Source organism: Salvelinus fontinalis, unplaced genomic scaffold (genome assembly GCF_029448725.1).
Source record: "Salvelinus fontinalis isolate EN_2023a unplaced genomic scaffold, ASM2944872v1 scaffold_0036, whole genome shotgun sequence".
NCBI lineage: Eukaryota > Metazoa > Chordata > Actinopteri > Salmoniformes > Salmonidae > Salvelinus > Salvelinus fontinalis.
In genome coordinates this window covers 382,120-454,208 of record NW_026600245.1, presented here as the reverse complement: position 1 = coordinate 454,208, position 72,089 = coordinate 382,120, and the positions used below count along the sequence as shown (strand labels likewise).

The window sequence follows — 72,089 nt, the reverse complement described above, 5'->3', positions numbered from 1 at the left end:
ACGACCCAAATTCACTCCACTACCCTGATTTTCAAACAAAAATTGTACTTTTCAGATCCCTACACAGGTTCAGGAACCTGGGAGGGGGGAACGTCTTCATTCAGTACTCCCTGTAACATTTCGTCTGAAGTCCTGGAGATCCAGAAATCTATATGTCGCCTTCACAATGATGTCTAGCTTCTTAGATGTTTTATTAGTTTATTATTAACACAATTTATCACTGCTGCAGTGAGGAAAATGCAAACGTAATTTTGTTGTAGAAACTCCTCTAAGCTAATGCGGAAACTGCTAGTTTTGGACGAAGGTTACTAATAATTTATTAATGCAATTTATCACTTGCTCTATAAACACAACAAAGTCCACATTGTTCACTATTAGTTTGTTGGGATCCTTCTCCTGCATGGCTTCACTGCAGACTGTGGGACATGAACTACCTTCTCCTCTCTACTCCTTCAGCTATTTTCACTGCATCCACATAGGACACCTGCTGGATGCAGGAGTTGTCCACATAGGACACCTGCTGGATGCAGGCCTGATTGTCCTAGCTACTGTGACATCCTTCATCCGTACAGGGCACTCCGGGAACTTGGGAACGTGATTCCCATCACAATTACAACATGCTTCAGCTGACTACGACATATTTATTCCTTCGACAAACACTTGCCACATGTCCAAACTGCAGCGGCTTCTGTATATCTCACTTACCCAGGTTTTACATAAGATGGGAGAGGCACTAGCCAGCAGCATACCACCCTGCATACCACTGCTGGCTTGCTTCTGAAGCTAAGCAGGATTGGTCCTGGTCAGTCCCTGGATGGGAGACCAGATGCTGCTGGAAGTGGTGTTGGAGGGCCAGTAGGAGGCACTCTTTCCTCTGGTCTAAACAATATCCCAATGCCCCAGGGCAGTGATTGGGGACACTGTCCTGTATAGGGTGCCGTCTTTCGGATGGGACGTTAAACGGGTGTCCTGACTCTCTGAGGTCATTAAAGATCCCATGGCACTTATCGTAAGAGTAGGGGTGTTAACCCCGGTGTCCTGGCTAAATTCCAATCTGGCCCTCAAACCATCATGGTCACCTAATAATCCCCAGTTTACAATTGGCTCATTCATCCCCCTCCTCTCCCCTGTAACTATTCCCCAGGTCGTTGCTGCAAATGAGAACGTGTTCTCAGTCAACTTACCTGGTAAAATAACGGTAAAATAAAAATAAAAAATAAAATAAACTTCACCAAACCACAGTAAAACCTTCCGTCTATCATTCATTTTAATCAACGTGCGTCTACCTGAAATGTTTAACCTAAACCACACAAAGCTTTCTCCTTTTGCTCTGTTGACACACAATCAGTTTCATACCGCCCCTGGTCACTCGAACCGATTCCACTTTACCCAATTCATCCTTCACCGTCTTTGAGACCGTTAACAGGTCACCCACAAAAACATCCTTGCTGATGATTCCCACTCCGACCCTAAACTGCTGTTCATTACCAACTTTAGCCCTTTTCACTCCTGTTCTTCACCATCGTCCACTCAGTCTCAACAACTGTACAGAGTCACTGTTCTTCACCATTGTCCACTCAGTCTCAACAACTGTACAGAGTCACTGTTCTTCACCATTGTCCACTCAGTCTCACCAACTGTACTCACGCCAAGAGAATCCCACAATGCTTCCTCCATTGCTCCTCCAGTCATCCCCTGGACTCCCTCGCTCTGTGCTGTGAAAGATGTGAGAGTTTGTGTTCTCAAAGTAGCATCTTTATTGTTCTCATATTGTTCTCTTTATCTTGGCCAGGTCGCAGTTGCAAATGAGAACTTGTTCTCAACTAGCCTACCTGGTTAAATAAAGGTGAAAAAAAAAAAAATCCATCTATATTGTTCTCATTCCATCTATATTGTTCTCATTCCAGCACATCTGTTGCTTCACGAACTTGTTATCCCTTTCGTCTGCACTACTTGCTGTCATTTCCCTTCCTGATTTCCCTCTCTTGGATGTCTCCACCACGCTCCTACTCTGTCAGTAATTCCTCCCTGGTTTATTAATTGGTAGTCAAACAACGATATATTCAAGGTGCTGCACATTCTATTCCAAATCTAGAATTAGAATCGTCATTATGTTTCCATGATTTCAACAGTTCACCAGTTAACTAAGCCTATAATGTGGACACCAATGATGTGGATACCAAGGAACTTGAAGCTTTCAACTGCTCAACTACAGCCCCTTTGATGAGAATGGGGGCGTGCTCAGTGTTTAGTCCCAGGGTCCTTAGCTTAGTGATGAGCTTTGAGGGTACTATGGTGTTGAACGCTGAGCTGTAGTCGATGAATAGTATTTTCACATGGGTGTTCCTTTTGTCCAGGTGGGAAAGGGCAGTGTGCAGTGCAATAGAGATTGCATAATTTGTGGATCTGTTGGGGCAGTATGCAAATTAGAGTGGGTCTAGGGTTTCTGGGATAATGTGAGCCACGACCAGCCTTTCAAAGCACTTCATGGCTACAGATGTGAGTGCTACGGGTCGGTAGTCATTTAGGCAGATTACCTTAGTGTTCTTGGGCACAGGGACTATGGTGGTCTGCTTGAAACATGTTGGTATTACAGACTCAGGCAGGGGATGAAAATGTCAGTGAAGACCCTTGCCAGTTGGTCAGCGCATTGGAGTACACGTCCTGGTAATCCGTCTGGCCCTGTGGCCTTGTGAATGTTAACCTGTTTAAAGGTCTTACTCACATCGGCTGCGGAGAGCGTGATCACAAAGTCGCCCGGAACAGCTGATGCTCTCATACATGTTTCAGTGTTACTTTCCTCGAAGCGAGCATAGAATTAATTTAGCTCGTCTGGTAGGCTCGTGTCACTGGGCTGTGCTTCCCTTTGTAGTCTGTAATAGTTGGCAAGCACTGCCACATCCGGCGAGGTTAGCAGCCAGTGTTCAATTTTTATTTTATTTTTATTTAACCTTTATTTAACCAGGAAGGGCTCATTTGAGATTTAAAATCTCTTTTTCAAGAGCGTCCTGGCCAAGATAGGCAGCACCAAGTCATTACAAAAATTACAGACAGACAATATGAAAAACTACAAATAATCTAGTAAAAACCATTGAATTGACAAGAGTATAACAAAATCAAAAACAGCAAATTAAAAACATTGACAGGTCAGGGAATCAGCCTCAAAATCTTTCATCAGTGATTTAAAAACACCAATCGGGACAAGTTCTTCCAGTTTAAAAGTATTTTGTAAGGTGTTCCAAGACGATGGCGCAGAGTACATAAAAGCCTTTTTACGAAATTCAGTTTGGACATTTGAAACAGTTAGCAGGATAAAGTCCAGTGAACGAAGAGAGTACCCACCACATTTCTGAACAATAAAAATGCCCAAATAAAAAGGTAGTAAACCCAAAATGGCTTTGTAAATAAAAGTATGCCAGTGACTGAGCCTACGAGTGACTAGAGAAGGCCAGCCAACCCTGGTATGCAAAGTGCAGTGGTGCGTAAGGGTTTTGCAGTTTAAAATGAATCTCAAAGTGCCATGGTAAAGAGTGTCAGTTGATCTCAAACACTGAGCAGAAGCAGTCATATATAAAATTTCCCCAAAAAAGGGGTATATCAATCTCCCCAGGGTAGCAGTAATACGTTGAGAGATTTGTCCACAAAGGGTTACCCCTCCCATAGGTGGCTCAGTATTTGAAATCATTGCTAATTCCTACCTGTAGCTCACTATGAAGTGTCTAGTGATACAGGTAAAGGGCCCTGCTGGAGATTGGTGGTTGGTAGCGGAGTCGAGGGAACAAGCAGGGTTGGACATTGCCATGTTATTATCCCAAACACAGTCTCTGTGGTTCATATGAACCCCATTCCTGGGAATTAGATTTGATTACAAATTGCCCCTGTCTGTTACCACAAAAGTGTTCCGTCTGTCCCAGTCCCAGCTAGGTTACAGGGCTCTTTGTCACCAGTACCTATGACTGATTGATAGGGGAAACCTCCATGCGTATTATAGAATAAGTAATTAGGGGGAAATTATTTAGTAAACTGAAATGAAATAGCAAACCTGTTTGAAAAATGAAAACTATTCCAAAACTATCTTTGACTCACAAACTAAAATAGCGTAAAATAATAACCAGCATGAATTATGTTCAGTTTGAATCAAGTTTAAATCAAATCAAGTTTATTTTATATAGCCCTTCGTACATCAGCTAATATCTCGAAGTGCTGTACAGAAACCCAGCCTAACACCCCAAACAGCAAGCAATGCAGGTGTAGAAGCACGGTGGCTGGGAAAAACTCCCTAGAAAGGCCAAAGCCTAGGAAGAAATCTAGAGAGGAACCAGGCTATGAGGGGTGGCCAGTCCTCTTCTGGCTGTGCCGGGTGGAGATTATAACAGAACATGGCCAAGATGTTCAAAATGTTCATAAATGACCAGCATGGTCAAATAATAATCAGGAATAAATGTCAGTTGGCTTTTCATAGCCGATCATTAAGAGTTGAAAACAGCAGGTCTGGGACATGTAGCACGTCCGGTGGACAGCTCAGGGTTCCATAACCGCACGCAGAACAGTTGAAACTGGAACAGCAGCAAGGCCAGGTGGACTGGGGACAGCAAGGAGTCATCATGCCCGGTCGTCCTGACGCATGGTCCTAGGGCTCAGGTCCTCTGACAGAGAGAAAGAAAGAGAGAAGGAGAGAATTAGAGAGAGCATACTTAAATTCACACAGGACACTGGATAAGACAGGAGAAGTACTCCAGATATAACCAACTGACCCTAGCCCCCCGACACATAAACTACTGCAGCATAAATACTGGAGGCTGAGACAGGAGGGGTCAGGAGACACTGTGGCCCCATCCGATGATACCCCCGGACAGGGCCAAACAGGAAGGATAAAACCCCACCCACTTTGCCAAAGCACAGCCCCCGCACCACTAGAGGGGTATCTTCAACCACCAACTTACAATCCTGAGACAAGGCCGAGTATAGCCCACAAAGAGGCTATAATTTATATCTTAAAATTTATATCTTAATGATTTATATCTTAACTTTGGGCAAAAAATAGAATTGTGTTTTAAATATTTTTTATGTGGTTTTAAAGCTTCATAACGTGGTGGCTGGTAAATGCTGCCATGGGATGGCAATGTTTCAAATAGACCTAGCTTGTGTATTGCTATCACCAGAAATACTTTAAGAAATTAGGATATTGGAAACTCCTTTCGATTCGTATTAACAGCTTAAAACCTGTTTGGGATAGAGGGCGCTGTTTTTACTTTGGGAAAAAATCGTGCCCAATTTAAACGACCTCCTACTCTATTCTTGCTCGTACAATATTTATTATTGTACAATTATTATTACTATTGGATAGAAAACACTCTCAAGTTTCTAAAACCGTTTGAATTATATCTGTGAGTAAAACAGAACTCATTTTGCAGCAAACTTCCTGACAGGAAGTGGAAAATCTGAAATCGAGGCTCTGTTCCAGGGCCTCGCTATTCATTTGCTTGAAATCTATGGCTTTACATGCACTTCATACGCCTTCCACTAGATGTCAATAGGCAGTGAGAGGTGGAATGGGGTGTCTAGCTTTATCTGAGGTCAAAAGAGAGCTCTTGGAATGACATGACCCCAATTTCCTTTGTTCAGCAAGGCGCGGGAAGGAACTCTGGATTGCCTTCTGAAAAGCTTTCGTTATAGACGGCTAATATCTCTGGCTTTGATTTTATTTGATAAATGTGATAATATCATCGTAAAGTATGTTTTTTCAGATTATTGAAAGTTTATCGGGCGTGTTCCGTTCTCTGCGTTTGGTGACGATGGACAGCTTCGCACCACTTGGCTAGCTTTGGTTGCTAATTCGACAGACGAAGAGGACATTCTAAATCCAAACAACGATTATTCTGGACAAAGGACCCCTTGTACAAGATTCTGATGGAAGCTCAGCAAAAGTAGGACCCATTTATGATGTTATTTCGTATTTCTGTCAAATGTTTAGTATTATTTTCCGCTCAGATTTTGGGCGCTGTCTCGCTATAACGTAAGCTGTATGTCGTACTAAAGTTATTTTTAGAATTCTAACACGGTGATTGCATTAAGAACTAGTGTATCTATCATTTGCTGTACACCATGTATTTTTTAGTAAAGTTTATGATGAGTTATTTGGTCAGAATAGGTGAGTGTCAGAAATATATCCGGAGATTCTGGAAAAAAGTTGCTACGTTTTCACAATGTATAACCACGGATTTCAGCTCTAAATATGCACATTTTGGAACAAAACATAAGTGTATTGTATAACCTGATGTTATAGGACTGTCATCTGATGAAGCTTGTCAAGGTTAGTGAAAAATTATATATCTTTTGCTGTTTTTTTTGCGATCTCTAACTTTTGATGCTGATAAATGGGTTGTGTTTTTGGCTATTGTGGTAAGCTAATATAATGCTAATTGTGTTTTCGCTGTAAAACACTTAAAAAATCTGAAATATTGGCTGGATTCACAAGATGTTTGTCTTTCATTTGCTGTACACCATGTATTTTTCATAAATGTTTTATGATGAGTATTTAGGAATTTCACGTTGCTCTCTGTAATTATTCTGGCTGCTTCGGTGCTATTTGTGATGGTAGCTGCAATGTAAAACTATGATTTATACCTGAAATATGCACATTTTTCGAAAAAAACATAGATTTATTGTATAACATGTTATAAGACATCTGATGATCTGTCATCTGATGAAGTTGTTTCTTGGTTAGTTGGGTTGGTTCTTGGTTAGTTTGGTTGGTTTTGTGCAAGCTACCTGTGCTGTGAAAGAAATGTCTGTGCTTTTTTGTATTTGGTGGTGATCTAACATAAATATACGTGGTGTTTTCGCTGTAAAACATTTAAAAAATCGGACATGTTGGCTGGATTCACAAGATGGTTATCTTTCATTTGCTGTATTGGACTTGTTAATGTGTGAAAGTCAAATATTTCCCCAAATTTTTGGGGGAATTTCGCGCACTGCCTTTTCAGTGAAATGCTAGCGGAACCCCTGTCCTAGACAGGTTAAAAAAAATAACTTTGGCATGAATTACCCTCTGTGAACAAGAAGCACAACTTTACAAATATTTTCAGAGATGTGAGATAATTATCTTGTTGTCTGTAGTATCGTATAGCTTTGCAATCGTGACATTATGTACTTTCAAGGAAAATAGGCATGTTTCTCGACTCATACCCTGACTTTAAAAAGGGATTTAGTGAGAATTAGCTTAGGAACTGTGTGTCACAGCATGACAATGTGAACGCGATTGGTCGACCGTCTCTTGGACGGGCGTTATATACGCTTTGACATTTTCTGGAATAGTTTTAATTTGAAAACGTTTTTGTTTACTTGCCTGCCTATTGAATTTGGAATGCACTGTACTGTTCATTTCTGAAACTCACTGAGATAATTCCTTTTGATACAGCAGTAACAATACAGGGATATAACCTGCTGGAGCAGGTCTTTCTTCATGGATCTCTCTGCAATTTTCTCCATTAATATTTCCCTCGATCCTGTCTAGTCTCCCAGTCCCTGCTGCTGAAAAACATCCCCACAGCACGATGCTGCCACCACCATGCTTCACCTCAGGGATAGTGCCAGGTTTCCTCCAAACGTGACGCTTGGTATTCAGGCCAAATAGTTCAATCTTGGTTTCATCAAGCCAGATAATCTTGTTTCTCATGGTCTTAGAGTCTTTAGTTTACTTTTGTCAAACCCCAAGCAGGAGTCTTGGGGACCTTAATACACTGCTCAAAAAATAAAGGGAACACTTAAACAACACAATGTAACTCCAAGTCAATCACACTTCTATGAAATCAAACTGTACACTTAGGAAGCAACACTGATTGACAATAAATGTCACATGCTGTTGTGCAAATGGAATAGACAAAAGGTGGAAATTATAGGCAATTAGCAAGGCACCCCCAAAAACGGAGTGATTCTGCAGGTGGTGACCACAGATTTGTGGCCTGCTGGAGGTCATTTTGCAGGGCTCTGGCAGTGCACCTCCTTGCACAAAGGCGGAGGTAGCGGTCCTGCTGCTGGGTTGTTGCCCTCCTACGGCCTCCTCCACGTCTCCTGATGTACTGGTCTGTCTCCTGGTAGCGCCTCCATGCTCTGGACACTACGCTGACAGACACAGCAAACCTTTTTGCCACAGCTCGCATTGATGTGCCATCCTGGATGAACTGCACTACCTGAGCCACTTGTGTGGGTTGTAGACTCCGTCTCATGCTACCACCAGAGTTAGAGCACTGCCAGCATTCAAAGTGACCAAAACATCAGCCAGAAGGCATAGGAACTGAAGACACACACTGTCTGTGGTCACCACCTGCAGAATCACTCCTTTTTTGGGGCTGATATCACATCAGAGAACACACACAGGAGAGAAACGTGAGAAACCATATAGCTGTACTCAATGTGAGAAGAGTTTTGTTCTTTCTAGCTGTCTGAAGAGACACCAGAGAACACACACAGGAGAGAAACCTTTTAGCTGTTCTCAATGTGGAAAGAGCTTTACCCAGTCAAGAAACCTGATATCACATCAGAGAACACACACAGGAGAGAAATCTTATAGCTGTGTTCAATGTGGGAAGAGATTTACTACATCTAGCAATCTGATAATGCACCAGAGAACACACACAGGAGAGAAACCTTATAGCTGTGATCAGTGTGAAAAGAGATACTCTCATAAAAGATCTCTGATCAAATATCAGAAAATACATACATGAAGTAGTTGTTTCATGATATCAATCAAATGATGTAGAATGTTTAACATTGTAGAAGGAGTATTTTCATGATGTCACAATGTAGAACCCTAAACGTTTGCCCCCTGTTCTATTGATTTCAACATGCTATGGATATTAGCATCAGGGGAAAAATCCAGGCTCTGAATTGAAAGAGTACTATTTATGTGATTTAACAAAAAGTGACTAACACAAAAAGAGCTGTGTTACACTTACCACATTGGTGACCCTCTTGAATCAAAATGCAACACTTCAAAATGTAGCTAGCTGTTTACCACGTTGGTGACCCACTTGAATAAAAATGCAACACTTCAAAATGTAGCTAACTGTTTTCTACAAGTTGTCCTCTAAACAGTGATGTACACATTATTTGCAGATTCCGTGTGGTTTTTGAGCTGTTCGTTTTAGCGTTTTTGGTGCTTGTGCAGTTTATAAGGTGCTTGTTTAACTTCTTATGGCTGGATGATATGACAACAGCCAGTGAAAGTGCAGGGCGCTAATTTCAAACAACAGGAATCTCATAATTAAAATTCCTCAAACGTACTTGTATCTTATACCATTTTAAAGGTAATCTTGTTGTTAATCCCACCAAAGTGTCCGATTTCAAATAGGCTTTACAGCGACAGCACCACAAACGATTATGTTAGGACACCGCAAAATCCCAGAAAAACAGTCATTTTCCCAGCCAAAGACAGGATTCATAAAAAGTAGAAATAGTGACAAAATTAATCACTAACCTTTGATGATCTTCATCAGATGACACTCATAGGACTTCATGTTACACAATATATATGTTTTGTTCGATAAAGCTCATATTTATATCCAAACACCTCAGTTTACATTGGCGCCATGTTCAGAAATGCCTCCAAATTATTCGCAGAAATTGCAGAGAGCCACGTCAAATAACAGAAATACTCATCATAAACTTTGAAATATACATGTTTTACATAGAATTAAAGATACACTTGTTCTTAACCTCTTGACGCTAGGGGTCAGATTTTTTAAAATAACGTTCCCAAGGTAAACGGACTATTTCTCAGGTCCAGATCGTAGAATATGCATATAATTTACAGATTAGGATAGAAAACACTCCAGAGTTTCCAAAACTGTCAAAATATTGTCTGTGAGTATAACAAAACTGATTCTGCAGGGGAAAACCTAAGAAAATCTAACCCGGAAGTGATTTCTTTTTTAAAGAATCTGTGTTTCCTGGCCCGTCTTTCTTCCATTTAAAGGGGTATCAACCAGATTCCTTTTCCAATGGCTTCCTCATGCTGTGACCAGGCTTTAGACATAGTTTCAGGCTTTTATTTTGAAAAATTAGCAAGATTTTTCAAACTAGTCAGGTGTCCTCTGATTAGTTCCTGCGCGCGAGAGGGTAGCTCTCCATGTTCTTTTTCTCTCTTATTGAATAGGTTACGGTCCGGTTTAAATATTATCGATTATGTTTTTTAAATCAACCAGAGGATTGATTATAAAAAACATTTGACATGTTTCTACGACCTTTACGGATACTTTTTGGAATTTTCGTCGAACGGAACGAGGCTTTGGTTTTCTGAACATAACGCGCAACCCAAATTGCGTTTTTTTGTTAAAAAAGTAATATTTATCGAACAAAAATGACATTTGTTGTGTAACTGGGAGTCTCGTGAGTGCAAACATCCGAAGATTATCAAAGGTAAGTGATTAATTTTATTGCTTTTCTGACTTTCGTGACCAAGCTAACCAAGCTAATATAAGGCTAACTGTTCTAGCATTGATTGATACACTCACAAAAGCTTAGATTGCTTTCGCTGCAAAGCATATTTTCTAAATCTGAAACGATAGGTGGATTAACAACAAGCTAAGCTGTGTTTTGGTATATTTCACTTGTGATTGCATAATTATAAATATTTTTTGTAATATTTTGCGCCCTGCAATTCAGCGGTTGTTTAGGAAAATTATCCCGTAAAAGGGATCCGTAGCGCAGAGAAGTTAATGCAACCGCGGTGTCAGATTTCAAAAAGCTTTACGACAAAAGCAAAATATTCAATAATTTGAGAACAGCGTTCAGCGACAAACGGAAGCCATACAGTTACCCGCCAAACTGTGCAGTCAACAAAACTCATAAAAAGCATTATAAATCTTCACTTACCTTTGCTGATCTTTGTCGGAATGCACTCCCAGGACTCCCACTTCCACAAGAAATGTTTGTTTTGTTCGGTAATGTCCATCATTTATGTCCAAATAGCTATATTTGTTAGTGTTTGGTAAACAAGTCCAAAGTCAGAAAGCGCGTTCACTAAAAGCTGACGAAATGTCAAAAAGTTCCGTAACAGTCAGTAGAAACATGTCAAACGATGTATTGAATCAATCTTTAGAATGTTTTTAACATAAATCTTCAGTAACGTTCCAACCGGAGAATTACATTGACTTCAGATATGCGATGGAATAGAGCTCCCTCTCATGTGAACGCGCATGGTCAGAGCATGGTCAGGTCATGGTAGACCTGACTATTTTCTGTCTCCTTCGGCCCCACTTCACAGTAGAGGCATCAGACAAGGTTCTACAGACTGTTGACATCTAGTGGAAGCCGTAGGAAGTGCAAACTCATCCATATCCCACTGTTATTTTCAATAGGGGCTGTGTTGAAAATCTACCAACCTCAGAATTCCCACTTCCTGTGTGGATTTTTTCTCAGGTTTTTGCCTGCCATATGAGTTCTGTTATACTCACAGACATCATTCAAACAGTTTTAGAAACTTCAGAGTGTTTTCTATCCAATACGAATAATAATATGCATATATTAGCAACTAGAACTGAGCAGGCAGTTTACTATGGGCACCTCTGTGTACATTTCATCCAAGCTACTCAATACTGCCCCTGCAGCCATAACAAGTTAAATAAATACTTAATACTGTCACGACTTCAACCGAGGCAGGCTCTCCTTCCCGTTCGGGTGGCGCTCGGCGGTCGTCGTCACCGGCCTACTAGCTGCTACTGACTCTTTTTCCTCCCCCTCCTTATGTGTTTATGGTTATCACCTGGTTTGAGGGAATTGGCAATCAGGGTGGCTTTATTAGTCAGCCAGCCTGTCTGCTTCTTTGTGCGGGATTGTTCGTCTGTTTCTTTGGATTTCGGGAGTGGTTCGTGTTTGTGTACTGGTTTTGTCTTCATGTTTGAAGACAGGTGTTTATTTGACATCCAGTAGTCCGGTTTGGACATTTATGGTTTACAGGTTGGGAATTAAACTCAACGTATTGAAGCTCTGCTATTCCTGCGTCTGATTCCACAAACACCCCGACACCTAGAGCATTACAAATACAATTATTGTGGCAGATGTTTGTGTATATAGCACATTTTATGTTTAGGTTTTCAATTTATCACAAACTTTTTCTGCATCTGGACTATTGATTTGGACAATTTAAACTATGACATTGGGGATATCCCACCTAGCAAAATGTTGGTGAAAATAAGACTTTGCCAGATGTACAATATAAGTTGTAGTTGAAAAGAAATCAATTTAATTTCAACCTACTTGCAGCCTATACACATGAACGCAGTATAATGAATTGAGTCTATAATCAGTTTTAGGGACAGGAGTCCTGGTAGTCATGGTAATAACGGATCCGCTAGCGGGACAACTTCCTGTTAGAATATACTGTATATTCAGAAATATTATGGATTTTAATCATTTATGAACATACAAGTGTCTTAAATCGGCTGAAAGCTTAAATCCTTGTTAATCTAACTGCACTATCCGATTTACAGTAGCTATTACAGCGAAAACATGCCATGCGATTGTTTGAGGATGGCGCCCCACATAAAAATTTCCACTGGCACAGGTTTCATACATACAATTAACGATTAAATTTTCACTTACTTTTTTAAAATCTTCCTCTGATTTGTCATCCAAAGGGTCCCAGCTCTAACATGTATTGTTGTTTTGTTAGATAAAATCCTTCTTCATATCCCAAAAAGTCTGTTTAGTTGGCGCCATCGATTTGAGTAATCCACTCGTTCAACATGCAGATAAAGGAATCCAAAAATCTACCCCTAAACTTTGTTTCAAAAAGTCAAAATACATTTCTATTTACTCCTCAAATACCCTAAAATGTAATCAAACTATAATAAATATTTTGGAAAGAAGTATGTTCAATAGCAAACCGATTTTAGCAGGTGCAAAATGTCTTTATGGCGTGCGCAAACATGAATTTCCAAGACTGTCCCTCTACTAAAACTGATATTTCTTATTCATTTTTGAAGTTATTAGCCTGAAACCTTGAACATAGACTGCTGACACCCTGTGGAAGCCATAAGAACTGCATCCAGGGAGCTAATTTTCAATATGACCTTTCTCTTGGAATTCTAAGAGGATGGTCTCTCAAAAAAAACATTCAGGTTGGTTTTTCTTTAGATTTTCTCTTACCATATCTATTGTGTTATTCTCCTACATTATTTTAACATTTCTAAAAACTTCAAAGTGTTTTCTTTCCAATGCTACCAATTATATGGCGGCAGGGTAGCCTAGTGGTTAGAGCGTTGGACTAGTAACCGGAAGGTTGCAAGTTCAAATCCCCGAGCTGACAAGGTACAAATCTGTCGTTCTGCCCCTGAACAGGCAGTTAACCCACTGTTCCTAGGCCGTCATTGAAAATAAGAATTTGTTCTTAACTGACTTGCCTAGTTAAATAAAGGTAAAAAAAAAAAAAAAAAATATGCATATCCTGGCTTCAGGGCCTGAGATACAGGCAGTTTACTTTGGGCATGTCATTCAGACAGGAAGTGTAGAGAAAAAAGGGGCCTAGCCCTAAGAAGTTTTAACAATCTGACATCACTCCAGTATTTCTTTATGTTCCAAGTGCTAATTGTCTTTATTCCACTACTGAAGAAGCATGACTCAAATCACCTACTCACATTTCAAACATTCAGCCTGACAAAAGATACAAGTTTTATTGTTCCATGCCTCACCATTAAGTGAATTATTGCCAATATATATTAACAAAGGGGTGTACATTTGGTTTTGATATTTCATATTTACAATTCATGTAACATTTAGTAATCATAATTATTTATGCAACCAACGGACAATTTTTGGGTACAATTATATTGACATTGTTGCCCTGCTTTAAGAATATCAGGGTTCATTCTCAGATGTGCCAACCCAAATGTCCTATTCTCTGGTGTGTTTTCAGGGTTTGTAGCAGAATAAAACTCTTCCCACATTGATCACAGATGTAAGGTTTCTCTTCCGTGTGAATTCTTTGATATATTCTAAGGTTTGATAAAGAGTTGAATCTTTTCCCACAGTCAGAGCAGCAGTTAGATTTCTTCCCTGTGGGTCTCTGCTGGTGTTTTTTGAGGTGTTCTGATGTGGAGAGACTCCTCTCTGCCTCGTCAGCATCATGATGTTGTTGAGGCTCCCCAGAGGATCCACGATAGTCCCGTCTCTCTCCTGTGTGAATGACAAAGTCAGACAGATGATTAAAGGCCAACAACAGCAGAAATCCACTGTTTATTTGAGGTAAAAGGTGATGCCCAGAGCGTGCCCATGAAGTTGTACAACTGACGTCTGTTAAATTTGAGAATTAAGACAGTCAAGATAGCAACAATAGTGATATTGTCTTGTTTTCACATTAGTAGTAACATTGATGATTGTAGGCTACAAATGAGTTATTCAAGTTGTTGAAATCCTAAGCAGTGTGCCAGACGACTTTTGGTCTCCAATATAGAATTGCAGCACGAGGGCAAAGCACACACAATTTGATTGCAGATACGCCTCCCTGCTAATGAGGAAACCGCTAGTTATGGATGTAGTATATCTGCCTGGAGAAGATTTTAGTTTTCCACAATGTATTCTGAACATTACAGCTCACTATCAGTGCAGGATCAGCTACTCAAGGAAACTCAGATTAAAAACTTCTTCAGGTTAGGGTCTATTTTTAGGAATTTCCGCCTGACTGACGTGCCTGTTACCCAGAGGCCAGGATATGCATATAATTGGTATAAAACACTTTGAAGTTTGTAGAAATGTTAAAATAATCTATGGGACTATAACACAATTGATATGAAAATTCAAAAGAAAAAACAATCGGAATATACATTGGGGAGAACAAGTATTTGATACCCTGCCTATTTTGCAGGTTTTCCTACTTACAAAGCATGTAGAGGTCTGTAATTTTTATCATAGGTACACTTCAACTGTGAGAGACGGAATCTAAAACAAAAATCCAGAAAATCACATTGTATGATTTTTAAGTAATTAATTTGCATTTTATTGCATGACATAAGTATTTGATACATCAGAAAAGCAGAACTTAATATTTGGTACAAAAACCTTTGTTTACAATTACAGAGATCATATGTTTCCTGTAGTTCTTGACCAGGTTTGCACACACTGCAGCCGGGATTTTGGCCCACTCCTCCATACAGACCTTCTCCAGATCCTTCAGGTTTCGGGGCTGTCGCTGGGTAATACGTACTTTCAGCTTCCTCCAAAGATTTTATATTGGGTTCAGGTCTGGAGACTGGCGAGGCCACTCCAGGACCTAGTAGTTTGGACGAAAGGACGTAGTTTGACTTGTTTGAACAAAGTTTAGAGGTAGCTTTTTGGATTCCTTTGTCTGCATGTTGAACGAGTGGTTTTACTGAAATCGATGGCGCCAGCTAAACATACTTTTTGGGATATAAAGAAGGATTTTATCTAACAAAATGACCATTAATTTTGTAGCTGGGACCCTTGGGATTGCAAACAGAGGAAGATTTTCAAAAGTAAGTGATTTATTAATCGCTATTTGTGATTTTATGAGGCCTGCGCTGGTTGAAAAATATGTTGATGTGGGGCGCCGTCGTCAAACAATAGCATGGTATGCTTTCGCTGTAAAGCCTATTGTAAAAACACTTCAACCAGTAAAATACTCTTTGGCTAGCTTTGCCATCAGCCTGACAATGAGGGTTTGTACACTAAGTGTTTAACAAATTGGCCCAGAACTTCACCAAACAATAACACAGACCTACTGTAGGACCCATAACTTCACCTAACAATAACATAGACCTAGGATTATATATCATTGAATATTTCAGGTGAAACATGGAAACTAAAATGTCTTTGTCATGCCATTTCTTAACCTGATCACCAGATAATTTTGTGAATAATCCCACTAGGCTACTCTGTAATGTGTTGTCATTCTAAATGTCCTGAATAAAGGAAAATAGCTCTGTGTGTTGTACAATAGCCTATCCATCAAGGAACAGTTCTCTACACATGAGCTAAGTATCTCCATGTCCAAACAAACTAACGAGAGCCTACTGTAAATCAAGCAGACAATAACACAATATAAACATAAATTTGTGAGGCATGTTGGATCCAACGTGGAGCACGGCATAACTGTCTTTACCAGAGTAATGAATGAAGAAGCACTTGGTTGTTGTTGCATGTCGTGGTGTTTGTCATTTGACTTTCAAAAAAATGTCTGACAGTAAGATCCAGTATTTAAGTTGAAGTTCATCATATGACAAGCTTAACGTTCTGACTATAACTACTGTTCCCTGAAGGAGGGAAACTAGGTTTTCATAATTCCGACCCAAACGAACACTAAATGAAACAGCCCATGGCAGATCACCCAGACCTGACCCCGCAAGATGCGTCAGTTTTGTCAATTTATGAATTGTCCTTTGTTTGAAACACTCCTGTCAATTTTGAGTAAGGACGCACACCTGATTACGCATGGGACTAGTCTACCTGGCCTGCGCGCAAATGTAGGCCTATAAATGTGCCCATTTGGGAATGTCTGATAGTATTTCTGACTGTCTTAACACACACCACCACTAATGAGTTCTGGAGTTTCTCAAAGTACTTTTTTCTTGACCTCAAACAACAAGTAAACAAAATGTTAATGAAATCAATTGCGAATGACAATGTCCAGTTCTTGCCCTTTCAATAACCACTTGGCACTTGAGTGGTTAAATTTCTCCAGCCCCCATTTCTCCAGTCCCCAAACCAAGTTTCTGAGCAGCCATTTTGTTGCTTTTTAAAACCTAGGTTGTCCCTTTAAAAAAGCCACAGAAAAATCAACTAATCTGCAGTTGAAACAATAACAAAGTAGTATGTGACAATAACAGGATCATATCAAGGACAGCATCACAAATTAATACATAAATACCACTTGAAGCTTGATAATGAGTTTGAATAATTTGAATCAGCTGTGCAGTGCTGAGGCAAAAACAACAATGTGCACCTCTGAGTCCCCAGGACTGAGAACCACTGCTCTTCATTGGGACATCTTCATATGTAGACTGGCTTTCATAGCGCTCTTTATCCGAGGACAGAAAACCTCACAAGAAACAGACTTCATTATAATCAAATTACACCACACTGAATATTATGTTACTATTATCTCCATCCTCACTTCTAGGGACAGGAACTACACAAAAGTCCCTGCCCTATCCAGAATAGCCTCCTATCTCACTGACAGTTGGGGCTGCTATCCTTTCACCCTCCATGGCTGTTAGCTAGCTACCTACAAATGCATTTGGAGTTGTTTTTTTACAGTGATAAATAGATAGCTAGCTAATATGAAGTTAGGTAGCTGGTGATATTTAATTCACTTAGCTATCTATCTATAAAGTATTTGAAGTTGGTTAGATAGCTTGCTAGCCAACTAGCTAGCTCATTTAGCAGCTCATTTGAGTTAGCCTGCACTGTAGCTAGTTAGCTAATAATACATTGTTTATTTTTACATTTTCAAAATCTATTTACTTACTTAAATAGGTTCTCCTAGCCATGTGGACAACTGGAAACAGGGCAGCAAAGTTTATCACCAGAGGGTTTTAGAGGATATTACTACATATTTTTGAAACGTCATTGGGGTTAAATAAAGTCTGCTTAATCAATGGAACATTGAACAAACTTGCTCTGCTGAATTCTTGACGGAGTCACAACAGGCGGCTTAAGCGGCACACAGCAATTTACCGCTATTTATCTAGTGTACATTCACCCTCAGCCACCTTGTCCTAGAGAGATTTACACGGTTATCAAAACGTCACACCAGGGTAAGCCTATACAAAACACATCCCTGTGGGGAAAATTAATGTGGAAAAACGATGTGAACCATTTCCCTGTTTGAACTGTTGTTGTTCTGGATATTATGACTCTACAGCGCCCCACAGTGGACGGGTCAAAATATTGATAAAGCAGACTTGATTTAACCCCAATGACGTGTCAAAATATGTTCCATTGATAAAGCAGACTTTATTTAACCTCCATGTCATCTTGTTTCTACATGGCGTTGTAGATTGTAGCGGTATACAGGATGCATTTTGGATGTTTTCAGTGTGTTTTTAACCCTTTGCAGCATTACCACAAAAATGGAAGAGGCAAGTAGAAGGGGAAGAAAGTAAGGAACCTGTATGTCGGCCCTATATTAAAGAACATAAATGGTTAAAGAAAAGTGTGATAAATAAAAACATATACCAATTTAATTTAAGGACCAAAAAACTGACAGCTGTGCCATATACATTGCAAAATAGTTGGGAAGAGATTTTCGATGTACCCATCCCATGGCACATGGTTTATGAATTGATACGCAAAACGCAAAACGATTCAAAACTTCACATTTTTCAATTTAAATTACTATACAAAATTCTTGCAACCAATAGAATGTTATATGTATGTATATATATATATATATATATGGGGATACAATCTTCCCAGTTCTGCAGATTTTGCTGTGAGGAGGCAGAGTCATTAGATAATTTATTTTGGTATTGTCCATATGTAGCTCGTTTTTGGTCACAGGTCCAGGAATGGCTGAAGAATTGCAACATTTGCCTAGAACTAACGCTGCAGATAGCAATACTGGGTGATTTGAAAAGCCATAGTCAATCAATCAATATAATAATTATTATTTTAGCAAAACATTTTTTTTTAAATTTACAATCTGTAGAAGCTATGAGAATAGAAAGGTTCAATAATTTTGTGAAGCATCACTGCACAGTTGAAAAATATATGGCAAATAGAAATACAAAATGGATGAAAAATGGAAGCAACAAATCCAAAATGGACATTGATGGAAGCAACATTCTTTCTGCAATATTAAGCTGATCCCTTAAGAAACAAAACAACAACAACAACAAATTCTCAGTCAAAAACACAAGTCAGAACACAGCCTCTCGATTCTCTCATGTGTTTTCAGGTCCTCTGACTGGGAAAATGTCTTTCCACAATGAGAGCAGTGGTATGTCTTCTCCTCCTGTGTATTTGTATGTATTCTTTCATGCTCTTTCAGGTACCTTACCCGGGTAAATCTCTTTCCACAGTGGGAGCAGTGGTGCATCTTTTTTCCTGTGTGTGTCCTCTCATGCTGGTTCAGGTTTCCTAACTGGGCAAAATGCTTTCCACAATGGGAACATTGGTAAGGCTTTTCTCCTGTGTGTATTCTCTCATGCTCCTTCAGGCTCCCTAACTGGGTACAACTCTTTCCACAATGGGAACATTGGAAAGGCTTTTCTCCTGTGTGTGTCCTCTCATGCCTTTCCACGCTCCCTAACCACCTAAAACTCTTTCCGCACAAGGAGCAGTGGTAAGGCTTCTCTCCAGTGTGTATTCTCTTATGTGTTTTCAGGCTCCCCAACTGAGTAAAACTCTTTCCACAGTGGAAGCAGTGGTGTTGGTTAGGCGTCTCTGGGTCGGTTTCCTCTGAGGAACTCTTCCCGCTGTCAGAGTCTGGTCTCTCTCCTGCCAAAGACAAACAGATTATTTAGTTAAACAGAGACCTGAATGAAACCTGCATTAAATAAAATTGTCTTCATATGAGGTTTAATCCAGACTAGATCTCTCAATAACTTGAGGTCAGTTTTCACAACATTACATCATTAAAAATAAACTTGGTGACGGTGAGATTATGAAAACCTAACTGCATCCCCAGTCCCTGGTATATCACCAGACTGCATACAAACCTAACTGCATCCCCAGGCCCTGGTATATCACCAGACTACATACAAACCTAACTGCATCCTCAGGCCCTGGTATATCACCAGACTGCATACAAACCTAACTGCATCCCCAGTTCCTGGTATATCACCTGACTGCATACAAACCTAACTGCATCCCCAGGCCCTGGTATATCACCAGACTGTACAAACCTAACTGCATCCCCAGTCCCTGGTATATCACCAGAATGCATACAATCAATAAATCAAGTTTATTTTATATAGCCCTTCGTACATCAGCTAATATCTCGAAGTGCTGTACAGAAAACCAGCCTAAAACCCCAAACAGCTAGTAATGCAGGTGTAGAAGCACGGTGGCTAGGAAAAACTCCCTAGAAAGGCCAAAACCTAGGAAGAAACCTAGAGAGGAACCAGGCTATGAGGGGTGGCCAGTCCTCTTCTGGCTGTGCCGGGTGGAGATTATAACAGAACTATGCCAAGATGTTCAAAAATGTTCATAAGTGACAAGCATGGTCAAATAATAATCATGAATAATTTTCAGTTGGCTTTTCATAGCCGATCATTAAGAGTTGAAAAACAACAGGTCTGGGACAGGTGGCGGTTCCATAACCGCAGGCAGAACAGCTGAAACCGGAACAGCAGCAAGGAACAGCAACAAACCTAACTGCATCCCCAGGCCCTTGTATATTATCAGACTGTACAAACCTAACTGCATCCATAGTCCCTGGTATATCACCAGACTGCATACAAACCTAACTGCATCCCCAGTCCCTGGTATATCATCAGACTGCATACAAACCTAACTGCATCCCCAGGCCCTGGTATATCACCAGACTGCATACAAACCTAACTGCATCCCCAGTCCCTGGTATATCACCAGACTGTATACAAACCTAACTGCATCCTCAGTCCCTGGTATATCACCAGACTACATCCTTGAATTAAGGGGTTTCACGGGGGTATCCTTGAATTAAGGGGTTTCATGGGGTCATCTCTGAATTAAGGGGTTTCACAGGGGTATCCTTGAATTAAGGGGTTTCACGGGGGCATCCTTGAATCGAGGGGTTTCAAGGGGTATCCTTGAATTAAGGGGTTTCACGGGGGTATCCTTGAATTAAGGGGTTTCACAGGGGTATCCTTGAATTAAGGGGTTCACGGGGTACACCTTGTTAGACAAAAAGTAAATCATTTCCAAAATGCTCAGCAGAGTCTGATGGAGAGGAGGGGGGGATAAACTGGGCAATCATAGCAGCAGTAGCCTATATACATACTGACTCCCCTAGTAACAGAGTATCACAGGGTCATAGCAGCAGTAGTCTATATAGATACTGACTCTCCTAGTGAACAGAATATCACAGGGTCATAGCAGCAGTAGTCTATATAGATACTGACTCTCCTAGTGAACAGAATATCACAGGGTCATAGCAGCAGTAGTCTATATTAGAGGTTGACCGATTAATCGGAATGGCCGATTAATTAGGGCCGATTTCAAGGTTTCATAACAATCGGAAATTGGTAAAAAATAAAGTACACCTTTATTTAATCTTTATTTAACCTGTCTAGGACTGGGGTGCCGCTAGCGGCACACCCCCCCCCCACCCCCACTGAAAAGGCAGAGCCGCGAAATTCAAAATTTTTTTTTTTTTTAAATATTTAACTGGGCAAGTCAGTTAAGAACACATTCTTATTTTCAATTACGTCCTAGGAACGGTGGGTTAACTGCCTCGTACAGGGGCAGAACGACAGGTTTTTACCTTGTCAGCTCGGGGGATTCAATCTTGCAACCTTACAGTTAACTAGTCCAATGCTCTAACACCTGATTACATTGCACTCCACGAGGAGCCTGCCTGTTACGTGAATGCAGTAGTAGCGAAGGTAAGTTGCTAGCTAGCATTAAACTGATCTTATAAAAAACAATCAATCATTCAATCATAATCACTAGTTAACTACACAAGGTTGATGATATTACTAGTTTATCTAGCGTGTCCTGCGTTGCATATAATCGATGCGGTGCGTATCGTTGCTCCAATGTGTACCTAACCATACCAAGTATATATTTTTAAACCTGCATATTTAGCTAAAAGAAATCCAGGTTAGCAGGTAATATTAACCAGGTGAAATTGTGTCACTTCTCTTGCGTTCATTGCACGCAGAGTCAGTGTATATGCAACAGTTTGGCCCGCCTAATTTGCCAGAATTTTACGTAATTATGATATAACATTGAAGGCTGTGCAATGTAACAGGAATATTTAGACTTATGGATGCCACCCGTTAGAATACGGAACGGTTCCGTATTTCACTGAAAGAATAAACGTCTTGTTTTCGAGATGATTCTGTCAGGGTTGTGTGCGGAGAATATTTGGAGTCAAACGCAGGACACAGTGTTGAGCGAAACCACAGTGTTTTACTCAAATTAAATGCACAGTTCCACAAATGGAAAATAAACAGATACATACACGTATCAACTACAAACACCTAACGCACAAACAATCACGGACAAAACAGAAATGAAAGCTAGAGGGTTAAATAGGGAACATGATGGGGGAATTGAAACCAGGTGTGTATAATACAGACAAAACAAAACGAAACTGAAAAAAGGACCGATGGTGACTAGAAAGCCGGTGACGTCGACCGCAGAACACCACCCGAACAAGGAGAGGGGCCGACTTCGGCGGAAGTTGTGACAGTACCCCTCCCCTGTCGCGCGGCTCCAGCAGCGCGACGACACCGGCCTCGGGGACGACCCGGAGGGCGAGGTGTAGGGCGATCCGGGTGGAGACGGTGAAACTCTTGTAACATGGATGGATCTAGAATGTCCTCCACCGGTACCCAGCATCTCTCCTCCGGACCGTACCCCTCCCACTCCACGAGGTACTGAAGGCCCCTCGCCCGACGTCTAGAATCCATGATGGCCCTTACGGTATACGCCGGGACCCCCTCGATGTCAAGAGGGGGCGGAGGGACCTCCCGCACCTCAGACTGCTGGAGTGGACCAGCCACCACCGGCCTGAGGAGAGACACATGGAACGAGGGATTAATACGGTAATCAGGGGGGAGTTGTAACCTATAACAAACCTCGTTCAGTCTCCTAAGGACTTTAAATGGCCCCACAAACCGCGGACCCAGCTTCCGGCAGGGCAGGTGAAGGGGTAGGTTTCGGGTCGAGAGCCAGACCCGATCCCCCGGTGCATACACCGGGGCCTCACTGCGGTGGCGGTCGGCACTCGCCTTTTGTCTCCTGATGGCCCGTTGTAACCGCACATGGGCAGCGTTCCAAGTCTCCTCTGAGTGCCGAAACCATTCATCCACCGCAGGAGCCTCAATCTGCCTCTGATGCCATGGTGCCAGGACCGGCTGGTAACCTAGCACACACTGAAACGGTGATAGGTTGGTAGAGGAGTGGCGGAGGGAGTTTTGGGCCATCTCCGCCCAGGGGATGTAAGCTGCCCACTCCCCCGGCCGGTCCTGGCAATAGGACCTCAGAAACCTACCCACATCCTGGTTTACTCTTTCCACCTGCCCGTTACTCTTGGGGTGGAAACCTGAGGTAAGGCTGACCGAGATCCCCAGGCGTTCCATAAACGCCCTCCAGACTCTAGACGTAAATTGGGGACCCCGATCAGAAACTATATCCTCAGGCACCCCGTAGTGCCGGAATACGTGGGTGAACAGAGCCTCTGCAGTTTGTAGAGCCGTAGGGAGACCGGGCAAAGGAAGGAGACGGCAGGACTTAGAAAACCGATCCACAACGACCAGGATCGTGGTGTTACCCTGCGACGGCGGAAGATCCGTCACAAAATCGACCGATAGGTGTGACCACGGTCGCTGTGGAACGGGAAGGGGTTGTAATTTCCCTCTGGGCAGATGTCTAGGTGCCTTGCACTGTGCACATACCGAACAGGAGGACACATAAACCCGCACGTCCTTAGCTAAAGTGGGCCACCAGTACTACCCAGCAAGGCAGCGCACCGTCCGACCGATACCAGGATGACCAGAGGAGGGTGACGTATGAGCCCAACAGATCAAACGATCGCGGACATCAAACGGAACGTACATACGCCCAGCTGGACAGTCAGGTGGAATGGGCTCTGAACGTGACGCCCGTTCGATGTCCGCGTCCACCTCCCATACCACCGGTGCCACCAGGCGAAAGGCTGGAATGATGGGAGTGGGATCTGAGGACCTCTCCTCTGTATCATACAGCCGGGACAGTGCGTCTGCCTTAACGTTCTGGGAACCTGGTTTGTAGGAAAGGGTGAAATCAAAACGGGTGAAAAACATGGCCCACCTTGCCTGACGAGGGTTCATTCTCCTCGCTGCCCGTATGTACTCCAGATTGCGGTGGTCAGTCCAAATGAGAAAAGGGTGTCTAGCCCCCTCAAGCCAGTGTCTCCACGCTTTCAGAGCCATGACAACAGCCAGCAACTCCCGGTCCCCCACATCATAGTTTCGCTCCGCCGGGCTGAGCTTCTTCCAAAAGAATGCACAGGGGCGGAGCTTTAGTGGCGTACCCGAACGCTGAGACAGCACAGCCCCTATCCCCGCCTCGGACGCGTCCACCTCAACTATGAATGCTAAGGAAGGATCAGGATGAGCCAGCACGGGAGCTGAAGTAAACAGAGCCTTCAGGTGACCAAACGCCCTGTCCGCTCCAGCTGTCCACTGCAGTCGCACCGGTCCTCCCTTCAGCAGTGAGGTAATGGGAGCCGCTACCTGACCAAAACCCCGGATAAATCTCCGGTAGTAGTTGGCAAACCCTAAAAAACGCTGCACTTCCTTTACCGTGGTTGGAGTCGGCCAATTACGCACGGCTGAAATGCGGTCATTCTCCATCTCTACACCTGACGCTGAAAAGCGGTACCCTAGGAAGGAGATGGACTGTTGGAAGAACAGACATTTCTCAGCCTTGACGTACAGGTCATGCTCCAACAGTCGACCAAGCACCCTGCGCACTAGGGACACATGCTCGGCGCGTGTAGCGGAATATATTAGAATGTCATCTATATACACCACTACACCCTGACCGTGCAGGTCCCTAAAGATCTCATCCACAAAGGATTGGAAGACTGATGGAGCATTCATTAACCCGTACGGCATGACAAGGTACTCATAATGCCCAGAAGTGGTGCTAAATGCTGTCTTCCACTCATCTCCCCCCTTGATACGCACCAGGTTGTAAGCGCTCCTGAGGTCCAATTTTGTGAAGAAGCGCGCCCCGTGTAATGACTCGGTCATACTCGCTATAAGTGGTAGCGGGTAACTGTATTTTACCGTGATCTTATTTAATCCGCGATAATCAATACACGGGCGCAAACCTCCATCCTTCTTCTTCACAAAAAAGAAACTTGAGGACACAGGTGAGATGGAAGGCCGAATGTATCCCTGTCCCAGAGATTCGGTGACATATGTCTCCATAGCCACCGTCTCCTCCTGTGACAGGGGATACACGTGACTCCTGGGAAGTTTAGCGTCTACCAAGAGATCTATCACACAATCCCCCGGTCGATGGGGTGGTAATTGAGTCGCCTTCTTCTTACAGAAGGCGAGTGCCAAATCGGCATATTCGGGAGGATTGTGCATGGTGGAAATCTGGTTTGGACTTTCCACCGTAGTGGCACCTAAGGAAACACCTACACACCTACCTGAACACTGACAGGACCATCCCTTGAGAGCCCTCTGTTGCCACGAAATAATCGGATCATGAGAGGCCAACCAGGGAAGACCCAACACAACAGGAAACGCAGGAGAGTCGATCAGGAAGAGACTAATTCTCTCCTCGTGATCCTCCCGCGTTCTCATAGCGATGGGCACTGTGACCTCCCCAACCAGCCCCGACCCCAAAGGACGACTATCTAGGGCATGTACAGGGAAGGGAACATCAACCGGAATAATAGGGATCCCTAAGCTATGAGCCAAAGAGCGGTCAATAAAGTTCCCAGCTGCGCCTGAATCTACTAGCGCCTTATGCTGGGAATGTGGGGAAAACCCAGGAAATTCTATAGATAACCACATGAGTGCAACAGAAGGCTCTGGGTGAGTTATGTGCCTGCTCACCTGAGACGACCCACCAGTGCTCCGCCTGCTACCTCGACTCCCAGGAGAAACACCCCAGCACCGGACAGCAGTGTGCCCTCTGCGTCCACAGTTGGTACATGGAGTGGTTCCCCCTCCGGTCTCCCTCCTAGCAGCCCCTCCCAACTCCATAGGGGTTGGATCCAAGGAGCTGGGTAATGGAATGGGCGGACCCCGATCTAGACGCCCGCGGGAGGCCAACAGGTTATCCAGCCGGATAGATAAATCCACCAGCTGGTCCAGGTTGAGAGTGGTGTCCCTGCAGGCTAGCTCCCTACGAACGTCCTCTCGTAGACTACACCTGTAGTGGTCGATCAGGGCCCGCTCATTCCATCCCGCACCAGCGGCCAGAGTACGGAAGTCCAAAGCGAAATCTTGAGCGCTCCTCATCCCCTGCCTGAGATGGAACAATCGCTCTCCCGCCGCTCTCCCTTCAGGTGGATGGTCAAAGACTGCCCGGAAGCGGCGAGAGAAGTCATCATAATTATCCAGGGTAGATCCCTCTCTTCCCCAGATGGCGTTGGCCCACTCCAGGGCTTTACCAGTCAGACAGGAGATGAGAGCGCCCACCCTTTCGTGTCCCGAAGGGGACGGATGAACAGATGCCAGGTATAGCTTCAGCTGTAGGAGGAAACCCTGACACCCGGCTGCTGTTCCGTCATGTGCTCCCGGGAGCGAGAGCCGAATTCCACTGGTTCCGACCGGTGGAGGGATGGATGGTGGTGTAGGTTGAGGTGCGGGTGTTGGTGCTGGGTTATGATTTATCGGGAGACCTCCTCTCTCCCATCTTTCCATAGTTTGCAGCACGCGATCCATGGCTGTCCCTAAACTATGCAACATAGTCGCGTGCTGTTGAACCTGCTCCTCTACGGGGAGAGAAGGGCTGGCTGCGCCTGCTGACTCCATTTGAAGTTAAGGTCCGTGATTCTGTCAGGGTTGTGTGCGGAGAATATTTGGAGTCAAACGCAGGACACAGTGTTGAGCGAAACCACAGTGTTTTACTCAAATTAAATGCACAATTCCACAAATGGAAAATAAACAGATACATACACGTATCAACTACAAACACCTAACGCACAAACAATCACGGACAAAACAGAAATGAAAGCCAGAGGGTTAAATAGGGAACATGATGGGGGAATTGAAACTAGGTGTGTATAATACAGACAAAACAAAACGAAACTGAAAAATGGATCGATGGTGACTAGAAAGCCGGTGACGTCGACCGCCGAACACCACCCGAACAAGGAGAGGGGCCGACTTCGGCGGAAGTCGTGACAGATAGTTTCCGGATTGGACCATATTAATGACCTAAGGCTCATATTTCTGTGTGTTATTATGTTATAACAAAGTCTATGATTTGATAGAGCAGTCTGACTGAGCGGTGGTAGGCAGCAGCAGGCTCGTAAGCATTCATTCAAATAGCACTTTCCTGCGTTTTGCCAGAAGCTCTTCGCTGTGCTTCAAGCCTATCAACTCCCGAGATTAGGCTGGTGTAACCGATGTGAAATAGCTAGCTAGTTATCTCCTAGTGAACCAAATATCACAGGGTCATATCAGCAGTAGTCTATATTCATACTGACTTTCCTAGTGAACAGAATATCACAGGGTCATAGCAGCAGTAGTCTATATACATACTGACTCTCCTAGTAACAGAATATCACAGGGTCATAGCAGCAGTAGCCTATATACATACTGACTCTCCTAGTAACAGAATATCACAGGGATCAGGCAGCTCAAACTATTGGTTGATCAGCTAGCTCACAGACGAACCACAGTGGTAGGATAGTTAAAGGAAAACTCCACCCCAAAACCATATTTTGGTATTTGTTTCAGGAAGTCAATTCATGATTCTCAGTTGTGACTAGATGGAGTACAGTTTCGACCTGAAGTTACTTTTCGTAGCAGGTTAGGAGAGCAATTTAGCTAACCCTTTTCCTAACCTTAACCTTAGTCTCCTAACCTGCTACATTAATTCTCCTAACCTGTTATGTCCATGAGGCAGAAATATTGGGCTAGTTTGTTTTGCATGGCCAGGTGCCCCGGGTGGGTGGAGATTTCACTTAAGGACAAATGGAATGGACTACAATGTGCAAACCCCACCTCCTCTTTACCAGATAGGTGGACACTACAGGACTACTGAAGTGGATCAGAGATGGTAACCTCCTCTTTACCAGATAGGTGGACACTACAGTACTACTGAGACGGGTCAGAGATAGTAACCTCCTCTTTACCAGATAGGTGGACACTGCAGTACTACTGAGGTGGATCAGAGATGGTAACCCCATCTTTACCAGATAGGTGGACACTACAAGACTACTGAGGTGGATCAGAGATGGTAACCTCCTCTTTACCAGGTGTTCGCTGTAATAGACAAAGCCTATTGAAAACCAAAAGACTAAAGAAGAAAACTAATTTAAATAAAAAGGTTAAAGGCTCTCAAAACCCTCTGATGTTCTGACTGACAAGTTGTGTTATCTACCATCCAGCCATCCAATCAGAAGACCTCTCCTGACATCCATTCACCCAATCAGAAGACCCCTCCTGACATCCATTCACCCAATCAGAAGACCCCTCCTGACATCCATTCACCCAATCAGAAGACACCTCCTGACATCCATTCACCCAATCAGAAGAGACCTGTCCTGACATCCATTCACCCAATCAGAAGACCCCTCCTGACATCCATTCACCCAATCAGAAGACCCCTCCTGACATCCATTCACCCAATCAGAAGACACCTCCTGACATCCATTCACCCAATCAGAAGACACCTCCTGACATCCATTCACCCAATCAGAAGACATCTCCTGACATCCATTCACCCAATCAGAAGACCTCTCCAGCCATCCATTCACCCAATCAGAAGACCCCTCCTGACATCCATTCACCCAATCAGAAGACACCTCCTGACATCCATTCACCCAATCAGAAGAGACCTGTCCTGACATCCATTCACCCAATCAGAAGACCTCTCCAGCCATCCATTCACCCAATCAGAAGACCCCTCCTGACATCCATTCACCCAATCAGAAGACACCTCCTGACATCCATTCACCCAATCAGAAGAGACCTGTCCTGACATCCATTCAACCAATCAGAAGACCTCTCCTGATACGTTGTGTTATCTACCTTCCAGCCCTCCATTCAGAATAACTCATTTCTGTAAGTACATAGATGTATATAATGAATGTCCACAAGTGGCTAACGTAGTTCTATACAGTTTATTCAGATAATGTTGCATTAATCAAATAATTTTTACAATCAACACATTGTGGACTAATAAGGGTTCATACTTGTATTCAATGAATCACATTTTAAAATGTGAATCTTATTTTAGACATGACCATGTCTCCAGAGGAAAAAACTAAAACAAAAGTAGAGGCCTATTTTTGAGTTAAATTTCATATAAACAATATGATTTAATGTGCCATAACACAACAGTCAAACATCAGTCAGAACACAGTGACTCATCAGAACACAGCCCGTCTATTCTGTCATGTGATTTCAGGTCCTCTGTCCGGGAAAATGTCTTTCCACAATTAGGTTCCTAACTAAAGCTCTTTCCAAACTGTGAGCTTACCCTCCCCTGTGTGTGTATGTCCACATGCCTTTTCAGGTTCCCTGGTTTAGTAAAACTCTTTCCACACTGGGAGCATTTGTAAGGCTTTTCTCCTGTGTGTGTCCTCTCGTGCTCCTTCAGGTTCTCTGACAATGCAAAATTCTTTCCACACTGGGAACAGTGGTAAGGCTTCTCTTGAGAGTGTATTCTCTTATGTTGATTCAGGGTCGCTGAATGGGAAAAACTCTTTCCACACTGGAAGCAATTGTGTGGTTTTTCCCCTGTGTGTGTCCTTTCATGTGATTTTAAGCTTTCTGGCAATGCAAAATTCTTTCCACATTGGGAACAGGGGTAAGGCTTCTCTCCAGAGTGTATTTTCTTATGTTTGTTCAGGTTCCCTAAATGGGAAAAACTCTTTCCACACTGGACGCAATTGTGTGGTTTTTCCCCTGTGTGTGTCCTCTCATGTGATTTTAAGTTTTGTAATAACCTAAATTTCTTTACACAATGGGAACAGGGGTAAGGTTTCTCTCCAGTGTGTATTCTCTTATGTTTTTTTAGGTTCCCTAAATGGGAAAAACTCTTTCCACACTGGGAGCAATTGTGTGTTTTTTCCCCTGTGTGTGTCCTCTCATGTGATTTTAAGTGTTCTGACAACCTAAAATATTTTCCACAGTGGGAACAGGGGTAAGGTTTCTCTCCAGTGTGTATTCTCTTATGTTTTTTTAGGTTCCCTAACTGCGCAAAACTCTTTCCACACTGGGAGCAATTGTGTGGTTTTTCCCCTGTGTGTGTCCTCTCATGTAATATTAGTTCATGAGTTCGTGAAAATCTCTTTCCACACTGGGAGCATTGGAAAGGCTTTTCTCCTGTGTGTTTTCTCTCATGCTCTTTTAGGTTCCCTAACTTGGTAAAACTCCTTCCACACAGGGAGCAGTGATGTCGTGTCACTGGTTTGGGAGTCTCTGGGTCTGGTTCCCCTGAAGGACTCTTCCGTCTGTCAAAGGGAAAGTCTGGTCTCTCTCCTGCCAAAGACAAACAAATTTAGTTAAACAGAGACCTGAATGAAACCATATGATAAAACAGTCTTCCTATTGAGGTTGAATCCAGACTAGATATTTCTTTATAACACAACATTTGGATCCTGGATGCTGATTGGTTAATAGCCATTAGTTATTCACAATACTACTCGGGTAATGGCTTTAACAGTTCTATTTGAATCATTCCTACACATCCACTGTCCCACAGCCCAACCAGGCAATTTATAAACTAATCTCCACTGTCCCACAGCCCAACCAGGCAATTTATAAACTAATCTCCACTGTCCCACAGCCCAGCCAGGCAATTCATAAACTAATCTCCACTGTCCCACAGCCCAACCAGGCAATTCATAAACTAATCTCCACTGTCCCACAGCCCAGCCAGGCAATTTATAAACTAGTCTCCACTGTCCCACAGCCCAGCCAGGCAATTCATAAACTAATCTCCACTGTCCCACAGCCCAGCCAGGCAATTTATAAACTAATCTCTACTGTCCCACAGCCCAGCCAGGCAATTCATAAACTAATCTCCACTATCCCACAGCCCAGCCAGGCAATTCATAAACTAATCTCCACTGTCCCACAGCCCAAGCAGGCAATTCATAAACAAATCACTACTGTCCCACAGCCCAGCCAGGCAATTCATAAACTAATATCCACTGTCCCACAGCCCTGCCAGGCAATTCATAAACTAATGTCCACTAGAAAGAACTATCTAGACATTATTACCCCATGTTTATAGCCTAGCATTTGGTTTGCAACAGAGGGGATTCATTAATATAAGCTCCTATGACCATGGCAGATGGGACAAGAAGAAAATAACAGAATGAAATAACAAGCCGAAGTGGAACACTGAGGCAACAAGAACACTGGTGATAGTGTGGTCTGATATAGGAACACTGGTGTGGTCTGATATAGGGACACTGGTGCTCGTGTGGTCTGATATAGGAACACTGGTGCTGGTGTGGTCTGATATAGGAACACTGGTGTGGTCTGATATAGGGACACTGGTGCTCGTGTGGTCTGATATAGGAACACTGGTGCTAGTGTGGTCTGATATAGGAACACTGGTGCTAGTGTGGTCTGATATAGGAACACTGGTGCTAGTGTGTTCTGATATAGGAAGACTGGTGCTAGTGTGGTCTGATATAGGAACACTGGTGCTAGTGTGTTCTGATATAGGAACACCGGTGCTCGTGTGGTCTGAAATAGGAACACTGGTGCCAGTGTGGTCTGATATAGGAACACTGGTGCTAGTGTGGTCTGATATAGGAACACTGGTGCTAGTGTGGTCTGATATAGGAACACTGGTGCTAGTGTGGTCTGATATAGGAACACTGGTGCTAGTGTGTTCTGATATAGGAAGACTGGTGCTAGTGTGGTCTGATATAGGAACACTGGTGCTAGTGTGTTCTGATATAGGAACACCGGTGCTCGTGTGGTCTGAAATGGGAACACTGGTGCCAGTGTGGTCTGATATAGGAAGACTGGTGTGGTCTGATCAAATCAAATTTTATTTGTCACATACACATGGTTAGCAGATGTTAATGCGAGTGTAGCGAAATGCTTGTGCTTCTAGTTCCGACAATGCAGTAATAACCAACAAGTAATCTAACCTAACAATTCCACAACTACTACCTTATACACACACAAGTGTAAAGGGATAAAGGATATATACATAGATATATGAATGAGTGATGGTACAGAACGGCATAGGCAAGATGCAGTAGATGGTATAGAGTACAGTATATACATATGAGATGAGTAATGTAGGGTATATAAACATAAAGTGGCATAGTTTAAAGTGGCTAGTGATACATGTATTACATAAAGATGGCAAGATGCAGTAGATGATATAGAGTACAGTATATACATATACGAGATGAGTAACGTAGGGTATGTAAACATTATATTAAGTGGCATTGTTTAAAGTGGCTAGTGATACATTTTTACATACATTTCCATCAATTCCCATTATTAAAGTGGCTGGAGTTGAGTCAGTATGTTGGCAGAGGCCACTAAATGTTAGTGGTGGCTGTTTAACAGTCTGATGACCTTGAGATAGAAGCTGTTTTTCAGTCTCTCGGTCCCTGCTTTGATGCACCTGTACTGACCTCGTCTTCTGGATGATAGCGGGGTGAACAGGCAGTGGCTCGGGTGGTTGTTGTCCTTGATGATCTTTATGGCCTTCCTGTGACATCGGGTGGTGTAGGTGTCCTGGAGGGCAGATAGTTTGCCCCCAGTGATGCGTTGTGCAGACCTCACTACCCTCTGGAGAGCCTTACGGTTGTGGGCGGAGCAGTTGCCGTACCAGGCGGTGATACAGCCCGACAGGATGCTCTCGATTGTGCATCTGTAGAAGTTTGTGAGTGCTTTTGGTGACAATCCGAATTTCTTCAGCCTCCTGAGGTTGAAGAGGTGCTGCTGCGCCTTCTTCACAACGCTGTCTGTGTGGGTGGACCAATTCAGTTTGTCCGTGATGTGTACGCCGAGGAACTTAAAGCTTACTACCCTCTCCACTACTGTCCCGTCGATGTGGATAGGGGGGTTATCCCCCTGCTGTTTCCTGAAGTCCACAATCATCTCCTTTGTTTTGTTGACGTTGAGTGTGAGGTTATTTTCCTGACACCACACTCCGAGGGCCTTCACCTCCTCCCTGTAGGTCGTCTCGTCGTTGTTGGTAATCAAGCCTACCACTGTGCTGGGAACACTGGTGCTGGTGTGGTCTGAAATAGGAACACTGGTGCAAGTGTGGTCTGATATAGGAACACTGGTGCTAGTGTGGTCTGATATAGGATCACTGGTGCTAGTGTGGTCTGATATAGGAACACTGGTGCTAGTGTGGTCTGATATAGGAACACTGGTGCTAGTGTGGTCTGATACAGGAACACTGGTGCTAGTGTGGTCTGATACAGGAACACTGGTGCTAGTGTGGTCTGAAATAGGAACACTGATGTAGTCTTATATAGTAACACTGGTGTGGTCTGATATAGGAACACTGGTGCTAGTATGGTCTGATATAGGAACACTGGTGCTAGTGTGGTCTGATATAAGAACACTGGTGCTAGCGTGGTCTGAAATAGGAACACAACATATAGGAACACAACCTGTCAGAGGAACACAACCTGCTGAGACAGACACCTCACAAGTCCTCAAGTGGCAGCTTCATTAAATAGTACCAGCAAAACACTCCGGGCTGCTGGCCCTCTAGGCAGAAGTCATCTGTCCAGTGTCTGTTCTTTTGCCCATCTTAATCTTTTATTTTTATAGGCCAGTCTGAGATATGGCTTTTTCTTTGCAACTCTGCCTAGAAGGCCAGCATCCCAGGGTCGCCTCTTCACTGTTGACATTGAGACTGGTGTTTTGTGGGTACTATTTAATGAAGCTTCCAGTTGAGGACTTGTGAGGCATCTGTTTCTCAAACTAGACACTACTATACTTGTCCTCTTGCTCAGTTGTGCACCGGGGCCTCCCACTCCTCTTTCTATTCTGGTTAGCAATAGTTGGTGCTGTTCTGTGAAGGGAGTAGTACACAGCGTTGTACGAGATCTTCAGTTTCTTGGCAATTTCTCGCATGGAATAGCCTTCAATCCTCAGAACAAGAATAGACTGACGAGTTCCAGAAGAAAGTTTTGTTTCTGGCCATTTTGAGCCTGTAATCGAACCCACAAATGCTGATGCTCCAGATACTCAACTAGTCTAAAGGCCAGGTTTATCACTTCTTTAAATCACCACAACAGTTTTCAGCTGTGCTAACATAATTGCAAAAGGGTTTTCTAATGATCAATTAGCCTTTTAAAATGATAAACTTGAATTAGCTAACACAACGTGCCATTGGAACACAGATAGGGTTCTGTACGCCTATGTAGATATTCCATTAAAGATCAGCCATATCCAGCTACAATAGTCATTTACAACATTAACAATGTCTACACTGTTTTTATGATCAATTTGGTGTTATTTTAATGGACAATTTATTTTGCTTTCCTTTGAAAAAAAGGAAATGTCTAAGTGACCCCAAACTTTTGAACGGTAGTGTATGTTAAGTCACTTTTTGGAAACGGAACGGAGAAAACAAGGGGTAGCTTGCTCTCTAGGTCGTCTGATTCTAGACATATTAGTCATCATCCTAGGGCCCTCAGTATTGACGAGCCAACTCCAAATATTCAAAGTTAAAAACAAATTTAAGGCGGTACTTACTGGTGTTACTCAGATCTCCTATCTCCTCATCTTCATCTTTCAATGTGACAGTAATCTCTCCTTCCTTCTTCACTCCAAAAACTGCATCCTCCTCTTCTTTCACAGTAACATCCTCCTCTTTCACTCTGAACGCGTCTTCCTCTTCTTTCACTGAAACGTCTTTCTCTTCTTCTTTCACGGTAACAGCCTCACCCTCTACTTCTTGTTTTACTGTGACATCCTCCTCTTCCTTCTCCTCTTTCACGACAATGTTCAGCCCCAGAGCTTCTTTCTCCGTCCAGCAGACTGCCTCTTCTTTAATGGGAGGGGAGTAGTTTAGGGAGCTCATGTTCGGGGACGTTAGCTAGCTAGCTATCATTAGCGACTAGGCTAATGCTAACTAAACCAGCCAGTTACTATAGCTGACTAATACAAAATAACGTAATATTCAATTAAATAGGTTAACAAGTAGATACGACAGAAGTGTGTCTAAAACACAGTAGCTAATATACATCGAAAGCGTATAAATAGCTTGAATCTTTCGGCTATGTTGGCTAGCAAGCTACGGAGGTGGATGACGAGCTGTTTATGAAGAACCGTCCACTAGAATATACGTCACGTTGGCAGCGTCGCCTGAATGAAGCACATCGTTGTCTGCTGACTGGAGCAGTTGAGGATCATATTTTATTTTCAGACAAAGATTCTTTTAAATGGATTTAATTAAACAATACTATTATATTGAGACATACAAAGACCTGAATGTGTTGATTGATTAGTGCGATTTTTTTTTTTTTACTACAGCACATTTGAGGCAGTTTAATTTAAGTCAAACTAAATCTAAATAAGTAGCTAGCTACTGTAGGTCTATACTGCTCCTGCATGGTGTAACAATACATCATGTAGATGTATATAATGAACAGACTAGGTCTATACTGCTCCTACATGGTGTAACAATACATCATGTAGATGTATATAATGAACAGACTAGGTTTATACTGCTCCTACATGGTGTAACAATACATCATGTAGATGTATATAATGAACAGACTAGGTCTATACTGCTCCTACACGGTGTAACAATACATCATGTAGATGTATATAATGAACAGACTAGGTCTATACTGCTCCAACACGGTGTAACAATACATCATGTAGATGTATATAATGAACAGACTAGGTCTATACTGCCGCTACATTTTTATATTATAATTTTGTATTTATTTGTCCTTTATTTAACCAGGTCGGTCAGTTGAGAACAAGTTCTCATTTACAACTGCAACCTGGCCAAGATAAAGCAAAGCAGTGTGACAAAAACAACAACACAGAGTTACAATAAACATTCAGTCAATAACACAATAGAAGATAGAGAATATTTTTTTTGTTTAGGAATACTGTGAAACAGGATCTTTACACTATTAATGCAGATATTATGGACATTTTATTTAAAACATGTAATTACATTTTAATTGTAGCTCCTTTAATTTAGACCCAAAATGTATTTGCTTTAATGTGTGCCATTGCCCGGCTATTAAAAGGGACAGGTGACTATTTGAGACTCAGCCTCAGGAATGTTTGGTCACATGGAATCAACTGACTTGATGTCTACGGTGCAAAGAGATTGATAGTTGGTGGTGTTGGGAGTGTTGAGTGTGTTGATATAACGGTAATAATGTAAAAGTTCCACTTTTAACAACCATCAGAATTGGTTAAAAAAAGGTTATGCTTGAGTGGTACAGCGATCTAAGGTACTGTATCACAGTGTTAGAGGTGTCACTATAGACCCGAGTGGTGCAGCAGTCTAAGGTACTGCATCACAGTGTTAGAGGTGTCACTATAGACCCGAGTGGTGCAGCAGTCTAAGGTACTGCATCGCAGTGTTAGAGGTGTCACTATAGACCCGAGTGGTGCAGCAGTCTAAGGTACTGCATCGCAGTGTTAGAGGTGTCACTATAGACCCGAGTGGCACAGCGATCTAAGGTACTGCATCGCAGTGTTAGAGATGTCACTATAGACCCGAGTGGTGCAGCAGTCTAAGGTACTGCATCGCAGTGTTAGAGGTGTCACTATAGACCCGAGTGGCACAGCGATCTAAGGTACTGCATCGCAGTGTTAGAGATGTCACTATAGACCTGAGTGGTGCAGCGGTCTAAGGTACTGTATCGCAGTGTTAGAGGTGTCACTATAGACCTGAGTGGTGCAGCAGTCTAAGGTACTGCATTGCAGTGTTAGAGGTGTCACTATAGACCTGAGTGGTGCAGCGGTCTAAGGTACTGTATCGCAGTGTTAGAGTTGTCACTATAGACCCGAGTGGCACAGCGATCTAAGGTACTTTATCGCAGTGTTAGAGTTGTCACTATAGACCCGAGTGGTGCAGCAGTCTAAGGTACTGCATCGCAGTGCTAGAGGCGTCACTACAGACCCGGGTTCGATCCTGGTCTGTACCACAACCTGCTGTGATCGGGAGTCCCATAGCGCGGCACACAATTGGCCAAGCCTCGTCCGGGTTAGGGGGGGGGGTTTGGCCCGGGGGGGGGGGGGGGGGGGGGGGCTTTACTTGGCTCATCGCGCTTTGTGGCAAAATCCTGCTTGTCTGTAGGTGACCAAATACTTATTTGCCACCATGATTTGCAAATAAATTCATTAAAAATCCTACAATGTGATTTTCTGGATTTTTTTCTCATTTTGTCTGTCATAGTTGAAGTGTACCTATGATGAAAATTACAGGCCTCTCTCATCTTTTTAAGTGGGAGAACTTGCACAATTGGTGGCTGACTAAATACTTTTTTGCCCCACTGTATACTGTATTCTATCCTATTCTGCTGTATCTGTCTATGTATTACTCATCTCATATGTATATACTGTATTCTATTCTACTGTATCAGTCTATGCCGCTCTGACATCACTCGTCCAAATATTTATATATTCTTAATTCCATTCCTTTAGATTGTGTGTATTATTAGATATTACTTGTTAGATATTATTGGACTGTTGGAGCTAGAAACACAAGCATTTCGCTACACCTGCAATAACATCTGCTAAACAAGTGTATGTGACAAATAAAATGTGATTTGATGTATAGAGGTCTGGTGTTGGAGGTCATTCCACACTCTGTGTTCTACTACCCAGGTCTGGTGTTGGAGAGCAATCCACACTCTGTGTTCTACTACCCAGGTCTGGTGTTGGAGATCATTCCACACTCTGTGTTCTACTACCCAGGTCTGGTGTTGGAGATCATTCCACACTTCTGGGATCTCCTGCATGTATTTTCTGATGTTTAATCAGACCACTTGAATGAGAGTATCTCTTGTCACACTGGCTAGGCTTCTCTCCTGTGTGGCTAAGTTCAAGTTGGGTACTGAGGTACCGTAACCTCTTAGCTGAAAGTCGAAGTCCGGAGGGCAGTAAAGTTTTTTGGGGGGGTAACGATTCTCAGCCGTTGTTGCTTTTCTTTTCAGTTAGTCCTTTTTTGTAAGAGAGCGGGAGTGGAGATGGTGCAAAATTCTTCAAATAGGTCGGTCCCTGGGATCGGGCTGGTGAATACGGTTCGCTTTGTGTGGAAGGACAAGGAGATGGAGCCATTCAGACGCGAAACTTTTGGAAGGACTATCTTAATGTGGATCCTTAAACTGACAGGGAAGGATGTGTTTTGCCTCTTAGGTTACCCGTTACCCGTGGCTCGTCAGCACACCTGTGGCAGGAATGCCCGGCTCGTCAGAGGTCACACGTGTCTGCGGCTGGGGGGGAGCAGGAGCTGGGGATGGGGGAAGAAGGGGAGGAGGCCCAGACCAAGAACAGAGCACAGGCCCAGAGGGGACATCACGGAAGGAGGAGGAGCAAAGAGCGGCAGCAGGAGGAGAGGGGGACAGAGAAGGCACGGGAGCAGCAGAACCAGGAGGAGAGGAGGGAAAAGAGGCGGAAGGGAGTGGAGGAGCCAGAGAGGGCATCAATGGAGGGAGAGGTGGTGGAGTCGGTGGCAGGACCAGTGGAGGAGGAGGGGGAGTGTGGGGACAGCAGAATGTGGAGCGCCCTCGTGGAAGAGATGGGGGGAATGGTGGAGGAGCTTGCGGGGAGGGAGGGTGGTGTCTCCCTGTTACTGCCATCGCCAAAGAAGAGAGGGAAGAGGAAGGGCTCTTGACAGACAGCGAGAGGGAAGGGGGTATGGGGAGGGAGGGGGTGGACAAGCGAGTGATGGGGGCGGGAGAAACTGTGTCCTCACTGGCTTCCTCAGCCCCTCAACTCCTGGTGGAGCTTGATACACCAAGCACGGCTCAGGGCTGTTCAACTGAGGGGGGATCGCAGTTCCTGTTTGGGGACACGGGCTTCCCTACTCTCTACCCAACCAGATACGGGGCTGGGGAAGTGGAGGAGTTTGGTGGTCAACCCAGAATGCAGGGCACTCAGGAGCCAAACACCCTTCCTGCATCCGGGGTTGGTGAGATGGAGGAAGACGGGTGGACGTCGGGGGGAAAGACGGTGTCCCTGCCGGTGGAGATGGAGCAGGGGAGCATCGAGTGAGACTCCTGTTTTTTTGGGGGGGGGGGTTAGTAGTTGAGTGATGGTTGTTTTTGATTTTATTCGATTTTTTTCATGGAGACTACTGTAACTTTTGTTAGTTTAAATGTAAGCGTTTAAGGGATTTTGTTAAGAGGGCGGTTTTTAGTTAGAGGGTGTGGGTTTTGACTTTTGTTTTTTAAAGGAGGTTCACCTGAGGGATGGAGGGGATGTTAATAGATTTAGGAGGGAGTGGGAAAGGGGAGTCGGTTTGGGGTATAGGCGGGTTGCACTCATCGGGGGTAGGGATTTTGTGTGGCTAAAGGCTGAGGTTTTTGTGGTTATGCAGGGGAGGGTTTTGGGGGTGGATGTCACCTTAAGGGATTGCAGATATAGATTAGTGGGGGTGTACAGGCCACAGGTGTCGGCAGACAGGAAGGAGATAGTGGACTGTCTGGCGCCCCTGTGCGCCACAAATAGGCAAGTGGTGATAGGGGGGGGTTTAATATAGGTTTAGGGGTAGGGGGGGATAGCAGTGCAGGCGCCATCTCCAGGCTAATGGCTTGCCAGGGTCTGGTTGATGGAGGCCTGCACACTACTCCGACAATGGCTGGTTCCACTTGGTGCAACTCCCGGGGGGTTGCACGGAGGCTTGACTATTTTTCTGTCTAGGTCCTGTGGACGTCGGGCCCTCATACCACCCTCATGGAGTCTGTTTCTGACCGTTTGAGCAGACACATGCACATTTGTGGCCTGCTGGAGGTCATTTTGCAGGGCTCTGACAGTGAACCTCCCTGCACAAAGGCGGAGGTAGCGGTCCTGCTGCTGGGTTGTTGCCCTCCTACGGCCTCCTCCACGTCTCCTGATGTACTGGCCTGTCTCCTGGTAGCGCCTCCATGCTCTGGACACTACTTTGACAGACACAGCAAACCTTTTTGCCACAGCTCGCATTGATGTGCCATCCTGGATGAACTGCACTACCTGAGCCACTTGTGTGGGTTGTAGACTCCGTCTCATGCTACCACCAGAGTGAGAGCACCGCCAGCATTCAAAAGTGACCAAAACATCAGCCAGGAAGCGTAGGAACTGAGAAGTTGTCTGTGGTCACCACCTGCAGATTCACTCCTTTTTTGGGGGTGTCTTGCTAATTGCCTATAATTTCCACCTTTTGTCTATTCCATTTGCACAACAGCATGTGAAATGTATTGTCAATCAGTGTTGCTTCCTAATTGGACAGTTTGATTTCATAGAAGTGTGATTGACTTGGAGTTACATTGTGTTGTTTAAGTGTTCCCTTTATTTTTTTGAGCAGTGTATATAAAAATTCTTCCAGTATGTTAATATAGTGCATGGTATGTACGTTTAGAATCACTTTTGAACCAACCCAGTGCATTTGATGAAAATGAAACATTTTGAAATCAACAATACGTCAAAGGATTCAACTACTGAAAACTGAAACAAACAAATGGATGAAACAGATCAATCCCACTGGACATTGGGTTTGATTCAGACCCTGCCAGCATGGCCAGAGATGTAACTTATAACCACAGAACCAACACAGACCTTTCATGCATGACTAAAAACACCTAAGTATTAGATTTACTGCCCTGGTCTGTATCCGCCTCAGACACCATTCACAATGTTGGCTGAGGTACGAGTAAAACATGACATATTATTTCCGAACCATTCACAATGCTGGCTGAGGTACGAGTAAAACATCACATATTCTTTCCTAACCATTCACAATGCTGGCTGAGGTACGAGTAAAACATCACATATTCTTTCCTAACCATTCACAATGCTGGCTGAGGTACGAGTAAAACATTACATATTATTATCTAACCATTCACAATGCTGGCTGAGGTACGAGTAAAACATGACATATTATTTCCTAATTGTAAAAAAATCCCCACTCCATAATCAATTAGTCTCTCTCTGTTTAACCAGAATAACATGAGTTGTGTCCTTCAGACTGTTAAACTGTTAGTCCATTATCAACTAGTCTCTCACTGTTTAACCTTTCTGAACAACCCATCCCGGATCCGGGATAATTGTCATCAGCAACGCTTAATAGCATAGCGCCACAGTCAAATAATATTACTAAAAATATTTATAATCATGTTATCACAAGTGAAATATATCAAAACATAGCTTAGCTTGTTGTTAATCCACCTATCGTGTCAGATTTTGAAAATATATTTTACAGCGAAAGAAATCCAAGCTTTTGTGAGTGTAGCTTTCTATGCTACATTAGCTTAGCCTTATATTAGCTTGGTTAGCTTGGTCACGAAAGTAAGAAAAGCAATCAAATTAATCGCTTACCTTTGATAATCTTCGGGTGGTTCCACTCACGAGACTCCCAGTTACACAACAAATGTTCTTTTTGTTCGAGAAATATTACTTTTATATCCAAATACCTCCGTTCGTTTGGTGCGTTATGCTCCGAAATCCACCTGAAAGAGCGGTCACGTGTCACGCCCTGGCCTTAGTATTCTTTGTTTTCTTTATTATTTTAGTTAGGTCAGGGTGTGACATGGGGAATGTTTGTGTTTTGTTGGTTTTGGGTGTTTTTTATGGTAAAGGGGTTGTTGTATAGTATATGGGTTTGTGTGGAGTAAATGTGTCTCCTGTGTCAGTATGTATGTTCGTGCCACACGGGACTGTAGCGTTTGTTTGTTTCGTTTCGTTTCGATGTCGTCTGTTTCCTGTACGTGAGTTTATGTTTAGTTATGTAAGTTTATGTTCAGGTTTCGTCAACGTCGTTTTCTTGTTTTATAGTTTTGAAAGTGTTTTTGTTTCGTTTCGTGTTTGCCATCGTATTCATAATAAAGATGGCTTATTTCCCAAATGCTGCGTTTTGGTCTGAAGATCCTTCTCTCCTCACCTCATCCGAGGATGAGGAGAGCACCAGCCGTTACAGAATCACCCACCACGCTAAGACCAAGCGGCAAGGGAAAAATAAACGGAGTAAGGGACAGGAGAAAAACAAGGATTTCTGGACATGGGAGCAGATAATGAATGGAGAAGGTCCCTGGGCTAAGGCAGGAGAAAATCGCCGTTCTCAGGAAGAGAGGGAGGCAGCTAAAGCCCAGGAGCGGTGGTTTGAGGAGGCAGCAAGGAGACGTGGCTGGAAGCCCGAAAAGCCATGGGAGCAGCTGGAGGCACTGGGGAGTGCAGAGGCTACCGGAGAGAGGAACCGGAGCTATGAGGGAACGCGTCTGGCACGGAAGCCCGAAAAGCCCGTAAGTAATTCCCAAAAATTTCTTGGGGGGGGGGCTAGGAGGTAGTGGGCCAAAGGCAGGTAGGAGACCTGCGCCCACTTCCCAGGCTTACCGTGGAGAGCGGGAGTACGGGCAGGCGCCGTGTTACGCAGTAGAGCGCACGGTGTCTCCTGTACGAGTGCATAGCCCAGTGCGGGTTATTCCACCTCCCCGCACTGGTAGGGCTAGATTGGGTATTGAGCCAGGTGTCATGAGGCCGGCTCAACGTGTCTGGTCTCCAGTGCGTCTCCTCGGGCCGGCATACATGGCACCGGCCTTACGCATGGTTTCCCCGGTTCGCCTACATAGCCCGGTGCGGGTTATTCCACCTCCCCGCACTGGTCGGGCAACCGGGAGCATTTAACCAGGTAAGGTCGGGCAGGCTCAATGCTCAAGAGAGCCAGTACGCCTCCACGGTCCGGTATTTCCGGCACCACCTCCCCGCCCCAGCCTAGTACCTACAGTGTCTACACTACGCACTAGGCTACCAGTGCGTATCCTGAGCCCTGTTCCTCCTCCACGCACTCTCCCTGTAGTGCGTGTATCTAGCCCGGTGCCTCCAGTTCCGGCCCCACGCACTAAGCTACCAGTGCGTCTCCAGAGCCCTGTACAAACTGTATCTTCTCCCCCTACTAATCCTGATGTGCTTGTCCTCAGCCCGGCGTCACCAGTGCCGGTACCACGCATCAGTTATAGAGTGGGCTTTGAGAATACAGTGTGCCCTGTCCCTGCTTCCCGCACTAGTAGGAAGGTGCTTATCCTTAGCCCGGTGCCTCCAGTTCCGGCACCACGCACCAGGTCTACAGTGCACCGTATCCGGCCAGAGCCATCTGTCTCCCCAGCGCCATCTGAGCCATCCGTCTCCCCAGCGCCATCTGAGCCATCCGTCTCCCCAGCGCCATCTGAGCCATCCGTCTCCCCAGCGCCATCTGAGCCATCCGTCTCCCCAGCGCCGTCTGAGCCATCCGTCTGCCAGGAGCCTGCAAGCCGCCCGTCTGCCATGAGCCTGCAAAGCCGCCCGTCTGCCATGAGCCTACAGAGCCGTCAGCCAGACAGGAGCCGCTAGAGCCGTCAGCCAGACAGGAGCCGCTAGAGCCGTCAGCCAGACAGGATCTGCCAGAGCCGCCAACCAGACAGGATCTGCCAGAGCCGCCAACCAGACAGGATCTGCCAGAGCCGCCAACCAGACAGGATCTGCATGAGCAGCCAGATCAGTCAGCCAGCCATGAGCAGCCAGATCCGTCAGCCAGCCATGAGCAGCCAGATCCGTCAGCCAGCCATGAGCAGCCAGATCCGTCAGCCAGCCATGAGCAGCCAGATCCGTCAGCCAGCCATGAGCAGCCAGATCCGTCAGCCAGCCATGAGCAGCCAGATCCGTCAGCTAGCCATGAGCAGCCAGATCCGTCAGCTAGCCATGAGCAGACAGATCCGTCAGCTAGCCATGAGCAGACAGATCCGTCAGCTAGCCATGAGCAGCCAGATCCGTCAGCTAGCCATGAGCAGCCAGATCCGTCAGCTAGCCATGAGCAGCCAGATCCGTCAGCTAGCCATGAGCAGCCAGATCCGTCAGCTAGCCATGAGCAGCCAGATCCGTCAGCCAGCCATGAGCAGCCAGATCCGTCAGCCAGCCATGAGCAGCCAGATCCGTCAGCCAGCCATGAGCAGCCAGATCCGTTAGCCAGCCATGAGCAGCCAGATCTGTCAGCCAGCCATGGGCCGTCCCTCAGTCCGGAGCTGCAGTCCCTCAGTCCGGAGCTGCAGTCCCTCAGTCCGGAGCTGCAGTCCCTCAGTCCGGAGCTGCCATTCCTCAGTCCAGAGCTGCCATTCCTCAGTCCGGAGCTGCCCCTTATCCTGGTGCTGCCCCTTATCCTGGTGCTGCCCCTTACCCTGGTGCTGCCCCTTACCCTGGTGCTGCCCCTTACCCTGGTGCTGCCCCTTACCCTGGTACTGCCCCTGACCCTGGTACTGCCCCTGACCCTGGTACTGCCCCTGACCCTGGTACTGCCCCTTACCCTGGTACTGCCCCTTAGTCCGGAACTGCCCCTTCATGCAATGGGGTTAATGTGGAGGGGGGTCGTTTGGAGGAAGCCTAGGAGGTGGTTAGGTACTGTGGTGACGTGGGGACCACAACCAGAGCCGGAGCCGCCACCGTGGAAGGAAGCCCACCCAGACCCTCCCCTAGACTGTGTAATGGTGCGCCCGGAGTTCGCGCCTCAAGGGGGGGGTTATGTCACGCCCTGGCCTTAGTATTCTTTGTTTTCTTTATTATTTTAGTTAGGTCAGGGTGTGACATGGGGAATGTTTGTGTTTTGTTGGTTTTGGGTGTTTTTTATGGTAAAGGGGTTGTTGTATAGTATATGGGTTTGTGTGGAGTAAATGTGTCTCCTGTGTCAGTATGTATGTTCGTGCCACACGGGACTGTAGCGTTTGTTTGTTTCGTTTCGTTTCGATGTCGTCTGTTTCCTGTACGTGAGTTTATGTTTAGTTATGTAAGTTTATGTTCAGGTTTCGTCAACGTCGTTTTCTTGTTTTATAGTTTTGAAAGTGTTTTTGTTTCGTTTCGTGTTTGCCATCGTATTCATAATAAAGATGGCTTATTTCCCAAATGCTGCGTTTTGGTCTGAAGATCCTTCTCTCCTCACCTCATCCGAGGATGAGGAGAGCACCAGCCGTTACATCACGAAAACGCATACGAAAATGCCAAATAATGTCCACAGAAACATGCAAACGTTTTTTATAATCAATCCTCAGGATGTTTTTCAAATATATATTCGATAATATATCAACCGGGAGTGTTGGTTTTTCATTAGGACCGGGAGAAACAATGGTCTCTGTTGCGCACAACTCACTCTGAGAGCCCCCACCTATCCACTTACGCAATGTGATCTTTCACGCTCATTTTTCAAAATAAATGCCTGAAACTTTGTCTAATGACTGACACCTTAGGGAAGCCATAGAAAAAGGAATCTGGTTGATATCCCTTTAAATGCGCGTTAGGCATGCATAAGAACAGAGAGGTTTCAAAAAAGAGGCACTTCCTGATTGGATTTTCCTCCGGTTTTTGCCTGCAATATCAGTTCTGTTAAACTCACAGACAATATTAAGACAGTTTTGGAAACTTTAGAGTGTTTTCTATCCTCATCTGACAATTATATGCATATTCTAGTTTCGGGGGCTGAGAAATAGGCAGTTTCAAATGGGTACGTTTTTTAGCCAAAAACGAAAATACTGCCCCCTAGCCTTAAGACGTTTTAACCAGAATAACATGAATTGGGTCCTTCAAACTGTTAGACTGTTAGTCCATAATCATATTCAGCTACTTAGAAGTCATGTATTGTCATGTTATGTTCTCTATAATGAAACATCACCAAGTGAAATAAAGTTGATAAGATACTCTTAATAGATATTAAATAAAAAATGGTTGTTCAGAAATCATTAATTATTATGTTGCTCTCATGAAATGAACTAAATATTTCACAATCATTCCCACTGCTGATATTCACATAGAAATATGATCCTTGTAATTATTCTCAGTTGCATTGACCTGCAGACATCAGACACCACCTCTCCCCTATGCACATGTGACTGAAATGTAACCAATCACAAAAATCACTGAGCCAGCGTTGATGGCCCAATAAAAAAACAGCACGTTTCTGCCAGCCAACTGGATAATTCCAGTGCAGTACATGTGGACGGATAATTCCAGTACAGTACATGCGTAGAGGGATAATTTCAGTGCAGTACATGTGTAGAGGGATAATTCAAGTGCAGTACATGTGTAGAGGGATAATTCCAGTGCAAAACATGAGTAGAGGGATAATTCCAGTGCAGTACATGTGTAGAGGGATAATTCCAGTACAGTACATGTATAAAGGGTGTAGAGGGATAATTCCAGTACAGTACATGTGTAGAGGGATAATTGAAGTGCAGTACATGTGTAGAGGGATAATTCCAGTGCAGTACATGTGTAGAGGGATAATTCCAGTACAGTACATGTATAAAGGGTGTAGAGGGATAATTCCAGTGCAGTACATGTGGTGAAGGATAATTCCAGTGCAGTACATGTGTAAAGGTTGTAGAGGGATAATTCCAGTGCAGTACATGTGGTGAGGGATAATTCCAGTGCAGTACGTGTGTAGAGGGATAATTCCAGTGCAGTACATGTGTACAGGGTGTAGAGGGATAACTGTTTATTGACTGGAGAGAGGTAACCATATGCTGAAAACAGGTCCCTAGCGGAACGACAACAACATGGCTGCTTGTTAAAGAAGAGATGGAGGGAGAGAGTGAGGTAACCATATACATTGCACATGGACCTTAAGAAATCCTGAATGTATTGAAATGTGTTAACTTGTTATGGATAGGGGGCAGCATTTTCACGTTTGGATTAAAAGTGTGCCCAGAGTAAACTGCCTGCTACTCAGTCCCATTTGCTAATATATGCATATTATTAGTAGATTTGGATGGAAAACACTCTGAAGTTTCTAAAACTGTTTGAATGATGTCTGTGATTATAACAGAACTCATATGGCGGGTGAAAACCTGAGAAAAATCAAACCAGGAAATGGGAAATCTGAGGTTTGTAGGTTTTCAACTATTGGCCTATCGAATACACAGTGTTAGTGATTAATTTCATCAATATTTCTGCTTTTTGTGACTCCTCTCTTTGGTTGGAAAATCGCTGTATGCTTTCTGTGACTAGTTGTCCTAGCATAATGATTGGTTCTGCTTTCGCCGAAAAGCTTTTTTGAAATCGGACACTGTGGTTGGATTAACGAGATTGTTATCTTTAAAATGGTGTCTAATACTTGTATGTTTGAGAAATTTGAATTATGATATTTCTGTTGATTGAATTTGGCGCCCTGCAATTTCATTGGCTGTTGGCGAGTGGTTCCGCTAGTCCTAGACAGGTTTTAATAACCCATCAATTTCATAACCTATCATTTATATACACTGCTCAAAAAAATAAAGGGAACACTTAAACAACACAATGTAACTCCAAGTCAATCACACTTCTGTGAAATCAAACTGTCCACTTAGGAAGCAACACTGATTGACAATAAATTTCACATGCTGTTGTGCAAATGGAATAGACAACAGGTGGAAATTATAGGCAATTAGCAAGACACCCCCAATAAAGGAGTGGTTCTGCAGGTGGTGACCACAGACCACTTCTCAGTTCCTATGCTTCCTGGCTGATGTTTTGGTCACTTTTGAATGCTGGCGGTGCTTTCACTCTAGTGGTAGCATGAGACGGAGTCTACAACCCACACAAGTGGCTCAGGTAGTGCAGCTCATCCAGGATGGCAATGCGAGCTGTGGCAAGAAGGTTTCCTGTGTCTGTCAGCGTAGTGTCCAGAGCATGGAGGCGCTACCAGGAGACAGGCCTGTACATCAGGAGACGTGGAGGAGGCCGTAGGAGGGCAACAACCCAGCAGCAGGACCGCTACCTCCGCCTTTGTGCAAGGAGGAGCACTGCCAGAGCCCTGCAAAATGACCTCCAGCAGGCCACAAATGTGCATGTGTCAGCATATGGTCTCACAAGGGGTCTGAGGATCTCATCTCGTTACCTAATGGCAGTCAGGCTACCTCTTGCGAGCACATGTGTACCTGCGGCCCTCCATGTGTGCGGCCATCCATCATTGACATTTATTGTCAATTAGTGTTGCTTCCTAAGTGGACAGTTTGATTTCACAGAAGTGTGATTGACTTGGAGTTACATTGTGTTGTTTAAGTGTTCCCTTTATTTTTTTGAGCAGTGTATGTTAACCCATCATTTATACCTGTTAGTTCATAAACCATCATTTACACCTGTTAATTCATAACCCATCATTTATACCTGTTAGTTCATAACCTATCATTTATACCTGTTAGTTCATAACTCATCATTTATACCTGTTAATTCATAACCCATCATTTATACCTGTTAATTCATAACCCATCATTTATACCTGTTAGTTTATAACCCATCATTTATACCTGTTAATTCATAACCTATCGTTTATACCTGTTAGTTCATAACCCATCGTTTATACCTGTTAGTTCATAACCCATCGTTTATACCTGTTAGTTCATAACCCATCGTTTGTACCTGTTAGTTCATAACCCATCATTTGTACCTGTTAGTTCATAACCCATTGTTTATACCTGTTAATTCATAATCCATCATTTATACCTGTTAATTCAGGGACGGTTCAGGCAGGCTGGCACGCTCCCTGACCTTACTTGGCAGGCACTAATGGGGATCCATAATAAATACAAATACTTGTATCAATATATTTGTCTCTCTTTTTTCTCGGATTCGAAAATGCTAATTAGCATCAAAGTAGACGACATGCAAGACTACAAATCCCTGCAAGCTCCTGCATTTCATCTCTAGTCGACACCTTTCACAGAACAGTTCACTGAATTGTCCATTGAAATAAATGTTGACAATTTAATCATTGCTTCATAAAGGCCTGATTGGTGGAGTGCTACAGAGATGGTCATCCTTCTGGAAGGTTCTCCCATCACCACAGAGGAACTCTGGAGCTCTGTCAGAGTGAACATCGGGTTCTTGTTCACCTCCCTAACCAAGGCCCTTCTCCCCTGATTTCTCAGTTTGGCCAGGTGGCCAGCTCTAGGAAGAGTCTTGGTGGTTCCAAACTTCTTCCTTTTAAGAATGATGGAGGCCACTGTGTTCTTGGGGACCTTCAATGCTGAAGACATTATTTGGTACCTTTCCCCAGAACTGTGCCTCGAATTCCTTTGACCTCATGGCTTGGTTTTTGCTCTGACATGCACTGTAAACTGTGAGACTTTATATAGACAGGTGTGTGCCTCTCCAAATCATGTCTAATCAATTGAATTTACCACAAGTGGACTCCAATCAAGCTGGAGAAACATCTCAAGGATGATCAATGGAATCAGGATACATCTGAGCTCAATTTCGAGTCTCATAGCAAAGGGTCTGAATACTTAAGTAAATACATTTGCAAAAATGTCTAAACCTGTTTTGGGGTTGTCCATTATGGGCTATTGTGTGTAGATTGATGAGGGGAAAAAATATTCAATTTTAGAATAAGGCTGTAATGTCACTAAATGTGGAAAAATTGAAGGGGTCTGAATACTTAATGAATGCGCTGTATTTCACTGGCAGATTTTTCTACCACTACCAGTTTTCTACCATTGGCAGTTTTGTACATAGTCACGTGAAACGTGGTATAGAAACGTCCAATCTTAGGAGAGTACATGGGAGGCACTATACTGTGTGTCTGCAGGTGTCTATCTGGTCAAAACCACTGATACAGGTGCCCCTCCACCCTCTGGTGGGATGGATCATGTCTACAGAGAAACTTAGATTCAAATACTTTGATTTGTGTGTATTGGTTATACTGTATGTTGTGAAATTGTTAGATATCACTTGTTAGATATTACTGCACTGTCGGAGCTAGAAACACAAGCATTTCACTACACCCGCAATAACATCTGCTAAATACGTGTAAGTGACCAATAAAATGTGATTTTGATTTGAAATAAACTTCCTATTTATCAAAGGTGCTTTTGGTTGGGGTCAACATGAATCCAAAGGATTTGAATTTGTTAAGTCCATATTGATACAGAAACACAAAGCCATGATTTATATTTATTAAGAACAAGTTGATAAACAAAGTCATGAAAAATTGGAAGAATTGAATAAACCACATTTTGGCTATGATAAAAGATATGCATCTGGGGTCAAAATGATCCGTGTCAGAAGTGTGGATCAATGCAAATATGTAGTGGTGTGTAAAGTTTGTTTTAAATTCTCACTCATTGTACACGAATTAATCAACACATGCTTCTCTTTGAACGACTTAATATAATAATAAACTTTTATTAAATAAATTAAAAATATACTTTTGGTTCCTCAACTGCGTTGCCCACTCCAGTCAGCAGATGGCGATTTGCTTCTTTTAGGTTGAGGCGATGCTGCCAGTGTGACGTAAAATCTAGTGGACGGGGCGCTCCTTCAACAACAACAGCTAGTCAGACCCATCCGTAGCTTTCTAGCAAACATAGCTACAACATTCACGCTCTTTACAATGTTTTGGTGTATATTAGTCGCTGTGTATTAAACACACTTCTGTCGTATGTACTTGTTGGCCCATTTAATTATATATTTACGTTGTTTGTCAGCTAGCTGGTTTGCTAAGTTAGCTTAGAACTAGGCTAGTCACTAATGCTAGCTAGCTAACATCTCCGACCATGAGTTCACTAAGTTACTCTCGTTCTGCTAAAGAAGAGGTGATCTGCTGGACGGAGAAAGAAGCTTTCATGAAAGAGGAGGACGAAGAAGAGGCTGTTACAATACAAAAACAAGTAGAGAGTGAGGCTGTTACCGTGAAAAAAGAAGAGAAAGACGTTACAGTGAAAGAAGAGGAAGACGCGTTCAGAGTGAAAGAGGAGGAGGAAGAGAAAGAGGAGGATGCAGTTTTTGGAGTGAAAGAGGAGGAGGGGGAGATGACTGTCACATTGGAGGAAGAGGAGGAGGTTGGAGATCTGTTTCACACCAGTAAGTACCGTCTCTGCAGTCGTTGAACCAATATGCAGTAAAGGGGTTCTACACTTTAATGTTGTTCTGTAGGAATGGCTGAAGCTTCACTGTAACGTGTAGAACATCGAGTGGATCATCAACAAAACGTTTGATCAAAACAATTGATCAAATGCATCCAATGACAATACCTGAAATACTGTAGTCCTCAATATCTCCTATTATCTTAGCCCAAGATGTACTCTTCTGATGGGGTCTGTCGTACCCCATCAGAACCCAAAATACAAGTTTTTTTTTACTCCAATGTTTATCAGTAAATATTAACAAACACTGTATATCCTCAAAACATGGTTAAAACTATCATGTTGATATCATGGATGGTTGCATTTCTCCAGCCCCATCCCTCAGCTTTTTACCGAAACGATTGTTTCTACTGCTAATTGCTGCCTCCGTTACTCCTCAAGGTCCAAGGACTGTATGTTATTTTCAGAGGTAGACTGGCTCTGGCAGCTAAAATAGTCAAATATTCCATCTAAATGTGAATCGATTCTCAATTGCGATACATTTCTAGAAACATACATCGCTGTACTTTCATATCACATCAAAATAATTTCACACAAAACTTTCATATCACATCAAAATAAGTAACCAGTCGCGACGCCCCAAACGGTAAACCAAATTAGTTTCTTGTAATTTCACCTTCCTTCAGGCTTCTTTTTCTTCTTTGGACTTTATATGGAAAGTTGGCAACCAACTTTAAGCTGCATTACCACCATCAACTGGACTGGAGTGTGGACCTCAGTTCATCTTTTAATCACCGACGTTGGTATATACCAAGACATTCATGAAGAGGGCACAACAAAACCTTTTCCCCCTCAGGAGACTGAAATGATTTGGCATGGGTCCGCAGATCCTCAAAAGGTAATACAGCTGCACCACCGAGAGCATCCTGACCGGTTGCATCACCGCCTGTTATGGCAACTGCTCGGCATTTGACCGTAAGGCGCTACAGAGGGTAGTGCGAAGGACCCAGTACATCATTGTGGCCAAGCTTCCTGCCATCCAGGACCTATATAATAGGCGGTGTCAGAGGAAAGCCCACAAAATTGTCAGAGACTCCAGTCACCAAAGTCATAGACTGTTTTCTCTGCTAACGCACGGCAACCGGTACCGGAGCGCCACGTCTAGGACCAAAAGCCTCCTCAACAGCTTCTACCCCCAAGCCATAAGACTGCTGAACAATTCATAAAATCACCACCGGACAATTTACATTGACCCCCCCCCCCCCCCCCCTTCCTCCCTTTTGTGCACTGCTGCTACTCACTGGCTGTTTGTTACCTATGCATAGTCACTACGCCCCCACCTTCATGTACAGATTACCTCAACTAGCCTGTACCCCCACACACTGACTCGGTACCGGTGCCCCCTGTAAAAAGCCTCCACACTGACTCGGTACCGGTGCCCCCTGTATATAGCCTCCACACTGACTTGGTACCGGTGCCCCCTGTATATAGCCTCCACACTGACTCAGTACCGGTGCCCCCTGTATATAGCCTCCACACTGACTCGGTACCGGTGCCCCCTGTATATAACCTCGTTATTGTTATTCTCATTGTGTTACTTTTTATTATTACTTTTTATTTTAGTCTACTTGGTAAACGTTTTCTTCTTCTTGAACTGCACTGTTGGTTAAGGGCTTGTAAGTAGGGCATTTCACGATAAAGTTGAAGTTGGTGTCTTGACGGATTTGTAAAAAACGGTTTGTCATAAAACACTATATATTTTTTTTTAAATGTTGGTGACACCACTCCCCAGAGGTGTCTCATTATTGGGATTGCTGATTCCTACCTGTAGCTCACTATGAGGTGTCTAGTGATACAGGTTAAGGGCCCTGTTGGAGATTGGTGGTTGGTTGCGGAGTCGAGGGAACAAGCAGGGTTGGACAGGGCCATGTTATTATCCCACACACAGTCTCTGTGGTTCATATGAACCCCATTCCTGGGAATTAGATTTGATTACAAATGGCCCCTGTCTGTTACCACAGATCGGTTCCGTCTGTCCCATTCCCAGCTAGGTTACGAGGCGCTTTATCATCAGTACCTATGACTGGTTGATAGGGCAAACCTCCATGCTTATTATAGAAAAAGTAATTAGGGGAAAACTATTTAGTACACTGAAATAAAATAACAAACCTGTTTGAAAAGTGAAACCTATTCCAAAACTATCTTTGACTCCAAAACTAAAATAGCCTAAAATAATAACCAGCGTGAATTATGTTCAGTTTGAATAATTTATATCTTAACTTTGGGCAAAAATATAATTGTGTTTTAAATAATTTTTTATGTGGTTTTAAAATTCTGAACCTTGTGGCTGGTAAATGCTGCCATGGGATGGCAATGTTTCAAATAGACCTAGCTTGTGTATCACTATCAGTTCCTATCACTATCCAGAAATACTTTAAGATATTAGGATATTGGAAACTACTTTCGATTCGTATTAACAGCTTAAAGAAAAGAACATTGTGATTTTTGTGAGAATTAGCTTAGGAACTGCGTGTCACAGCATGACAATATGAACGTGATTGGTCGACAGTCTCTTGGACGGGCGTTATATACGCTTTGACATTTTCTGGAATAGTTTTAATTTGAAAACGTTTTTATGTACTTGCCTGCCTATTGAATTTGTAATGCACTGTACTGTTCATCTCTGAAACTCACTGAGAATATTCCTTTCATACAGGAGTAGCAATACAGGGATATATAGTGGGGCAAAAAAAAGGTGACCAAATACTTATTTTCCACCATAATTTGCAAATAAATTCATTAAAAATCCTACATTGTGATTTTCTGGAATTCTTTTTCTCATTTTGTCTGTCATAGTTGAAGTGTACCTATGATGAACATTACAGGCCTCTCTCATCTTTTTAAGTGGGAGAACTTGCACAATTGGTGGCTGACTAAATATATTTTTTGCCCCCCTGTAACATCTACAGAAAAGACAGGAATGCTTAAGGGGTAGCTGTTGCTGTATACAGTGCATTCGGAAAGTAGTCAGACCCCTTGACTTTGTCCACATTTTGTTTAAAGCCTTATTCTAAAATTGATTAAATAATTTTTCCCCCCTTTCATTTAGCTAATTTATTTGGCACTCCTGCATTTGGGGAGTTTCTCCCATCCTTCTCTGCAGATCCTCTCTAGCTCTGTCAGGTTGGATGGGGAACATCACTGCACAGCTATTTTCACGTCTCTCCAGAGATGTTAGATCGGGCTCTGGCTGGGCCACTCAAGGACATTCAGAGACTTGTCCCGAAGCGACTCCTGTGTTGTCTTGGCTGTGTGCTTAAGGTCGTTGTCCCGTTGGACGGTGAACTTTTGCCCCAGTCTGAGGTCCTGAGCGCTCTGGAGCAGGTCTTTCATCAAGGATCTCTCTGCACTTTGCTCCGTTAATATTTCCCTCGATCCTAACTAGTCTCCCAGTCCCTGCAGCTGAAAAACAATCTGGATGGTGCCAGGTTTCCTCCAGACGTGACTCTTGGCATTCAGGCCATTGAGTTCAATCTTGGTTTCATCAAGCCAGAGAATCTTGTTTCTCATGGTTTTAGAGTCCTTAAGGTGCCTTTTGTCAAACTCCAAGCAGGCTGTCATGTGCCTTTTACTGAGGAGTGGCTTCCGTCTGGCCACTCTACCATAAAGGTCTGATTGGTGGAGTGCTGCAGATATGGTTGTACTTCTGGAAGGTTCTCCCATCTCCACAGAGGAACTTTGGAGCTCTGTCAGAGTGACCATCAGGTTTTTGTTCACCTCCCTGACCAAGGCCCTTCTCCCCCAATCGCTCAGTTTGGCCGGGTGACCAGCTCTAGGAAGAGTATTCCATTTTAAAATGAATGATGAAGGTCCATTAAAATGATGGAGGTCACTGTGTTCTTGGGGACCTTCAATGCGGCAGAATTTTTTTGGTACCCTTCCCCAGATCTGTGCCTCGACATAATCCTGTCTTGGAGCTCTACGGACAGTTCCTTCGACCTCATGGCATGGTTTTTGCTCTGACATGCACTGTCAACTGTGGGACCATATATAGACAGGGGTGTGTGTGCCTTCCAAATCATGTCCAATCAGTTGAATTTACCACAGATGGACTACGAACAAGTTGTAGATACATCTCAAGCATTATTAATGGAAACAAGATGCACCTGAAAGCAATTTTGAGTCTCATAGAAAAGGGTCTGAATACTTATGTAAATAAGGTATTTCTGTTTTTTTACCTGTTTTCACTTTGTCATTATGGGCTATTGATGACATCCCTCTGAAACAAAGCCTAACCATCAGAAAAACATCGTCCTTAGGCTACTCCTCCCGCTGCTGCTTGCCTTCGTAAATTCTGATGTTATGCTCCTAAAGTTTCTGATAATAGGCTACACCAGCAGTCGTTATGCTCCCATAGTTTCTGATAATAGGCTACACCAGCAGTCGTTATGCTCCTATAGTTTCTGGTAATAGACTACACCAGCAGTCGTTATGCTCCTATAGTTTCTGGTAATAGGCTACACCAGCAGTCGTTATGCTCCTATAGTTTCTGGTAATAGGCTACACCAGCAGTCGTTATGCTCCTATAGTTTCTGGTAATAGGCTACACCAGCAGTCGTTATGTTCCTATAGTTTCTGGTAATAGGCTACACCAGCAGGCGTTATGCTCCAATAGTTTCTGGTAATAGGCTACACCAGCAGTCGTTATGTTCCTATAGTTTCTGGTAATAGGCTACACCAGCAGTCGTTATGCTCCTATAGTTTCTGATAATAGGCTACACCAGCAGTCGTTATGCTCCTATAGTTTCTGGTAATAGGCTACACGAGCAGTCGTTATGTTCCTATAGTTTCTGGTAATAGGCTACACCAGCAGTCGTTATGCTCCTATAGTTTCTGATAATAGACTACACCAGCAGTCGTTATGCTCCTATAGTTTCTGGTAATAGGCTACACCAGCAGTCGTTATGCTCCTATCGTTTCTGATAATAGGCTACACCAGCAGTCGTTATGCTCCTATAGTTTCTGGTAATAGGCTACACCAGCAGTCGTTATGCTCCTATAGTTTCTGGTAATAGAGTACACCAGCAGTAGTTATGCTCCTATCGTTTCTGGTAATAGACTACACCAGCAGTCGTTATGCTCCTATAGTTTCTGGTAATAGGCTACACCAGCAGTCAGCAACCCTTTTCCATTTGGTACTAATTTATCTGACCAATTCTACTGATCTGGTGCCAGTTCTGATTTTCATATTCACATTTTACTGGAACAGTTTCATTTAATTTATAATAGTATCTCAAAATTATTATCTGTGTTTAATCTACATTCTATCTAAATCTAAATGAAAATTCAAATCTAAAAGTAACTTTTATTGCCATTGCCAACTATGTAAAAATAGTCTACATAAAGCCAACAAATAAAAACATCACAACCTGCAGGTAGAAAATATCCTGATAAAAATAAATATCCAATAATTCACATTTGCTGCACATGGCATGTCTACAACAAACTTGAAACATTGTATCAACTGGGTCGGCCCAAAACTCGAGATAGCAAGCTTGCAACATGGTATAAAATATTCTTGGCCCTCAGTTTCCCGCGCCAGTGAGTTCGGGACAGACACAGCTGTTGGCTATTTGTGCAAAGGATAAGAAGTAATCAAGTATTTTATAACATTTCCACTGGATCAGAGCATTACATCTTTCACTTTTATGCTGAGTGGTTATCGAAAGGGTGAGAGCTGGAAATATTTTACGAAAATACTTTGAGGAACTATTGTCATTCGCAATTGGTTTTTGATTAGACTTTGTTTACTTTTGTTTGAGGTGAAGAAAAAATTACTTTGAGAAGCTCTACAACTCCTTAGTGGTGCAGCGTTAAGACAATCAGAAATACTATCATACATCCCCAAATTGGCACATTTATAGGCCTACATTTGCGCGCAGGACAGGTAGACTAGTCCTACTTCTATCAAATCAAAATGTATTTGTCACGTGCGCCAAATACAACAGGTGTAGTAGACCTTACAGTGAAATGCTGACTTACAGGCTCTAACCAAGTTTAAAAAATGCACTCGAACTACGTATAATTTAGTGGCTCCTTATGTTACGCTGGGAAAACAGTTTTCATGGGCACAGAAATACTAAATCATTTCAGAGTTTGCTAAATCCAATGGTTCTAACCGAGAGTCACCTTAACTTTATTGACAACAGCCAAATGGATACTGTCATTAACATGGTTCTTCAATAATTACACATAATACTTAATACTGTAGCTGTTTAGTTAGTCACATGTTCAACTATCATCAGAAGATCCAGGAAATCATTTTCTGAATGACAGTCAAATGACAAACATCACAACATGCAACAACAACCAAAGTGCTTCTTCATTCATTACTCTGGTAAAGACAGTTATGCCGTGCTCCACGTTGGATCCAACATCCCTAACAAATTGATGTTTATAATGTTATTGTCTGCTTGATTTACTGTAGGGTCTCGTTAGTCTGTTTGGACACAGAGATACTTACCTCATAATGTGTAGAGAACTGTTCCTTGATGGATAGACTATTGTACAACACACACAGCTATTTTCCTTTATTCAGGACATTTAGAATGACATCACATTACAGAGTAGCCTAGTAGGATTATTCACAAAATTATCTGGTGATCAGGTTATGAAATGTCATGACAAAGACATTTTATTTTCCATGTTTCACCTGAAATATTAAATTATTTATAGTCCTAGGTCTATGTTATTGTTAGGTGAAGTTATGGGTCCTACAGTAGGTGTATGTTGTTGTTAGGTGAAGTTTATGGGTCCTACAGTAGGTCTATGTTTTTGTTAGGTGAAGTTATGGGTCCTACAGTAGGTCTATGTTGTTGTAAGGTGAAGTTATGGGTCCTACAGTAGGTCTATGTTATAGTTATGGGTCCTACAGTAGGTCTATGTTGTTGTTAGGTGAAGTTATGGGTCCTACAGTAGGTCTATGTTATAGTTAGGTGAAGTTATGGATCCTACAGTAGGTCTATGTTATAGTTATGGGTCCTACAGTAGGTCTATGTTATTGTTCGGTGAAGTTTTGTTAAACACTTAGTGGACAAACCCTCATTGTCAGGCTGATGGCAAAGCTAGCCAAATAGCATTTTAAGTGTTTTAAAAAAAGGTATAAAGCAACAATAACACAAACATTATATTAAGCAGGATATTCAAACGAGGCTTACCATTATAATCCAAAAGTAATGTGAAGTGCACTCATAAGCAACCTGTAAATGGAGGCTATATTTGCTGCAGCCTATGAGAATTCCCCTGAGTTTTCCCCCATGGTGGTGAATTAGTGAATAGACACAGAGCTTAATAATGTGAGTTTCCTTGAGTAGAATCCTGATCTTGCTCTGATAGTGCGCTGTAATATTCAGAATACTTTGTGGAAAACTAAAATCTTCACTGACCATTTTTGCTCCAATCAGATATACTACATCCATAACTAGTGGTTTCCTCATTAGCAGATATACTACACCCATAACTAGTGGTTTCCTCATTAGCAGATATACTACATCCATAACTAGTGGTTTCCTCATTACCAGATATACTACATCCATAACTAGTGGTTTCCTCATTAGCAGATATACTACATCCATAACTAGTGGTTTCCTCATTAGAAGATATACTACATCCATAAATAAGCAGATATACTACATCCATAACTAGTGGTTTCCTCATTACCAGATATACTACATCCATAACTATGCGGTTTCCTCATTACCAGATATACTACATCCATAACTAGTGGTTTCCTCATTAGCAGATATACTACATCCATAACTAGTGGTTTCCTCATTACCAGATATACTACATCCATAACTAGTGGTTTCCTCATTACCAGATACACTACATCCATAACTAGTGGTTTCCTCATTACCAGATATACTACATCCATAACTAGTGGTTTCCTCATTACCAGATATACTACATCCATAACTAGTGGTTTCCTCATTAGCAGGGAGGAGTTTCTACAACCAGATATACTACATCAATAACTAGTGGTTTCCTCATTACCAGATATACTACATCCATAACTAGTGGTTTCCTCATTAGCAGATATACTACATCCATAACTAGTGGTTTCCTCATTACCAGATATACTACATCCATAACTAGTGGTTTCCTCATTACCAGATATACTACATCCATAACTAGTGGTTTCCTCATTAGCAGGGAGGAGTTTCTACAACCAGATATACTACATCAATAACTAGTGGTTTCCTCATTAGCAGATATACTACATCCATAACTAGTGGTTTCCTCATTAGCAGATATACTACATCCATAACTAGTGGTTTCCTCATTACCAGATATACTACATCCATAACTAGTGGTGTCCTCGTTAGCAGATATACTACATCCATAACTAGTGGTTTCCTCGTTAGCAGATGTACTACATCCATAACTAGTGGTTTCCTCATTAGCAGATATACTACATCCATAACTAGTGGTTTCCTCATTAGCAGATATACTACATCCATAACTAGTGGTTTCCTCATTAGCAGATATACTACATCCATAACTAGTGGTTTCCTCATTACCAAATATACTACATCCATAACTAATGGTTTCCTCATTACGAGATATACTACAACAATAACTGATGGTTTCCTCATTATCAGATATACTACATCCATAACTAGTGGTTTCCTCATGACCAGATTTACTACATCCATAACTAGTGGTTTCCTCATTACCAGATATACTACATCCATAACTAGTGGTTTCCTCATTACCAGATATACTACATCCATAACTAGTGGTTTCCTCATGACCAGATTTACTACATCCATAACTAGTGGTTTCCTCATTACCAGATATACTACATCCATAACTAGTGGTTTCCTCATTACCAGATATACTACATCCATAACTAGTGGTTTCCTCATTGCCAGATATACTACATCCATAACTAGCGGTTTCTGCATTAGCAGGGAGGAGTTTCTGCAACCAAATTGTGTGCGCATCGCCCTCCTGCCGCAAAAAAACACAGAAAGGGGCCTATGTTGGAGACCAAAAGTCGTCTGGCACAATGCTTAGGATTTCAACAACTTTAATAACTTATTTCTAGCCTACAGTTATCGATGTTACTACTGTGAAAACGAGAAAACAAGACAATTGTCATAATTTAACAGCCGTCAATTGTTGTACAACTTCATGGGTATGCTCTGGGCATCACCTTTTACCTCAAATTAACAGTGGATTTCTGCTGTTGTGGGCCTTTAACCTTCTGTCTGACGTTGTCATTCACACAGGAGAGAGACGGGACTATCGTGGATCCTCTGGGGAGTCTCAACAACATCATGATGCTGACGAGGCAGAGAAGTGTCTCTCCACATCAGAACTCCTCAAGAAACACCTGCAGAGACCCACAGGGAAGAGAACTCACTGCTGCTCTGACTGTGGGAAACGTTGCAAATCTTCATCAGAACTTAAAATACACCAGCGAGTACACACAGGAGAGAAGCCTTATAGCTGTGATCAATGTTGGAAGAGTTTTACTCAGTCAAGCTCCCTGAAATCACACCATAGAACACACACTGGAGAGAAACCTTTTGGCTGTTATCAATGTGGGAGGAGTTTTACTCAGCTAAGCAGCCTGATAGTACACAGGCGGGGACACACAGGAGAGAAACCTTATAGCTGTGATCAATGTGGGAAGAGTTTTACTACATCTAGCTATCTAACTATACACCAGAGAACACACACAGGAGAGAAACCTTATGGTTGTGATCAATGTGGGAAGAGTTTTACTCAGCTAAGCAGCCTGATAGTACACAGGCGGGGACACACAGGAGAGAAACCTTATAGCTGTGATCAATGTGTGAGCAGTTTTACCTCATCTAGCTATCTAACTATACACCAGAGAACACACACAGGAGAGAAACCTTATAGCTGTGATCAATGTGGGAAGAGTTTTACTCAACTAAGCAGCCTGATAGTACACCAGCGGGGCCATACAGGAGAGAAACATAGCTGTGATCAATGTGGGAAGATTTTTACCTCATCTAGCTATCTAACTATACACCAGAGAATACACACAGGAGATAAATCTTATGGCTGTGATCACTGTGGGAAGAGTTTCATTCGGCTACAAACCCTGAAATCACACCAGAGAATACACACTGGAGAGAAACCTTATAGCTGTAATCAATGTGGGAAGAGTTTTACTCAGCTAAACGGCTTGATATCACACCAGAGAACACACACAGGAGAGAAACCTTGTAGCTGTGATCAATGTGGGAAGAGATACTCTGATAAAAGATCTCTGATTAAACATCAGAAATTACATGGAGTTGTTTCATGATATCAATGAAATAATGTCACAATGTAGAATGTTTTAACATTGTAGTAGGAGTATTTTAATGATGTCACAATGTAGAATGTTTTAACATTGTAGAAGGAGTATTTTAATGATGTCACAATGTAGAACCCTAAATGTTTGTTAAATTGATTTTAGCCTCAAGGGGAAAATCCAGGCTCTGAATTGAAAGAGTTACTATTTATGAGATTTATCAAAAAAGTGACTAACAAAAATAGAGTTGTGTTCCACTTACCACGTTGGTGACCCACTTGAATCAAAATGCAACACTTCAAAATGTTTAGGTTTTCAATATATCCCAAACTGTTTCAGCATATTGGTTATTGATTTGGACACGTTAAAACTGTGTTTTGACATTGCGCTATTCCCATTTAGCAAAATGTCATTGAAAAGACGTTGAAAAGAAGACTGCCCAACGTCCAATATATGTTCTGTCCAGTATATGTTCGGTTGTCGTTGAAAGTGAAAGTTGAAAAGATGTCTTTTCGGGTCGATTTTTTCCAATGACTTGAAAACTGCTTAATTTCAACGTACTTGCAGCTTTTTCACCTATAATCAATTTTATTAACAAACTGACATCACTCCAGTATTTCTTGACAACATCAAATGCTAATTGTCTTTATTCCACTACTGAAGAAGCATGACTCAAATCACCTCATATTTCAAACATTCAGCCTGACAAAAGGTACATGTTTTATTATTCCAGCCTCACCATTAAGTTAATTATTGCCAATACATATTAACAAAGGGGTGTACATTTGGTTTTGATATTTCATATTTACAATTATGTAACATTTAGTAATCATAGTTATTCATGCAACCAACTTGACATTTTTGGGTACATTTATATTGACGTTGTTGCCCTGTTTTTATAATATCAGGGTTCATTCTCAGATGTGCCAACCCAAATGTACTAGAGCATGACATTGGGGACTGGGCCCCGATCCAACAACATGCCTTTTGAGTGAACCCTGAAAAGAGAGAGAAGCTCCGCAGTGGAAAGTTACTACGGATATCGCAGGAGTTTCCTCTTGAAATCAGACATGTCCGTGGAAAACTTGGTTGCTGATTATCTCTGGGGTGGGCAGTCAAAAAGATTTGTGTTTTGCGTTTAGCCAGTGTGTTACCATGATCACAATTTATTTGGGGTTTTATCTCTTATTCTTTTCCGTATTGAAACTGCACTGTTGGTTAGGGGCTCGTAAGTAAGCGTTCCAGTGTTGTATCCGGCGCATGTGACTAATACTATTTGATTTGAGTTTTGTTTGGGCTCGTTCCAAGGGGACGAGAGTTCTAGAAGTTAGTGAGTTTTAGGAAGACAGGGAGTTATAGAAGCTAGTGAGTTTTAGGATTCTATAGAAAGAAAAATGAGAAAAAAATAATATGCTTGTTTATTATTATTTAGGAATAGGTGTTTTATCTTGTTTTTAATTGTTGACAGCCAGTAGACACCATGTTTATATTGGTGAAGGTGAAGCATTGTAGTTGATTATAATGTGAAATGGAAGTTGTTTTCTGTTGGTGGTGAGCAAACTTGTCTGACAAAAATAAAGGATATATTTGTTGTCTTTCGGGGGAAGGTGTTACAGGCTTTGGTTTTTCCATTTATGTTTTGAGGTTGTACTTTAGCACGTATAGCTCGTTAGCACGTATAGCTCGTTAGCACGTAGGACGCACTGATTGATGGAGAGTCTCCAGCTTTTTGGTTTGCTTCCTGTCTCTAAGTTTGGTGTGTGTTTTTCTTTTGTTTGCCTCTTCTTGGGCAGATTTAGTGGGTGTCATGGTGGGTGTCTTTTATGTCCCAGATGTTGTTACTAGTCAACTTCCAGTGGACACCCCCATAGTGTCTTTCAGAGCCCCTCCTAAAAAACAAGCTAATATTTTGGGTTGGATATTGCATCCAATTAATATTTTAATCAATAGAATTTCCTTAATGTTCATTAGTCTTTCAGTTGTTAATCTTCTGTTTGTTGTGTACTAAATATTTTTGTTTATTTTCATTTTGTTTTATTCCTGTGGAAGCCATTGTGTTGCATCCATGTCTGAAATGTGCTGTATAAATAAAGCTTGATTTGATTTCAACAAATGAACCCAACGACTGACCAATCAACAGACTGATGGTCCATCTTAGTATGAAAAACAGTATCAATCCCACTTTTCCAGCCTGCTGAAGGTGTGGTGGAGTGGTAAACACCTTCCCCGGCTCTACCAAGAGCTTGAGGTGGTCTCCCACAGCTCTGCTTATGTCATGTTCTGTGGCCTTGCCGTTCCATTTCTTGACTGCCCCTGCAACACAAACACATTTAGTCATATTATATAAAACACTCAAAGTAATGGATATGGAGCATCTACGGCCTCAGTTACACCTGGCACCTGAATGTGACTTCTGTCATCCGATCACTCTAAGCTGCATTAGGTTCAGATCTACCAGGATGGGCCTTTGACATAGTCTGGACGCAGTCAGGCCACTAAATATAAATAAGCAACGTAAAGAGGTGGGGTGACTGATTGGGGAAAAGTACATTCTACACAAATTACCTTCATAATAGCAAAGAACAAATGTGTGTGCCTGAGGTAAAATCAACTTTCATACAGCCAAAAGGGGTGAGAAATTACACCCATATCAGTGGACAATTTGCACTAATGTAAATAAACATAGATGATGGAACATATTCCCTTTTGCTGACGTGATGAACCACTAAGAGGACATAAATGTTTACCATCTAAACCATGTGTTACCTCTCACCTCTCTGGCTGTAGAAGTGTTCTTCATAACCAGTCCCTCAACAGCTCTCTGACTAAGCTCCACCCTCACTGGGTCTTCAGAGGAGAGGAAGGCTGAGGAGGGATGGAAGGATGAATGGATCAGTCAGTCAATAAAGTGTAGAGCTGCTGTCTATGCTTTCTGACAAAATCACTATTTTAGTAGTTCATTAAAGTAAATAAGGCTTTATGATTGCTGAATACCAACTATCAATCACTTAGATCATGTATTTTCCGGTAGAGATACATCCTTGGGACGTCCCTAGCCCATTGAAGTTGACATTTAAAATTGTTACGGTTAGGGTTTAGGGTAGGGATGTCCCAAGGACCCCGGATAGCATTGACCATTGTGCATTCTTCTGTCTCTTTTACATAGCAGGTGATGGGTTCTGACTTCTGAACTTGAAAATATGAAATATCCTTATTATGTGAAATTGAATGAAACAATAATGTATGTTGATGCTAATATGATGTACAATATTCCATGATGTTTCTATATGATAACAATAGAGTAATATATTTAATATGCCATATACTATTTTTTAACAGTTTCACTAATTAATTTTTATTAACTTAATTATTATGATCCAAGGTCAGTTCATGTCTCAACTCATACTGTATTGGAGCAGTAGCTGACTGCCCAGTTCAACATCAGTTCCCCGTCTCACCTCATACTGTATTGGAGCAGCAGCAGCTGACTGCCTGGTTCAACGTCAGTTCACCGTCTCACCTCATACTGTATTGGAGAAGCAGCAGCTGACTGCCCGGTTCAACGTCAGTTCACCGTCTCACCTCATACTGTATTGGAGCAGCAGCAGCTGACTTGATCGTTGATGCTAATCATGTTTTGAATCTGAGAGTAAATAGAGCCGACTACACTCTAAAAATGAAGGGTTCAACTGGAATTGTTCTCAGATCCCCTAAGAACCGCAGGGTTCTTGGTCAATGAAAAACAGCCCCAAAAGGTTCTTCAAAGAACTTGTTAGAAGGGGGGTTCTTCGAGGAACCTCCGTTGTTGCTGGACTTATTCCGGGAACTTCGCAATTACAACTGGATACGATGGTGACAAGTTTGGATGCGACAACAGTTAAAAAGGTAAAGTTGGGTTGATGTTTGGCTCTGAATATGTATCTAAATCATTTATATATAATAATATAACATACTAATAATGAATACCGAAGACAATGACGGTTTTCTGTGAATATCTTCCATAACGTTATGATAGTTAATTACCGTAAATATTAGAAAGCCGGGTTTGACCGTCGGCGTTGTTTGAGCTACAGTACAGTACCGTTATCTAGCTAGCTAACGTTATGTCCTAACTAGGCACAACTAGGTTTGGATTATTTCCTCAACTATATTATTTCACATATATTGTATATCGTTTCCATAAAGCCAACTTGGCTTTACACTCATTAACGTACGTTTCCAATCTAGAGCATTTCTCACTTTTGTGAGAATGAACTAGCTAACGTTAACTAACTAACTAAATAACTAAGGACGGTGACCTGTCCAGGCGAGATGTTACAACGAACTGAATCGTCAATGGAGGTCTTCCTCTTTATATAGCCTGCTACAGCATGCAACACTATTAACTCACAAGGGGGCATAACGTTGCATGGACAATACTATCCCATTTTGGAAACGTTACATGGACAATACTATCCCATTTTGGAAACGTTACATGTAAAATACTATCCCATTTTGGAGACGTTACCTGTACAATACTATCCCATTTTGGAAACGTTACATGAACAATACTATCCCATTTTGGAAACGTTACATGGACAATACTATCCCATTTTGGAAACGATACATGTACAATACTATCCCATTTTGGAAACGTTACATGGACAATACTATCCCATTTTGGAAACATTACATGTACAATACTATCCCATTTTGGAAACGTTACATGTCCGCCCCCTTGTGGAGGGAAATTAATATCTAAGATGGTAGCTGTAGATGGGATTCAAATGCATAATGGTATTAATACAGTGTCTAGACTACCTCTTTTGTATAAATGCACTTCAGAATCCAAACACAGTATTGCCACACAGCAAAATGTTTTGTATAATCTTTCAAGTCAGCCTGAGAAAATATTGAACAATTTGTGTACAAAGATATCTTGAAATGTGATATTAGGCCTGTATGGCAGTACTGTTACTGTATGGCAGTACTGTATTGGCTAGTGCTTTCTCCAACATGTTCTTCTATTTTACATTACATGTCGATGCCATTTATCTTTATTTAATATATACATATATGCTTTAATGCTTGTAAGACTATTCTTTGACATATTTTCTCCTCTTTCTTAGAAATTCTTATAGGACAGAACATGGACACAATGCAATTGGGATCAAGAAGGAGGTACAGATATGTTGTAGGACAGCTGCATTTGAAGTATACATTTAACCTACATAGCAGTCAATACAAACTGACATCTATTAGCATACAAATGTGTGCAAATGATCTTTTCAGATCTTCTCAGAAATGAATCAAGTCCAGGGAATGGATATGAGAGTGAAATCCCGCTGGCCTTTGATGGGGAGAACATCCACGCCCTCGAGGACGTCCCCATGGGACTTTGGGCTCTGCTAGGGCTGTATGTTTTATTTCAGTGTCAGGATGGCTCTAGGTTGCCCGCAACCGACCAATGATAGATGTCTTTGAGTCGACTGACTCTCAGATCATCCTCCACTGACTCGGCCCTGTCTACACCTCCAAGGTGCCCCCCACACAAGAATACAAACTCAGAGACTTTTATTAAAACTATACTTTGCGTGTCTCGCTCGCCTCTTTTTTAAACTACGTTCGAGATGTGTTATCCACTCGGCTCGCTGCCTCTCAGATCAAAGGTGGGTCCATCTGCTCCGTTCCCAAAGTGTGGTCTCCCTGAGATCCCAAGTTAGAGGGATCCCTCGTGCACCATTTACCCATGTCGTCAGGAGATGTCACCAAGTGAAGATTCACATGCCCATCGCCAAATGTGGTGGTTAATTTCTTTAATATCAAATGAGAAACAAACCTATCACACAAGTCAGAGTTATTCTTAAACTAAATCTTTATTCACTTATTAATAAGGGAGCAGGTCAATACAACACACAAATATAAAGTGAATCAATTGAGTGCTCTACGATAATGACGGCTGGTCGGCAAATCACCCCCAGATGACTCTTTGAGAGCCACGAGACAAAAGTACAAAGGTCTTTTCTAGCCAAGATGCACCCCTTTCAACCTACATGACCAACAATAGATGTATAGAACGGGTCACAAGATTAAGATTTGTATGAAAGATACTTATAATTCTCAGCAGACAGTATCTGCTGTAAAAACAGTACTCTTTGTGTAGAGACCAGGGTCTGGCCCTGGGGTCATCTCTCCCTGGTACAATATAGAACAGAAACATTAACTCATGCTCTGGAATGCGGTCTCTTTAGGTTTTATCACTCAAAAGACATTGTAAATCTCCTGTCAGTGTTTTCTCAGAGGCCCATCCTCAGTAGAACACACAGACACAATAGTTCTAAGAACCCTCTATTCTGTTGCATAAAACAACCATTTGATGCAATAAAAGTATTATAACATAATGTTGCAGTTTTTCTCTCAGTGTCCACTGAAAGTTGACTAGTAACAACAACTGGGACCTAAAAGACACCCACCATGAGACCCACTAAATTTGCCCAAGAAGAGGGAAACAAAAGAAAAACCCACACCAAACTTAAAGACAGGAAACAAACCAAAAAGGTGGATCGACTAAAGGTGTTGACTCTCCACATCTATCAAGACAACTAGAGCACTGGGCCAGACACTCTTAAATAGAACCTGGACCAGCTCAGGTGAAACACCTTACCACTAACGAGATGGACAAGCCAGCACAGGTGTAACACATACTGACTAACGAGGTGACACCAATCAGTGCATCCTACGTGCTAACGAGCTATATGCGCTAACGAGCTATAAGTGCTAAAGTCCAACCTCAAAACATAAATGGAAAAACCAAAGCCTGTAACACCTTACCCCTTTAGACAACAAATATATCCTATATTTTTGTTGGACAAGTATGCTCACCCCCAACAGAAAACAACTTCCATTTCACATAATCAACTACAATGCTTCTACAATATAAACATAGTGTCTACTGGCTGTCAACAATTAAAAACAAGAATAAACACATTTCTAAATAATAATATACAATAGTATTATTTTTAAAATCCTTTTTCTTTCAATAGAATCCTAAAACCCACTAGCTTCTAGAACTCTCGTCCCATTGGAACGAGCCCAAACAAAACTCATTTCCAATACGGAAAAAGGTGCAGTCAAAATAAATTGTGATCCATGGCAACGCACTGGCTAAACGCAAAACACAAAACATTTTGACTGCCCACCCTTGAGACAATCAGCAACCAACTCCTGCAATATCCGTAGTCACTTTCCACCTTACTTCTCTCTCTCTTTTCAGGGTTCACTCGATAGGCATGTTGTTGGATCGGGCCCAGTCCCCACTGTCATGCATTTGGGTTCGCACATCTGAGAATGAATCCTGATATTCTAAAAGCAGTGCAACATTGTCAATATAATTGTACACAAATGTTCAGCTGGTTGCATAAATAATTATGATTACTAACTGTTACAGAAATTGTAAATATGAAAATCAAAACCAAATGTACACCCCTTTGTTAATATGTAGTGGCAATAATTAACTTAATGGTGACGCATGGAATAATAAAACATGTATCTTTTGTCAGGCTGAATGTTTGAAATACGAGGTGATTTGAGTCATGCGTCTTCAGTGGTGGAATAAAGACAATTAGCACTTGAATGTTGTAAAGAAATACTGGAGTGATGTCATATTGTTAATAAAATTGATTAGTACAATTTATTATACTGCTTTCATGTGTATATACACAAACATCTGCAACAATTATCATATTACATGTATTTTTTTAAACAAGCAGCTTTTTCAACTTGTAGAAAACAGCTAGCTACATTTGGAAGTGCTGCATTTTGATTAAAGTGGGTCACCAACGCAGTAAGTGTAACACAGCTCTTTTTTTGTTAGTCACTTTTTGTTAAATAATACTCTTTCAATTCAGAGCCTGGATTTTCCCCTGAGGCTAATATCCATATCATGCTGCAATCAATTGAACAGGGCAAACGATAAGGTAGAACATCATTAAAATACTCCTTCTACAATGTTAAAACATTCTACATTGTGACATCATTAAAATACTCCTTCTACAATGTTAAAACATTCTACATTGTGACATCATTAAAATACTCCTACTACAATGTTAAAACATTCTACATTGTGACATTATTTCATTGATATCATGAAACAACTTCTTCATGTATGCATTTTCTGATGTTTGATCAGACACCTTTTATCAGAGTATCTCTTGTCACATTGATTACAGCTTAAAGGTTTCTCTCCTGTGTGTGTTCTCTGGTGTGAAGTCAGCTGGCTAGATGTAGTGAAACTCTTCCCACATTGATCACAGCTATACGGTTTCTCTCCTGTGTGTGTTCTCTGGTGTATTTTAAGTTCTGATGAAGATGTGCAACCTTTCCCACAGTCAGAGCAGCAATGAGATTTTTTCCCTGTGGTTCTCTGCTGGTGTGTCGACGTGGAGACTCTTCTCATGATGCTGACGAGGCAGAGGTTGTTGAGGCTCCCCAGAGGATCCACGATAGTCACATCTCTCTCCTGTGTGAACAACAAGTCAGACAGATGGTTTAAGTAAGGCCCACAACAACAGAAATCCACTAAAAGGTGATGTGTAGCCATGATGTTGTACAAACAATGACGTCTGTAATGAATGTTCATTATTTGACATTTGTCTTAAGATTGTCAAGTAAACAACAATAGTCATGTAACGTGTAAGGTAACTTATTTGAAATGTCATTACTTTATTGCATTGCTCAACATTTGTCCTAATTATTTAAAGCAGTTCATTTGTATCCGCTGTCTCGTTGGACTTCAGCTGCATATTTTCCCCCATTTTCTTCAAATCTGAAAACGTTGAAGCCACAACCATTTCCTGAAGAATTGCATTATGGGACCTAAAGTACTGCGTGTTTACATCGTATTTTGGCGAATTTAGTACGACATCCGGGGACTTTTGGCTACTAACTACATCATACTATGACCAATAAGCAGACTATATACTCTATTAACATCACATATAGAATACTCATACTAACTACATCATACTATGACCAATAAGCAGACTATATACTCTATTAACATCACAATTAGTATGGTTAGTATGAGTATTCTAACACAGCTCAGGACTCTGGGCAGCCATTTTGTTTGTTTAAAAACTAGGTTGCCCCTTTAAAAAAGCCACAACAATCAATCAACCAAACTGTAGTTCAACCAATAACAAAGCTGTAATTCCACCACTGTTTTGCTAATAAGATGATGATGGGGCTGGAGAAATGTAATTAGTCTCAAATTCATAGACAGACCTATGTATGAAAGGACTGACCATCCATGATATTAACATTATAGTTTTAACCATGTTGAGGCTATACAGTGTTGATTTACATTGTTTCTCAACATTGGAGTAAAAAAAGCTTATTTGGGGTTCTGATGGGGTAAACAGTTGAACTAAGCTCATGAGGCATGTGTTTATTCTTCAAGAATCAATGGCTATAAATATATATATATAAATAAATAATTTAAGTCAAAATATGGATGTAGCAATTGCAGATTTCCGCTTTAACACCAAGCACACCACACATCAGTTCAACTTCCAACCACAGAGTTTGTGCTTCTGTTAAGACAGTACTTACGTTCATTGTTAGTCTCCTCTTCTTTCACTGAAACGTCTTTCTCTTCTTCTTTCACGGTAACAGCCTCACCTTCTACTTGTTTTTGTATTGTAATAGGCTCCTCTTCCTCCTCCTCTTTCGCGAGAGCTTCTTTCTCCATCCAGCAGATCTTCTCTTCTCTTCTTCAGCAGGAACGGGGTTAAGTTTGAGACTGGAACTACGAGGGATGTATTGAAATCGCTAAGCGGTATAATTCAAAGCAGTCTCACTTTATCAGCAGCACGTGATCAATGACGTCTGAAGAATAATTTCGTCGAACACCTGATTGGTTTGGTGTTGGGCTTGTTCGACATTGCAGCTGACATTGCAGGTGGCTGCTGACTGCTGACTGGTGGCTGGTGGCTGCTGATTGTGACACTTCCGGGTATCTCCAGCACCCCGGTATAAATACATGAGTTGCAGTAATAAACATTTACCAACAGATGGCATCACTGTGCCATCTTACCCCCATAACATCTTCCCTTTAATAAAATAGGACAGGAGGTGTCAATTCATTAACAAAACAAACCTAGTAACAACTTAGCACATTTTGATAGTCTCTTCACTTTTTTTTTTTCCTTTTAATCTCTTTCCGTCAACCCTGATGGGAAACCTACAGATTAAGTATTTTTGGTGGCTGAGACAAACGCCCGTAGCGTGAAAAGACAGTGGGCTTGTCTGCGAGGACTGCGGGTTCCCGCACAGGCGTGTCACCTGACTGTCTAAGAGGAGTATTGATGGGCGAGGGAGCAGCCGACCTGTGATCCCCTGGCTCTTCGCCCAGTGCCTCGGGCCCCATGTGACTTGACCTGTGATCACCTGGCTCTTCGCCCAGTGCCTCAGGCCCCATTGCTGGAGTTCCGTCTTTTGTCATGCGACCCCTTTGACCATCAGGGTTCTGAGTAGGTGCTGGCTCAGCAATCCGAAGGTCAACCCTGTTGCGACGGTACAGTGATCCATTCACTTCGACCAAGTAGGAGCGTGGTGCCACTTTCTGTACACAGGATCCGAGTCTCCAGAGGCCCGTCCGGTCCCCTGGTAGTGGCTTCATTCGCACCGTTTCACCCACCCTGAGCTCAGGTAAGTCTTTTGCTGATTTGTCGTAGATGAACTTGGGAGACCTGTCTTCTGTGACGTAGCTTCACCAGCACGTCAGTCACCACACAGGGCTCCAGGAGAGTGTTGGCTACTGGCAGAGCTGCTTTTAAGCGCCGTGCCATGAGGCGCTGGGCCGGGCTGCTATCCATGCCTCCTGTCGGGGTATTGCGCCACTGCAGGATTGCTTTCCAGGCATCTTTGCCCTCTCGCAGAGCCTTTTTGCAGAGGTTCTTTGCGATTTTT

At 42.6% G+C, this 72,089-nt stretch overlaps 2 protein-coding genes across 3 annotated transcripts; one reads left to right on the top strand and one right to left on the bottom strand.

Moving 5' to 3' along the window:
- Window positions 1–18,170: 18,170 nt before the first annotated feature.
- LOC129842373 (zinc finger protein 883-like) lies at window positions 18,171–35,116 on the bottom strand. Of its 2 annotated transcripts, none has more exons than XM_055910913.1 (2): window positions 34,545–35,116; window positions 18,171–19,455 (listed from the first exon to the last, which is right to left on the bottom strand). In XM_055910913.1, exons 1-2 carry the CDS (start codon window positions 34,870–34,872, stop codon window positions 18,863–18,865), a joined length of 921 nt encoding a protein of 306 aa, XP_055766888.1. In that variant the 5' UTR covers window positions 34,873–35,116; the 3' UTR covers window positions 18,171–18,862. The 2 variants fall into 2 exon arrangements, with proteins under 2 accessions (XP_055766888.1, XP_055766887.1); XM_055910912.1 differs by lacking the exon at window positions 18,171–19,455 and adding an exon at window positions 28,614–30,329.
- Window positions 35,117–50,258: 15,142 nt separating this feature from the next.
- Window positions 50,259–63,229, top strand: LOC129842374 (zinc finger protein 501-like). Its single transcript, XM_055910914.1, has 2 exons — window positions 50,259–50,807; window positions 60,103–63,229. The coding sequence occupies exons 1-2, from the start codon at window positions 50,501–50,503 to the stop codon at window positions 61,152–61,154; spliced, it is 1,359 nt and encodes a 452-aa protein (XP_055766889.1). The 5' UTR covers window positions 50,259–50,500; the 3' UTR covers window positions 61,155–63,229.
- The last annotated feature ends 8,860 nt before the right edge of the window (window positions 63,230–72,089 follow it).

Excerpts from the sequence above, each read along its gene's own strand:
- LOC129842374 (XM_055910914.1), top strand. The coding sequence starts at position 50,501 with ATGAGTTCACTAAGTTACTCTCGTTCTGCTAAAGAAGAGGTGATCTGC. Across the intron at positions 50,808-60,102 it reads TGGAGATCTGTTTCACACCA|GAGAGAGACGGGACTATCGT; the intron begins GTAAGTACCGTC and ends TCATTCACACAG.
- LOC129842373 (XM_055910912.1), bottom strand. The coding sequence starts at position 34,872 with ATGAGCTCCCTAAACTACTCCCCTCCCATTAAAGAAGAGGCAGTCTGC. Across the intron at positions 30,330-34,544 it reads AGGAGATCTGAGTAACACCA|GAGAGAGACCAGACTTTCCC; the intron begins GTAAGTACCGCC and ends TGTCTTTGGCAG.